General features: G+C 35.7%; 4 protein-coding genes and 1 pseudogene across 7 annotated transcripts; 2 read left to right on the plus strand and 3 right to left on the minus strand.

The window, feature by feature from the left end:
• Positions 1 to 210: 210 nt before the first annotated feature.
• LOC108990527 (two-component response regulator ARR11-like) lies at positions 211 to 5,145 on the minus strand. 2 transcript variants are annotated; one of them, XM_018964522.2, is made up of 6 exons: positions 4,760 to 5,145; positions 2,841 to 2,993; positions 2,333 to 2,719; positions 2,076 to 2,152; positions 1,439 to 1,592; positions 211 to 1,351 (listed from the first exon to the last, which is right to left on the minus strand). In XM_018964522.2, the coding sequence occupies exons 1-6, from the start codon at positions 4,884 to 4,886 to the stop codon at positions 591 to 593; spliced, it is 1,659 nt and encodes a 552-aa protein (XP_018820067.2). In that variant the 5' UTR covers positions 4,887 to 5,145; the 3' UTR covers positions 211 to 590. The 2 variants fall into 2 exon arrangements, with proteins under 2 accessions (XP_018820067.2, XP_018820066.2); XM_018964521.2 differs by having other exon boundaries at positions 211 to 1,592.
• Positions 5,146 to 14,044: 8,899 nt separating this feature from the next.
• Positions 14,045 to 16,370, minus strand: LOC108981149 (E3 ubiquitin-protein ligase AIRP2-like). Its single transcript, XM_035684138.1, has 5 exons — positions 16,108 to 16,370; positions 15,310 to 15,472; positions 15,125 to 15,191; positions 14,781 to 15,018; positions 14,045 to 14,672 (listed from the first exon to the last, which is right to left on the minus strand). The coding sequence occupies exons 1-5, from the start codon at positions 16,188 to 16,190 to the stop codon at positions 14,465 to 14,467; spliced, it is 759 nt and encodes a 252-aa protein (XP_035540031.1). The 5' UTR covers positions 16,191 to 16,370; the 3' UTR covers positions 14,045 to 14,464.
• Positions 16,371 to 20,821: 4,451 nt separating this feature from the next.
• LOC108981151 (probable LRR receptor-like serine/threonine-protein kinase At1g67720) lies at positions 20,822 to 26,704 on the plus strand. Its single transcript, XM_018952235.2, has 15 exons — positions 20,822 to 21,322; positions 21,553 to 22,090; positions 22,207 to 22,718; positions 22,900 to 23,029; positions 23,617 to 23,688; positions 23,771 to 23,839; positions 23,940 to 24,011; positions 24,192 to 24,260; positions 24,419 to 24,594; positions 24,682 to 24,935; positions 25,053 to 25,179; positions 25,287 to 25,352; positions 25,433 to 25,619; positions 25,710 to 25,842; positions 26,076 to 26,704. Exons 1-15 carry the CDS (start codon positions 21,253 to 21,255, stop codon positions 26,391 to 26,393), a joined length of 2,793 nt encoding a protein of 930 aa, XP_018807780.1. The 5' UTR covers positions 20,822 to 21,252; the 3' UTR covers positions 26,394 to 26,704.
• Positions 26,705 to 28,458: 1,754 nt separating this feature from the next.
• On the plus strand, positions 28,459 to 30,563 carry LOC108981152 (E3 ubiquitin-protein ligase AIRP2-like). Of its 3 annotated transcripts, none has more exons than XM_018952236.2 (5): positions 28,459 to 28,775; positions 29,213 to 29,375; positions 29,486 to 29,552; positions 29,671 to 29,905; positions 30,004 to 30,563. In XM_018952236.2, the coding sequence occupies exons 1-5, from the start codon at positions 28,687 to 28,689 to the stop codon at positions 30,212 to 30,214; spliced, it is 765 nt and encodes a 254-aa protein (XP_018807781.1). In that variant the 5' UTR covers positions 28,459 to 28,686; the 3' UTR covers positions 30,215 to 30,563. The 3 variants fall into 3 exon arrangements, with proteins under 3 accessions (XP_018807781.1, XP_018807783.1, XP_018807782.1); XM_018952238.2 differs by having other exon boundaries at positions 28,477 to 28,679; XM_018952237.2 differs by having other exon boundaries at positions 28,667 to 28,775; positions 29,197 to 29,375.
• Positions 30,564 to 51,707: 21,144 nt separating this feature from the next.
• On the minus strand, positions 51,708 to 53,658 carry LOC108981150 (annotated as a pseudogene).
• Positions 53,659 to 72,089: the final 18,431 nt, after the last annotated feature.

The following is a 72,089-nucleotide window of genomic DNA, read 5'->3' on the forward strand; positions in this document are numbered from 1 at the left end:
TTTTTGTGTCTCTATTGCCAATAAGTCTGCAACAGAATCACCCTCTCTGTATTCTAGTTTATCCTATTTAAATCAAGCAACTTGCCCTTCGAAATCATGAGACGTGTATGCCAGAATGGGACCTGTTATGTACATTGCACTCCCTGCAATTGAACGGTATGATTATTCTAGTAGAATTGCAGAGACCAAAAGCCATGTCATTTATGAAAACTCAAATCAGCTGTCTAAAATGGCAGGACTAATTATATACTTTTGTACAGACGAAAACCATTTTTTCCAGTCCAATGAATTTGCATAGATTAATGATGTTTTGAGGCGAGCACATATTGCCCCAAAGATGGCGCCATTGGCATGCATGTCTTTTCTACATACATATAGAACACTCCTAATTCATGTCTCATGTTATGAACTGAACTTTAACAAGCAAACTTATTAGGATAAAAGTTTGAAACCACTCCTATTATACAAGTTACATAGTCAGGAAAATAATTTCCCAATTCTAGAAGTAGGAAGTGCTCCACTTTTGTTTGCCTAAGAAGAAAGAGCAAAGGATCCACTCTTCAGGCTATGTTCAAAAGTTGAGAGCGCGGTCATGCTATAAATAGACCTTGATCGAAAATGGAATACTCTGTTGGGTCAAGGGGACACTCGTAGTCAGAAGTCAGTGTGTCATGCCAGTGGACTGGAATTTCGGCAAGGAAGCTTGGATCATTGCAGCCAGTAAACTCTATATTTGGGAGTCCAAAATACTTGTTATGAAAATCACCTTGCAGTAAACAAGCTGTCTCATTGAATGGCGCCAAAGTTGAGTCACTTGCTTTCAGGTTTCTTTGGGAATAATCGAAGTCAGTAATGCAACTCAGGTTGAAGCCCTGTGGTTTCATGCTTGATATTGCTGTGGAAACGGACTCATAAGATTGATGATTTACCACCATGTGGCTCTTGGATTGAACAGGAAAACTTTCACATTTCTTTGGACTGACATGGCTCACACGATTGCTCTGGTACTCGGCATACAAAGGTTCATTTTTTATAGGACCACTTACGTCTCTTGCAGTCAAAGAAAGTCCGGAAGTAACGGATGGGACTGGATGTAGTTTATCGATTTTGACGTGATGTTCTGGAGCACATGGTGGCAGCTGGCTAAAGCCATCCTCCAACTGAAGAAGCGGCTTATGTTCTCGTTTGAGTTCAATTTTTGGAGCTTCACTCCAAATGCGACAGTCAAATGCTTCATAGTTTACTTCTGATCCCAGTGATGCAAAAGAATGATCGAAGCTCATCTGTGAACTCGTCTCCTGAGGATCAGGATTATCAGCATTCAAGGTTTTTTTGGTATCTGGCATGTGCTCTGAGAAAATTCCCTTCAGATCCCCTTCTAGGATTTTGACATCCACATCCTGACCAAATAATTTATGTGCAGAAAATTGGTACCTACCGTTGGCAACGTCATTTTGGTTTGTGTTGATTGAACTCTGAAGGCCAAAACTTCCAGCAGGATCCTTCAAATGCATATCAGAGTGCTTTATCCCACCAAAAGAAGCTTTTAAATCACTTTCTTTCTGCAATCTACTCAAGTAGAGGCGGTACTTCTGCACAAGCAAATATTGTCATATGAGGACCCCCATTACGTTCAAACAGAACAATCATTATTTGATCTGTACACCACATTATTCTCTCTTATTTTGACTATCATCTACTAAGAGAAGAGTTTGTGTGTTTGATTCAATAAGGGGTCTGTGGTTGTTGCAGTGCGAGAGGTGGGAGGGTTGCTATGGTTATGTGAAATTAAGAACAAAGATGCCTTAAAATTGCAGGTTTGGTGAAACTGGATCGATCACTCTTGATTTCAGCATATGAAAAATTAAGAGTCCAACCATTTGAAAGTATAAATGAAAAGAGATGAAACTTTTATTTTCTATGGGTTTATTCACATCAATATATATATATATATATATATATATATATTTAAGATATATTTATGTATATCAGTGTCAATAAACGTTTTCATCACATACACCATTAAATCAGAAATTCCTTGGTAGGATCAAGACTTAAAAGAGCGAGGTATTTACCTGCAAGTGACTAGCAACATTTTCTCTAGTGAGCCAAGGCACATTCATCAAATCGAGTATCTTTTTGGGGCCAACTTCTGCCAAACAGACACTATATGTCATGGCTCTGTCGAAGCAAGGATATAGATGGCAGCTATATGATTTGAGGACAACATAAAGACAAAGAACTAGTATCAAGCCAACTTAATGTTGCTTTAGTTTTTACCTTTTTTTATACAAAAACAAACAGAAAAACTTGAAATTTATACTGTACTTACTATCAAAACCAATCTGATTTACAGCCTTGACAAATTTCTGGTGCAGATCTACTGACCAAACAACTCTATGTTTCTTTGCAGAAGAATGATCACCAAAGTCTTTCTCATCATGTTTGTTGTCAAAATCTTTTCTTTTCTTGACTGAGGTCATATCTTCTCCACAAAACATGTGCCCATCATCAGATAGATCTGATCCATTTCTTGATATTTGGATACCTTCAAAACTTTCATGACCCTCAATATCCCTTATTTCAAGTATTTTTTTTCTGAAGACATGCTGCCATATATTCCGGAGTTCTTTCATCCTTATTGGCTTCAGGAGATAATCACAGGCTCCATGCTGAACACCTTTCATCACCCTGCCTGTCTCTCCATCAACAGACATCACTGTGCAGGTTCATAAATTGCAACTCATCAGAGGCAGGAATGGCAGTAAATGTGAATATAAAGCAGAAAGATTTTTAGAATGTTAGGCAAAAGTTTCACATATTAGGGGCAGATAACTAACTAATGACAGGAAGATCCATTTCCAGTCCAACGTGCTCGAGAAGCTTAAAACCATCCATGTCGGGCATGTTGACATCGCTGATTACAATGTCATACCCGTCTTTCCTTTCACGCAGCAAGTTCAGAGCATCTCTTGCCAAACCACACGTAGTCACTGATGAAAAAAAAAACAGCAAAACAGAATTCATCAGAGTCATTTCAAATATTTGGTGCTGCCATCCTGTTGTTGATTGATCAGCTGAATACATAGTCATAAAAGCAGTCATCCTATGCAATAAAATTTATTCAAACTACAATTGGCAGTTTAAGTTGAACATACAAAGCAACTGAAGCTTTCTTAGATCAAGTCTATAAATTATGCTTCAATTTTTTGAGATCAACCTTTTCCATGCAAAATAAAATCCCTAGCTACCTTGTTTCTCCTTTCATTCATGAGAAAGAAGATAAGATAAGAAATAGTTTCCATATGATTAAAGGGAATGAAAAAAGATACACTCCATGAGTAACAACTTAAAAGGGCTTTACAAGAGAAATAAAATAGAGTTTTTACAGCATAGAGTAATACATTATTGAACAATACAAAAAATATAGAAATGGGAATGCGAAACCAGAAAGACTTTCGAAAATTGATCATGTAGAGAAGTTATAATATTGGTTTTGCAGACCATAAAAGAGATAGCTTATGAGTTTTAACTTCATATTAGAAGTTCTGATCGTGTCTGATAATTGACAAAGGTCCAGACAGCACTGATTGATGTAAAAGAGAAAATGTTGATCTTTTGGCTAGCATTACAAGCTTGTTTTCCAGAACTACATTCTTTCCACTAACGGTGACAATTAGCCTTCCTAGTGCCTATTAAATTCTTCATCACATATTGGACTGTCTTTTGTGGGTGCTTTGTTTTACTAATGTTTAATAGGTAAATACTATTAAGGCTGCAATTAACTGACCTCAAATTTTCACAAGCTTGCTCAAGGAATATGATTTTACTCACGTGTGACTTGTCAAGATCAAGCTTGAAATCTTAACTTCAAATTTACCTCTTTAATGACAAGCATCAACAAAAGGCATGCTAGACTCGACAGCAGATCTTTTGCACTGCAACTAATATAGATAAGAATTATATAAGTACCCTATCACAGGCACAAGAGCCCTTTTTATCTGTGCATTCACCGCCTTTCAGAAAGTTTTCTGAACTGGAAAAAGGAAAAATTATGACCAACGGCGCTCTTTTCCTTCCGTTATAAGTGAACAAGACCAACTCAGAAATAATATCTTCTCAATTATCCTATAGAAAAACACTATCTAACTTGAATTTCTCTACTTTTGTATTCAGAGCAATTACCTCTAAATGCCGGGACGACTGTGCACTAAATAAAAGTCTAGCTAATACAGTTCGTCTAAGTCTTTTCATCCCAGCAGGTCCATAAAACATACAGTCATCTCAACTCAGCAAATCACGAAATACTCACGACAAAATAGGTTTAGAGACGCAGCGTATAAATAACCCTGATAGATTTGAGAATCAATTTTCATCGACGGAACTAACAAATTTCACTTATAATGACTACAGTAACAGCATGAATTCACAAAAACAAAATCAAAAGCATCCTTAAATCTCTCCATTTCTATGTCAAAGACATACAGCCTTAAGACCTATATATAAAATAATAAGCAATGAATTTAACATGCTGTTCTAATACTGTCGAGAACATACAGACAATAACAGAACACATGAAGAAAATGAAACATACCCAGGAACCATTATACTTCAAATTAAACCGTAATTTGAGAAACCCACCTCGTAATAAACAAGCTTTGGGAGAAGAAACCAGATAAGCCACGAAGTGCCATGGTAAAAGAAACGCAGAGAATATTTAGCAACACAGTGAACAGTGTTAAAGCAAGTGGGTACATACCCTCGTAGGAGCACTTCTTGAGCATCTTTTCGAGGATTTTGAGCCATGTCGGATCGTCATCAACGACGAGAACGCGAAGACCGGCTGGGAACGAATCGTTCCTAGGAGAAGAGAAGCCGTTCTCCATGAAGAGGAAGCTGAAAATTCAGATTGAAGTGAACGGGGGGAGATTGAAGCAAGGGGGGAAGAAGAGACTGGAAGCTCTCTGGAAGACAAAACCGATGACAAAGGATCAAATGTCCCCCGACAGTTATAGAAATATATAAATGGCTTCTTTTTTTTTTTCTTAGAGAGAGAGAGAGAGAGAGCACCAACGGATATTGGCGCCGGCTAGCTAACGGTCACTGTGGCGCACGTCAGCCTTTTGAACCTTTCGGTTTGGGCCTCTCTGTTTTCCAAAACAAAAATAAAAGAAAATCGTAAAGAAATTGGAAAGGGAGAAAGAGTGGGAAAGGGGAGAGAGAGAAGCAATGAGAAGTTGTGAAAGGGTGGATGGAATATTGATTAACAAAAGTGACACAGAAACGAACCCAAAAACTGGATATAACGCAGACTCTCACATGTTTTGCATTTCACTATTCATTGCATTGAACAGTGCAAAGTTCAATTAATAGTGCAAACAATTCACATGAGGGTTCGTGTTTTACCTAATTTTTTGATCCGTTTGTGTAGCATCACACATTGATTAATTAGACAAAAAATAATAGAATGAGAATATAAAAAAATTCTAGACATAAGTCTCACACTCTTGCACACTATTTAAAAATATGTAATTTTATTTTTTTATCCGCATATTTCATGAAATATAAAATATGAAATATGAAGATAAAAAAGTAAATCACATATTTTTAAATGGTTTGTAGAGTGTGGGGCTTATGTGTAGTACGAATTGAGAATATAATATATAAATTTTGAATAATTTTTCTTATCAGCTATTATTCATTACCTCACACATCACCCCTTATGAAAAACATCCCACACTCTATAAAAAAAAATTAAAAAAAAAAACTATCAAATATGGGGTGTAGGAATGAATAGTGACTAATGTATAACAAAACTCATAAAATTTTAGGAGGCTCATAAATGAGAAAATCTATTTATAAGTATTATTTCTAACACACCTAACATACTACTGATGTGGAAAGCTTCCACGTCAACGATCTTAAAAATAATCTGTGTAGTAAAACTCTTCATAAAAATTGTACAAGCCCTTTTAACTTATGTCATTGGTCATTTTTGCACATTCTTGGTGGGCAGTCAAACAAGAGGGTAACCAGCATTCACCAAAGAGTGTCAATTTTGAAATGAACGTTTTGTTAGATGGGGTTAATCCAAGGAAAAGATGGAGCAAAAACAAGGTCGGATACACATAAAAGGGCTCTCTTCCTATGCTTTGGGTTTATTTTATTGAGCACCATATTCATATCCGTCAATTTCAATGTCCCTTCCACCTTCATCATGAGCTTTGAGTACATTTGAGTGTGTGTATGTGTGTGTTGACAACTAATTTCTAAGTATTTCTTCGATTTCATCCACAAACTGAGAGTAAAAACAATTAGGATCCAGTTGTAACTCCGTACATGTTGGGGATGATTCCTTTTCTCAGAATCGGAATCAACCCTATACATTTAAAACAAATTGAGCTAAGATTATTTAGTAATTAATACAAAACCAGTTTTAGGGATTTAGAAGAGTGGGTTGCGACTGCCAAGGTATCCCAACTCGATTAGATCGATTGAAGTTAGTTCATCTTGGACTTAGGGGTGTAATCGATCTGGTTTGGTTTGGGGAGGTGTCCATCATTTTTGCCAAACCGTTAGCTATCGGTCTGATTCAAACATTTTATTAAATAATTTAATTAATTTAATACAAAAAATTAATTAAATTAGTAAAATTAATATTAAGTGATTTTTTTAACATTTTTATTAAATAATTTTATTTTATATATGGTTAATGGTGATCCGTTAAACGGAAATTACATAATTAACTTGTACAACTACAATATAAAATAATATATTATATATATATTCGGTCAGTCTCGATCTGGTCCGATCTAAAAAAAATCACACCACGAGACTGACCAATTAAATTATCGATCCGGTCAATTTTTCCGGTCCAGACCAATTGTCTTACACATCTACGGGGACTAGTTTCGGGAAATAAGGGTTTTTTTAAAATTGAGAGAGTCAATTCAATCCTCCATTTTAAAGTAACGAATAAAACTCAATGCTTGTTTAAGTAATTTTATAATATGATAGAAGTATCACGTTATCTATATTCTAAAACTACTTATTCATGAGAACTCATGTTAGGTTTACATACAAATCTTATATAAGAAAGTTTACATATTGTTATAACGTTAAATCTATTTTATAATAAAAATAATTTCACAATCTGATGATTTACGTTAAACTACGTTAGTATAAATTTTTTTTATAATATTTGAAATTAGATTTTGAATTGTTAGCATAAACCTAAATATTATATGTTTTATTTTGGAAAAGATATATTATTACTATAAATAAATTCTTAAATAATAGAGTGAGAATATCACCTCACCTGTACTTTAGGGTGTAAATTGGTTGGTCCGGTCCGGGGGGTAGGGATGGGCAACTGGGGCCCGTCTCCCGACCGCTCTACCCCCATAAGGCAGGGCAAATTACTCCGTCCGCCTCGACGGGATGCGGGGGGACCCCGCCCGCATATGGGCCTTCAAGCAAATGTAGGAGTGGGACGGGGTTCCCCCCGTCCCACTCCGTTTATAATATATATATATATATATATATATATATCTATATATATTAATTATATATATTATATGTAATACGTATTATATAAAAAGAAATACCCAAGCACAAAACGACGTTGGTTCATCATTTTCCTTGAACCGAACTGAACGTCTATAGGGACCGGATTAGTAGCTATCGGTCTGGTCAGTCTAGCCCAAATTTTTTTTCTTTTTTTTTTCAAATAAATTAATAAAAAATTAATTAAAATTAAGTGAATTATTAATATAGATTATGTAACTAAGCCATTAAAAAAATAATTAATTATAATTATATTGATGATGTTAATTGTTAATTTGTTACTAACTTATAGTATGTCAATATATTATGATAGTTAATGCAAAATGAGCTATATTAAACTTTTTACATTTTGTATATGAAGCATAAATAATTGAATTATCCATATGTCCTCGTCCATACTGCTTTATATTTACTTGCAATTTAGGTATTTTACAAAAAAATTTATCTAATAACTTTAATTAGATCATAAATATAAATGTCAGTAATTAGTTAATGGTGAATTTGTGATAGGTTAATTGATAATATACATTAGTTAATTAATAGAATATTAATTTGTAATTACATATGTAAAATTTTATATTATAAATTGTGATAGGTTAGATGAAAATTATATAATTAATTATATAATTATTATAAAAATAATATATATATTTTTTATTTATTTTACTATTTGGTCGGTCCGATCAAGTCTTCCACCCCATCCCAAGATCGGACTGAAAACTTCGATCTTCTATTTCATAGACCGAAATCGATCGATCTCAATCTCGATTTGGTTCAATCTAGATCAAACTAGTCGGTCCAATCGATTTCTCCGATCCGGATTCACCTACTTTCAGCCCTACTTATACTGTTAAACTACTCAATAATGAAATATAAAACGGTTTTTCACTTATTCCAAAGAGGAAGATAAACAATTTGGCAAGTTCTTGACTTGGTGCAAAGGCACGTGGAATGCATTTGAGAGACAAGGGGGAAAGTTGTGTCAAGAGGAGTATTTTGTTGGATAAATCCAAAAGCAGAAGAAGTTGAAGAGGAATTAGGTTTCAATTAGTAAAAAGACAGAACATCATAATTACCTTGTTACCTCTTTTGACTTCATGCTATGTTGAACCAATGAGTGTGTGACAAGTGTCAAAGCTCACTGCACCACGAGAGTACCTTAACAAAATTAAAGTAATAGAAAGTGGAGGAGCAGGAAACCCCTTTTATTTTATTTTATTTTATTATATTATTTTATTATTATTTGATGTGGTTGATGCCCAATAATTGGCATAGTCTAGTCTAATGCATCTTCTAGTATGTACTTTGGGGAGTGAAATTCCATCCAATTAATAATTATATATAAGTGCAATTTGGTACACAAGACCAAAAGATCATCCAACCCCGACGAAAACGATCGAGGACTGTACTCTCGATTTCATCTCTCTTTCCTTCTTCCTTGTCAACTTGTATTTGGATGACCGACTTTATGTTTCTATCTATCACCTACTTAAAATCTCTCAATTTTGAATAAGAAAAATGAGATAATATTAACACATGTGATGGATATGAATAATACATATTATATATGAACAACAGTAAAATATTATAAGACTTATTTTATATGTGTATCTCTCTCCCTCTTGAAACTTGAAAAAATTTTAATCTGAGTGAGACATGTGAATGATACAACTTTTTCATCGAATTTCTATTCTGATATCATATTAAATAGAGTCAGCATTCAATCGCAAGGACAGAACAATGCAGCAAAATATATACTTTCGATCCGAAACTCTCACCAGCTAGCCTTGCACAATTCACTTTGTAAGTCTTAACATCATCAACACAAGAGATCAGATCCCATTAGACCAAAAAAAAAAATCAGTAATTTCCATAACATCATTTGGCTCAAGTTTTCCGTGTTGATCTTCAAATGAGACGACTTAATACATATAGATAAATTAAGAACCCTAACATGCATGCATGGGATCGATGCATGCAAGACGATTCGAGCAAACTACTTTCAAATATTGAAAGATTAATATATATATATATATATATATATATATCATAATGATTCGTGTAAGTAAAGAATAGCAAAAAAGAATTACTTTGGAAATTAAAGTTTTATGACCTTATGGAATTATTATTAATTAGTACTATTATTGGAATCGAGTGCGCATGCGTGCGTGAAATAAATAGCATAAATCAGACAATAATATTAATTAATCATGTAGGAGGGGGAACCAATCATTATGAATAAATGAATCCACAAAAGCCCTAAGCCAAGATAAAGATTGATGATGAGAGAGAGCTAGCTAGCTTGAGGCCACCATGCATATTGCCATTAATTTGCTCCATAATATTAATCATGACAAAGAATTCTCTAATAAGTCGGCATCTTCTTGAGTTCCTATAGCTTTCTAAAGAATGGATTCTTTGTGCTAATGATTGGTTAATAATTATGTTTAATGACCAACGAGATCGATCAGCAAGTTCCCAGCTTGCGCACTTCGTGCTGCATATACAATCTTAATTACCTGACTATTCAATTGGGATATGATTCAAGCATATATAAATGGGACATACTCTAGCAACAAAGTGATTATACAAAAATAATTTCACAAACTGATGTGAATTGATCTGATTCGTCAGATTGTAAAGTTACTTTTATTATAAAGTAGATTTAACGGAATATAAATACTACAACTAGCTTTGAGCTCTCTCTCTCTCTCTCTCTCTCTCTCTCTCTCTCTCTCTCTCTCTCTCTCTCTCTCTCTCTCTCTCTCTCTCTCTCTCTCTCTCTCCTCTTAGTGGATCTAACTCATTTTTCCCTTCTAACTCATTTGTGTATTAAATTTATTGATCATTTCTTATTTTAATTAATGATTGAGTTTGGTACTGACTGTTCAGGTTTTAACTTTGAGCAAATAGGGTTGGTGTAACCTTTTGAGAGTGGGGTAGAGGAGGGAGGAGAGGGAGAAGGAGGAGCAATTCCCCCGCAGGGGGGGAGGGAATCAATGGCTCTAAAAGGAAAATTCCCACTAACAAATTCTTTATATCCAAGAGAATTATTTACTTCAAGAGAGACTGAGCATGATTGGTGACTAAAAAATGGGAGGATGAACTTCATGCAACTTCTCTGAAGTGGGGTGTAGCTTTTTATTTGTTTAACTAAAGCTTAGAATGTGACTCTTTCTTATGCTTTCCAATGATGCTTCGACTGTGGTTCCAAACCTATTTCTTCTCTCTTTCTCTTTCTCTCACTCTTGCATTTTTTTTTCCTTTTTAAAAAACATTGTTTCTTTTAATGTGTTCTTCACAAATTCTTCTACCTTGCTTGAATTTGTTAGATAATTCATTTTGATAATTTGTCCTTCTTTCTAAGGTCTCGCCAATGGAACTAAAATTTAAGGGGTAGCAATATGTGACACGATCCGTGAACCCAATATGAACACGATACGAAATTAGCAGATTTAGATTTGATGTTAACGAGTTCGAATCAAAACAGGTTGACTCGTTAAGACACGATTTATAAACATATCAACCTACTTAACACCAAATCAACCCGTTTTGACCCTTTAGAATTTATTTCAAAATTAAAATTTTATTATGGTTAAGTTGTAATATTGGTATTTCTCATGATACTTATATTTTTATTGTTTTATTATTGAGATCGTAATTTCAGATCTATGCTAATATTTTTTATTATATGGTTTGTAATATTGGTTTTATTATATGTTAAAATTTGAAAAATATTGATATATCTTTTTTTTTAAGATATTATGGTATTAATGAATATAGATTTTAACTTTTATGTGAAATTATGTTAATTAGGTCAAATGAGCAGTTCAACCCCTTTATATGAAACGAGGTTTAAATGAGTCGTATCGTGTTAACATATTTCTAATTAATTATTAAACTGGTCAAAACGGGTGATACGACACAACCCATTATATAAATGAGTTGGGTTAGGGTTTGGAAGTTTGACATGTTTAGCTTAATGGGTTGGGTTCAGGTTGACCTATATAGTTGAATGTTTATGACTTGATACAACATGAACACGACCCGAAAACACGATTTGCCACCCCTACTAAGATTTGGATATTTGAAATTTTCTCTCTTGAAATTTTAACCATATTGTTTTCGAACTAGATGATGCAGATCTGATTATGTCGCTGTTAAGATATAGTATAAATAATAAAATCTATATTTTTTTTTTATAAATTTAAACTTTTGAAACAAGTAATTCTTTCACATAGTATTAGAACATAGGTCGTGAGTCCGAATCCTAACTCTACACTTCAACCCATTAGCTAAGTATTGCACTTGTTGGACTCAATTATTGAGGAAGAATCTAGTCCATACTTAAGGGAACATTTTACGTATTGGGCAAACTTATTAAGGGAAATCTAGACCATACTTGAGAAAGAGTGTTAAGATATAATATAAATAATACAATCTATCTCTTCCTATCAATTTAAATTTTTGAAATTTTTAGATTTTTTTTAGTTTGGCTCAAGAAGCAGCACTAAATGTTTCATTCGGTTAAGCAAATGAATAGGTGAGATGGGATCAATTGTGATAAATAAAAACTAGTAATGCTAATTGCTAGATACAATCTTAGGATGTACAAGCTCCAAGCACTCCCTTTAAAAAAAGTAGATCCAAAAAAATTAATTTTTTTTTTATGTGGGTCTTGAATTTCTCATACTTTTCTTTTAAGAAAATATGTACGAGGCGTGTACACTCTAGAACTGTATAAATCATTTACCAATAAAAAGAAAAAGTTCACTTCATTCATTTATTTTTTAACAAAACATATCCAATAATCAAATTTATTTTTGTGAAGAGAACTGATAAATAAATTACACAAAAGTAAATCCAAAAACTAACTTGACTTTATGTGATCCATTAAATTTATTTTATAATCTAATATATCACATCAAGTCATCATTTTGTGGTTTACCCTAAAGTATTTCCGTTTTGTGAATTCATGGTATATCTTCAAAAGTGCATATTTATTTACTGATGGGCTCAAAGCCCAGTAACCTAGACACTGGGCTTTAAGGACTTTGGTTTCATGAACTAGGGCACAGAGCAGATGGATGGCCCAATTCCCACCTCTTTCCCAAAAAGAACGTAATCCTAACCAAATTGCTCAAAACTCACATCACTCCGTGCAAGAAAACCTTATGTAAGATATAATAGCCAACCTCAGGGTTTCCTTAAAGATGCATACAAATAAAAGGTAATTTAAAATTATTTAAAAAAAAAAAAAAAGGAGTTTAGGAAATTGATATTAACAAACAAGCATAGTCTGTTGCTTACAGTTAAGGGGATAATGAGTATAAATCCATGATACAAGGTAGATCATACCAAGTAAATCTCGTCTAAGGTACCCAATAGGTACCGTAACTACCTAATCCATCAAACATCCTCTAGAGTTTGGAGGGTTTGACGAAATTACCAACATGTCCAATGGGTGGGCATGTGCTAAGGTAGGAACAATCTCTGTTACTTTTCATCCTAAATCTTATCATCCAAAGTCATATGATGTTTTTTTAATGATTTCTTCTATCAACCACTTGTAGGGAAATGATTTGTATAACCCTAACAAGTCTCGCGTATTCCCTTTGAAAAAAGTGGACAGATATGGTATTTAAAAAAATTTATTTTTTAATAGTAGATTTTATTTTTTAAAAAATGAATACATAGGGTTTGCACAACCTGTCAAGGTGCAGAAGAATAGAGAAATGAAAGAATTTGAGATGAATTTTGGAGTTGTTGTGGACTGCCTGACACATAGTTCTAATGGATGAGATAGTCTATCCAAAGTTTCCATTCCAAGTCATAGGTGAGAACAAATTCTTAAAATATAATTACAGTGGTTTCATTTATATCTTCCATTAAATATTCTACCCACCAATTGAGCCAATTTATTGAAGGATGGTCTTTGCCTGCTTACCTCTTCCAGCCATCTTAAAGTTTTAAATTCATTAATTTATTCCAGAAAACCTCTACCAATGCTGCCTGAGATGTTTGGAATAATGGGTTGTTTGGATATAGAATAAAGCTTCTCAACTCATCTTTATCACATCTAATTATTATAACTTTTTCAAATTCCGACATAAAATATAATAAACAATTTAACTTTTTAAAATCCCAAAATAAAAATAATATTCTAACAATATTTTATTCAACTTTCATCTTATCTCATCTCATTATCCAAACCTCCGCTAAATCAATCATGTCGTACATTTACCATATAAACAATAGCAAGTACTGTATATAAGAAGAGAAATGAAATGTATAAATTTTAAATTGACAAGCTCGAGCAGGCCTTTGTAAAAAAGTAGACCCAAACAGTATTAACCTTTTTACAAAGAACTTGCGTGAGACTTGTCTAGTTAAAATTTATAATTAGCATTACTCCTTAATTGGCCTTTGTGGGAATCAGAGAAGAAAAAGTTTAGTATATTACATACATAAACTCTGGCACATGTCATAATATTATAAGCAGAAACCCACATACTAATTCAATTGTTTGTCATTTACATTCCCAATACTCAGGTTCCAAAAAGCTGAGTTGAATGCCAAGCATGCATACATTTATACATTTTTATATTTGTTACTGCCCTAACATACTTGGAGGTGCTTTGTCCATCCTATATATTGCCTAAACTGCTAACTGTGAGATCCCATGAATGTTCAAAGACTCACCTGATTTCAATAGCCTCATTCCAAGTCCATGAGAATGGACATCCAGTGGACCAGTAGTTCTGTTAACTATATACAGCTACCATGGAACAGCTCCTCAAATTGCCATTATATATACGAGAATTAAACTTCACCAGAATTCTATATCAATGAGTAATCAGCATTTCCTTTAGTATGCTACTTCATTCTTTCCCATAAGTCAGAGCATGTAATCATACACGACCAGATGAGTGTCAGGCATACGAAGAGGCAGGTTTTCCATATAAAGGTAGAAACGCCTCAAGTTCTCCTTTGCAAGGCTAATGACATCAATCACATCATTGTTGCTAATAAGAACCCATAAATCTTTAGAGTTAACTTGCTTCAGGCTGCCGCGACAAAAAGGGCAGGACTGAGACCGCGCATTCCTGCAATTCAGTCTCAAGCATATTATAACGATAACGAACAAAATAAAACAAAACTTAAGAGAGTAATTTACAGAAAGATTCAACAGTACAGATGGGAGCTGGGGCTACCAGTCATGGAAGCAGCTGTGGCACATAGCATGCCCACAGCCAGGCAATAACATCCTTGTGCAATTTTCCATGCATATCCCGCATTCTTCGTCTCTCTCAAGATCATCATTATCAGAAACCTTCCTCCTTCCTTCCACCCTCTTTCTGGTTGAAACTTCTGTGGATTGGCTTGTCACGGTATCATCTGGCAATTCAATAAACTCGCCTTCAAGTTGCCTAAGAGATGGGTATATCACAGCTGCAAGAAATTCGCCATCAAATGCATTTATGAGTTGAAACCAAGAAAGGTGGAGACTATATAATCGAATGGTTGTTAGCGAGAAGCCACAGAAAGAAGAAAAGACCATAAAACTCCCGTAGAGTAGCTTTCCTTTCTTTTGAGGACATCGTTGGCATTCCATCAACATATACCTGGACAATTATGCAGAGCTTCATTTGGGTTTCTAAAGTCGGAGCAAGGGAATAAAAGAACACCAATGCAAAGATTAAACATGGAACTGAAAATGAGAAGAAACAGACAACAACCCACCTTGTATATTAGTATCTCGAGAAGCCCTAAGTAACTGGGGAGGGTATCTGTACAACTATAATCCATCCATTCGATCAAATAAAGAAGAAAGGGAGCAAAGGGGCTGTAGGACAATCTCAGCTGGATACTATCTCCACAATAGTCTCTTGGAAGAGCAGCTGCCCTGCAGAACCTCACACATTCAATTAATCATCTCTTCATGATCATCTCTTGGGATGCCAAGACCATTAAAGCAAACAATTTCGAGGCAGAAATGAGAAGGAATTAATAACAGCTTTTCGCCACCCACATTGTATAATCTTTGGTTTTTTATGGGGTTTTAGAGGGTAGAAATTTCGAGAATGAACTAAAAATGGGCATATATGATATATATATATATATATATATATATATATATAATGGTTATAGTCTGCATATAATTAAGGGATTTCTCACTACAAAGCCTTTATGAAAGCATCCGCAGTAATACGCATATCCACAAACCCCAAATTCATCCCATCTACCATAATTTGACGACAAAACACCATCTAACTACAACAATTGATACAGTTAATTATCTTCACTTGTTCGTAATTAAAAAAAATTAAATTATTTTAATTTTCTGTCCTTATCCAAAAAAGAAAAGGAATATAATTTGTTATATTGGAGGAACAACTGAATATAATTAACTACGAAGACAGATATATTTGGAGGAGAACCGGAAGAAACATAACCAAATGATCTCCACTAAAAGGATAACCAAAACGCAAATGGGCTGTACAGTATTTTGAATTGTTGAGAAAAAGGTTCAAGACTTACAGGGTGTTGGCATGTTGTATATCGGCTTCAAGAGCTTTGAGAGATTCTCTGAAACAAGATCTTTTGGACTGTTTCTGCCACATTTGTCTTTCTTTCTATTCCTTGAGTTTAAGATGGAACAAAGGGAGAAAGAATTACAAAAAGACTCGCTTTTTGGGAGTGGTTTTGTTCTGGAATGGAATACTGGGGAGGAGAGAATAGATGAAGACTTTTTAAAAGAGAACAGAGAGAAGAGAGAGAGAGAGATTGCTTAATGTTCAAACCTTCCACACTAGAAGAAAAGAAAGGGATGCCTTCTCTTACATGTATCTGTTCATTTCCTTTCATTATTTTTCTCAACTGCAATTTGGGCTTGCCATTATTCCAACTCTGACGTTGTTACTTTGGGCTCAATATAGTTCATCTGCTGTAATTAATGTTGCCCACGAAAAGTACCACTTCCCCATTCAAGCTTTCAACCAACGAAGCCAACGACAGAAAAAAAATAAAAATAAATAAATAATAATAATAATTTTATATATAAATCGTGAAGTATGTAAATATTATGTAATCGTTTTTAAAAAAATAAGATTTATTATTAAAAAATTAATTTTTTTCATATAAGTCTCATATTTTATTTATTTTTTTCAAAACGATTATATAGCAGTTGCACAATTCATAATTGTAAATATATTTTTTTAAAAAAATAAAGATAAAAAAAAAAAATTTTTTTTTCATTATCTATTTTCTTATCATCCCTTCAATATCTTCTTATGATGTGATATTAGATAATAAATTTATAAATAAAATATAATAAATAATTTCTAATTATTTAATGTTACATTAAAGAGAGAATAATTATTCAAATAAGAAAGGTGTGCCAAACGCAAAGCCGAAAACAAGCATATTGCCTTAAAGCAAAGAATTAATTTTGTTATTAAAATTAAAAGTAAAGCTAAATGAGTTTTCTGAACTCATAAAAAGTCGCATGAAAAGAGAAGCAGTGACGCCACTTTATTAAGGTGCGGTTTCGTAGGTTGTTCCGTAGATTTAGCGAAAGACTCTCGTTCTTTGTCGCACATTGATTCCAAAATTGAATGAAAGCATTAAGATAGTTAAGCAAATCAAAAATTTGCTGGCGTCCGAGACCAGTGATAAGTTTTATAGCATTGGAAGGAGAGCGATCGACTTGTTTAAAAATTTTCTTTCTAAATTAAATTATATTATTCACACCAATTTATAAATAGAATTTTTTTATTATAAATTGATAAAATTGTTGTAGAGTAGCTTTTAGGGCCTATTTAAGATTGTGATAGGAGTTTTAGCCAAAAAAAAAATAAAAATTGTGAGAGGAGACTTAAAAGGTTTTTAAATAGGTTGTTTCGATATTATATATTAAAGTAAGTTTTAATATCAAATAAACTAAAAAATACGTTTGAGGAAAATTATTATTTTGATTTTTTTTCTCAAACGTGTTTTTCTGGATAATACAAAATGTAATTCGAATTTTAAAAAGACTATCAATAATTAAAAATATCTATATAATTTTAAAATAATTACAAATTTTAAAATTTTAAAGATATGATTATAATGTTTAAAAAATCAAATAATCGTTATTTTTATTTTAAAAATGATTTTTTAAACTTGTTTATAAATAAATATAACATGTTTAAAAATATACAATTATTAAACAATAAATAAGTTATTAATTAAGCTATAAGTTCTCAATCGGTGATTATGTTTTAGGGTCGCCCTCGTGGAATATATGGACTGGAGGCCCATTATAATTGAGGTGGTCAACTTAAAAAGTGTGTAGGGGTCAACGCGGGGGGTCCAGATCTAAATAGCCCATTTTTATGCGGTAGTTGGAAATGACACCACGCTCAGCTCCACGACCAACAACTCCGATTTGATGGTTTCGTCTCGGGCCGAAATAAAATTGGTTTTTTGGTTTGAATAAGGTTAGGTACGGTTTCAATTCATTTTATTTAATTATTATAATTTTTTAAATTTTTATATAAAATATAATAAATAATTTAATTTATTTAAATTTTAAAATATTAATAATATTAAAAAATAATATTTTATTTAATTTTTAATTTTTATCTCAACTCACTATCTAAATTTTATCTAATTCTAATTATCATTTCCATGTAATACACCTATTTTAATTGTTTTTTATTTTTTTTATAATAAATATGTAATGTATGAATGATAAAGATATTTATTTTTTATTTAACTTAATTTGCTTACTAACAATGCATACAATTTTGTACGGACCATATGAGGGTAAGCAGAACAAAAAGTGGTCCCCAATGTACGCGGTTGCTTTTAGCTTTTGCATTAGCATTACCACTAAAAAGAATGGTTTGCACGTACGACAATGCTACGTTTAGAGCGTGTAGGGCCGTCTAAGGAACCACCTAGCGTGTACTATGCTTGTCTATTTAAAATTTGTATTTAATATTATTCTTACAATTATGTTAGTACACTTTTACATATATATTTTTTATATTTTATTGATATGATTAGTGAAAATAATTATTTTATATTTAAAACAAATAGCGTAGCTAGTCATACGAGTGGAGTGTACAAAAGAATATATAAAAATAGAAATTTTATTTGTAATCTCTAAAGTTGGTGTTTGAATGTTAAAATGAATTGAGTTGAATTGAGTTGAGATGATAAAATATTGTTAAAATATTATTTTTTAATATTATTATTATTTTGAGATTTGAAAAAATTGAATTATTTATTATATTTTATATTAGAATTTGAAAAAATTGTAATGATGAGTTGAGATGAGTTGGGATGAATTACCAAACAAAGCTTAAATGAGAATCGTATGTACAAATCTTTCATTAAATAGAAAAAAATATTATTTAAATAAGAATATTATTATAATTTTAAAAAGATTTAAAAATAAGATTAACTAGACTTATAATATAATCTCTAAATAAAAATTGTACTTAATATTACTCGTAAAAAAATAATTGTACATGAAATTTTTGTTATAATTAATAGCTATTTATGGATTTTTTTTTTTTTTTTGTTGTGCATATAGACCTTTTCAAAGGCCTTCAATTTGGTTTTACTTGTTTTGTACGGCCCGTAAACTACGGGCCGACAATGGTTTTACTCATTTTGGTTCGATGTTTTTACTCGAATTGGCTTTTTGACCAATCAATCCACACTTTGAGACCAAATTGTACTCAAGAGTCAAGGTTCATTATTGGTTTCATAAGTGGGAAACCATGAATACTCTGCGAAAAAATTATTCCAAAAAAAAAAAAAAAAGGAGAATAGTTTTTTAAATGAGAAATTCTTTTTATAATTTTAAATGAGAGATTACATGTATAGTTTTATTGATGAATATAAATAAAAAGAAAAAAAAAATATTATTTTAAAAAAAATATTATTATAATTTTAAATTTTTTTTAAAATATAATTATATAGATTTATATGAAGAGTTTTTAAAATGAAGACTGTATGTACACTAACTCTTTTTAAATATGTCACGTCAGGATGATGTTAGAAAAACTTCATTTAAAAGTATCTACAAAATATAGGCGTGACAATTTTATAAAGGATAGAGTTTTCATCCAAACTGAATTTGAGGTACTTCTTGTAAAAAAAAAAAAACATATTTTCTTTAAAAAAACATAAGCATGCCACGTGTTCAAGAAACACATGGTCAAATTTTCAAATGGAGGACAACTCTGCCGTTTGATTACTCTTTGGATCTTAAGCAAGACAACATATATAGTCCCGTTGGGCTTCAGGTATGCCCCCCCACCATCACCTGTCCATTTGACTTGGGCTGCCATGGCCTTTGTATCTCTATTTTGAGCCTGAGGGGCCATGTGACTTGACCACTGAGCTGATTTTGCCTTTTTTTTTTTTTATTTTTTTTTTCTTGAGATGAACAGAGACCAAAATCTCTTTTCTGAACAATATGAACTTGAGATTCACTTATCATGATTGTTTGTACTCCCAAGCTTGAAGTATTATTGCATGATTGCAAAAACATATTGCACTATGAAACTCCACTCATCTTTTTTCCTGTCTCATTTTGGAGCTAAACGATAAAAAAGAATGCTGTTTTATGTTCTTGTAATCTAGCAAATCTTTAAAGTGGATTGGAAAATTAAAAGGAAAATCATAATATTGTTAAATGGATGATGGTGAACATAATTGAATTGGGTATTGGGTTATGCTTATGCATGGGAGATTTAGATGGTGACCAACCACCTGTACTGAGTCCAGCTATAAAGTGGCATCATCTGCACACTTCTCGGCTTTAAAGTCGAAGACAAGTTGGTCCATAGGGACCATAAAAAGAGATCTTGTCGTAAGCAAAAGCAGAAAGCAGATCAAAGCAAAAGCATTTTATTAAATGCCTCCATTCTCTTCTGGAGTAATAAGTATCTAAGAATCGTGTAACAGTAGAATTTATTATTAAAAAAATTAATTTTTTTTTTTTTATATAGTGCGAATATCATTTATCTGCTCATAATGCTATATCTTTTTCCTGCTTTTGCATGGCCTAGGTTCTCTTTCTGGTCCTTGTCCAACGTGCATTGATATCACATGTTGCTTTTTTACGTTCTAGATTCCCACCACCTAAATAATGTCATTTCTGTGCAGCTTGCATGTGTTTTCTTCAGATTTCTGATGGTAAAAGACTGTATTTTTTCTTGCATATTTCATTATCATGAGCATAACAAAATTATGAAACTGCATTAATGCACGGCCTATGAGATTATATTTTGTCAGAAGCAGTTCCTCATATTTATAAATCATGTAAAATATATAAGCCAAGAAAGAGTAATGAATGACTTCAAAATTGATTTGTCTGCACTTTTTAGCAGCTAGAGCTTGTGTCATATATAGTCTTTTCCAAAAGGTGAAACTGACATAAATAAGTTGAGACCTCTTTTTTTTTTCTTGGGAAAAGAAGATTCCAAATTTCAAAAATAGATTAGCGTGAATGAACAATGAGGAAGTTGATCATGATCAATCACTAAAGTAAAAGCTAAGTGGAAGAAAGATGGTCGAGACGAAAAAACAGTGGTTTTGATTGGTAGTACTCAGTCACTGAGATTTTAGGGAAAGAAAAAGAAAATATCAAAGGGATTGGGTTGTCTTCCCTGATCTTCTTCTTCAATGGGTTCATTTCCTTATTTCCTGGTTATATTTCCTTTATTTCTATCATCTGCTGTGTGCCAAGTTGAAGGTATGTTCTTCCTTAACCAAAACTGAAGTACTCAATGTTGAGAAAGTTTTCTTCCAATTTTAATGTAGTGATTGTCACAAATTTCTGAAATGGGACTTTTTAATGTATTTCATGTAAATTGAATGCATCACGGTTAGTAATTATGATTGGTCTAGAATCTGCAACTTTGTTATGAGCTTGGCCATGGTAGGATCTAAATCTGTGCAAAAAAAACTGATTCAACTCTGCAGAATTCCTCAGTCTAGACTGTGGAGGCACGAGTAATTACACTGACCGTAGTACTGGATTGCCATGGACATCAGACATGGGATTCATGAGCCGTGGAAAATCAGCGGAAGTAGAAAATCCAAGAGGAAACCTAGTACAGTATCAAAGGCGGCGAGAGTTTCCCATAGACGGCAAGAAGTACTGCTACACTTTAATGACCCGAGAAAGAAGGCGGTATCTAGTTCGTGCAACGTTTCAGTATGGCAGCCGGGAAAATGAAGAAACATATCCCCAGTTTCAGTTGTACTTGGACGCAACCAAGTGGTCAACTGTATCGATTTTGGATGCTTCAAGAATATATGTGAAGGAAGCTGTCATCAGGGCACCCTCTGATTCCATCAATGTGTGCATATGCTGTGCAACGACTGGTTCTCCATTCATATCTACACTTGAGCTGCGTCCCTTCAACCTTTCAATGTATGCCACTGATTTCGAAGACAATTTCTTCTTGGAAGTTGCAGCTAGATTGAACTTTGGTGCCCCAAGTGAAGATCCCCTAAGGTAAGCTCCCTTGAAGTGCTCATTAACTTTTGAAGTTTGAGGAACAACTAGACTAAAATTATAACTTTTCATCAGCTAGTTTTTGTGCAAAAACAATTTGCTTTCCTTTTTCTCAGGTACCCAGATGATCCCTATGACAGAATTTGGGAGTCCGATCTGGTTAAAAGGCAAAACTTTCTTGTAGGTGTGGCCCCGGGCACAGAGAGAATAAATACATCGAAGAATGTAAACATAAGAACAAGAGAATACCCACCTGAAAAATTGATGCAAACAGCTGTTGTTGGCACCAAAGGGAAGCTCAGCTACAGATTAAATTTAGACGATTTCCCTGCCAATGCTCGAGCTTATGCATACTTTGCTGAAATTGAAGACTTAGGTGCCAATGAAACTCGGAAGTTTAAATTGGCGGAACCTTACACCCAAGACTACAGCAATGCAGTGGTGAATATTGCTGAGAATGCCAATGGGAGCTATACTCTTTATGAACCCAGCTACATGAATGTGACTCTAGATTTCGTTCTGTCATTTGCCTTCGTTAAGACCCGGGATTCAACTCGAGGACCGCTTCTTAATGCAATGGAAATTAGTAAATACGTAAAGATTGATTCAAAGACCGACGGACAAGACTGTAAGTCCCTGATCTCAGTTTACTTTGTTGCAAGAAATCTTTCTAGCCATTAATTAATTGCATTATGAACTTTTAGCAGTTAGCACTATGTAGCTGTAATTTGGTCGTATCGTGAGTGACTTACAATATGACCAAAATGAGCTGATCATTATTTGTGTTTTTTTTTATTTTCAATTGGTAGTGATTGTTGTCAATGCCCTTCGCTCCATGTCTTCTGAAAGCATTTGGACGAATGAAGGTGATCCTTGTGTCCCAACTCAGTGGGAATGGGTAACCTGTAGCTTAACCCCTCCACCGAGAATTACAAAAATGTAAATTCTCCATACTTTCTTACTGACAATTCTGATTCAATATTTAGTATGCTGTGATCAGTCCATATATGCTATACAATATGAAAATCCAAGTATCTTCAATGGAATTCTATCAGTAACACTCTGAATCTATATTCTGATCAGTACAATGTCATTAATCCATTTTACCAACATTGTACTTAATGCCGTATCCAACAAATCAAAACATCTGAAAGGATGACTTATACAAGGCAAGATACCTGAAGTGCTCTAAAGCAAGTGCTCTCCATGATACCTGAAGTGCTGATCTGAATTAGCCACCAGGATCAGACAACTAACTCACCTCTGAACAAATAGCAATGATAAGTCGGTTGTCAACTGATGCATCCAAAAAACTCACTTGTTTTAGGTTTTAATGGAAGATGTTGTTAATTACCGGACAAACTTGTAATGTCAGTGCAATAGGTGAATCCATGTAAAAACCATTTTGATAGATGAAAAAAAGAGTTAAGGTTATATGTAGCAAAGCTAAGTTACATATAAACAATAAACATTGTGACTTATTTAAAGAGCTGAATTATGGAGGGAATCTCTCACATGTTGTACAGCGACCTATCAAGAAAGAATGTGAAGGGTGCAATCCCATATGAGCTCAACGACATGGAGGCCTTGACAGAGTTGTAAGTGCAAATCTGCTTTACAATGGACTTGCTCTACTTGAACAATTGATTTCTTCTGCTCTGACCGCTCTCTTTTTCTTAGGTGGTTGGATGGTAATTTCCTCACAGGTCCACTCCCTGACATAAGTAATCTTATCAATTTAAAGATTCTGTAAGCCTTCAGTTCAAACTTTAATTATACAAATTTAAAATGATCACACCAATTATCTCAGGGATTTTTTTTCCCTATTTTATTATTGGTGAATATGCAGGCATCTAGAGAACAACCAATTGAGTGGTCCACTACCTTCTTCCCTTGGCAGTTTGTCAAACTTACAAGAAGTGTATGTAGCCATATGGTTCTTTTTTAAAGTTCTGCTATTGAGCTAGAAACATTCACAATTCATTTTATTCTAGGGGGATCATTTTCAGGAAATGGCTTTAACCTGCCATGATTTATTATCAGCAAGATTGCCCTAATAAATGTGCATTTTGCAGTAACTTTTGAAATCTATATATGCTAGGTACATACAAAACAACTCTTTTACCGGGGAAATACCACGCGGACTCTTAAGTGGGAAAGTCGATTTTCAGTAAGTATGCTTCTATGTTTGGCCGTCAATTGTGGAAAAGAAAACTAAGAGTATTTGAAACTCTGAAAGAAAGTACCAATGGAGATATTTTAAACATGAGGGTCCCAAATAAGCAAGCATAGGGAATTCATTAATAGTTGCACAACTTTCTCTTGCAGATATGGAGATAATCCCAAACTGCATAAAGGGGCACAGAACAAGAAGCATTTTAAGCTGATACTTGGAATTTCGATTGGAGTGCTTGTAATTCTGTCAGTTCTCTTCTTGGGAAGTTTATTATTTATGCGAAGTTTTCGAAGAAAGACATATCAAAAGAAAAGCGATATTGCAAAAGGTTTGTATGCTTATAAATTCCATCTTGTATTGTCCATGTGAAGGTGCGCAGATTTCCTTAGTTCAGCATTTGTTTTGTGTTCATCAGGTGATTCTAAGCGTAGCAGCACCAAACCTTCAACCACATATTCAATTGCCCGTGGAGCGCATTTAGTGGATGACGGCATAACTTACTATATTGCACTCTCTGAACTAGAAGAAGCTACCCAAAACTTTTCAAAGAAAATTGGCAAAGGAAGCTTTGGATCTGTCTTTTATGGGAAAATGAAAGACGGAAAAGAGGTGGCAGTTAAGATCATGGCAGATCTGACCAGCCATGGAAACCAGCAATTTGTGACTGAGGTAGTGTCAGATAATAGATAAATAGTTCCAACAATCATACTTTTGGATATACTATCAAATGATGATTGCAAAAGTTTTCATGAATACAAGTTCATTTACAAGGCAACATACTTGCAGGTAGCCCTCTTGTCAAGAATTCACCATAGAAATTTGGTTCCATTAATTGGATACTGTGAAGAAGAACATCAATGTATTTTGGTATATGAGTATATGCACAATGGAACCTTGCGGGATCGCATACATGGTCACCTCTTGTACTCTTGCTTCATAGAAATATTCTTTTTATTCATCTATCATTCTTCTCAGCTGCTGCTAAATGATTTGTTAAAAAGATACTAAATTTGTTGACAGATTCTGCAAACCAGAATCGCTTAGACTGGCTTGCTCGTCTTTATATAGCAGAAGATGCAGCTAAAGGTTTGATATGGAACTTACTGCTAGTTCATGCACATTTCATTTCAAGTTTACAGTAAAAAAACAAGTTCAGATGTTTGTAGGTCTGGAGTACTTGCACACTGGATGCAACCCAAGCATCATTCACCGAGATGTAAAAACAAGCAATATTCTCTTAGACATCAATATGAGAGCAAAAGTGTCAGACTTTGGACTTTCAAGGCAAACTGAAGAAGATTTAACCCATATATCAAGTGTGGCACGAGGAACAGTAGGCTACCTGGATCCTGAGTAAGCCATAAATACTTAGAATATATGCATAATCAATTACATGTTTCCTCGTGAATGATCTTAGTTAATAATGCATATCCTCTCTTCCAGGTACTATGCAAATCAGCAATTGACTGAAAAGAGTGATGTTTACAGTTTTGGGGTTGTTCTCTTGGAATTGATCTCTGGAAGAAAGCCTATTTCCCCAGAAGTATATGGTCCTGAAATAAACATTGTTCACTGGGTATGAAATTTGCATAATATCCTTCATATTAGAGTGTCTTAGGAATGAATCTAACATAAATATACCGAAAATCCAGAGACTAATATTGTGATTGAACATATTGACATATATCAGAAGCTTTACAAAAACTGCATCTTGCAGGTGAAGTACTAAAAATGGAAATTCAATATCAATGTTTTGTCACTCAAAATTTTGCTCTAAATGATAGTAAATCAAACCTGTTGTTTTTGCAGGCAAGGTCTTCGATTCGTAAGGGGGATATTATTAGTGTCATAGACCCTTTCCTGGTAGGAAATGTCAAGATCGAGTCCGTTTGGAGGATTGCTGAAGTTGCTATCCAATGTGTTGAACAACAAGGGGTTTCCAGGCCAAGGATGCAGGAAATCATTTTGGCCATACAGGATGCTATCAAGATTGAGAAGGGAACTGAAGGCAACCAAAAGATCGTGTCACCAGGTACTTCCAAGGCACAAACTTCAAGAAAAACTTTGCTGACGAGTTTTCTTGAGATCGAGAGCCCCGACTTATCAAAGGTTCCTTCAGCAAGATAATCTTGCAGCAGCACCCCACCTCGAGAATATACAATCAGTGTAACATGTAATCTATATCATCTTTAACAAATGATTTTGCTTCTGCCTAGATTGACAACACGGTTTTGTTCTGTTCTTCATCATCTCTTATCAAACTGTAATCCTTTTGCCCTCATAGAATTATGTATCAAAGGTTTTAGGTGATTGATGTATCAAGGGTTTTGGATGAACATCTTGGTATTCTCTTTCCTTTATTCCCTCATGTTTCCATGCATATATGTTAGTGATGGAAAATCTTATAAAATTTGACTTGACTACATATTTTTGTTTAAGTGGGATATTTTGTATTTTTTAGAATTTTTGTGTGTAAATTTTTTTTTTTTTTAAGTGGAAAACAAGTACTTGGAGAGGATTACATGTATTTTCTCATAAATTTAATTAGAGTAGCTGGTGTTAACTAACAACCCCTTCACAATTGTTAAGCTCTTTCTGGATTGTCTCATCAATTCAATTGGGGGTAGGTGTGATGAGGCTTGGCTTGTGGTCCAGTTAGTAGACTAGTGGTGCAGAGCTGCACCCAACTCTTGTTTCTGTGTTTTGGGTGGGCCCAAACCTTCCCTTCAGCGCCAATTTCTTTTTGGCATTAAAAAAAGCATTAGGTTTATATTTATTAGCGCGACCATGAACTAGTTTTAGTTGGATATAGCTGTACTACCCTACCAGCATTATTTAGTTATTAATTTAGATTATAGACAAATGGAATAATTAAGAGTTGTGTTACGTATAGTTATTTTTATATATTTTATTAATGTGATTATCTAAAATAATCATTTTATATTAAAAAAAAGTGACACAAACAATCACATTAGTAGAGTGCATAAAAAATATGTAAAAGTAATTGCACATAAAATTTTCGGAAAAGAAATGACATCTCTAAAAATGATATTTATAGTTATAGAGTGCACAAGGATCGTGTACTACTTTTAAAAAAGAATGAGATCTACTATTTTTTAATAATAGATTTCACTCTTTTTCAAAATAAATAGACGCTTATATAACTTATGATTGTATCTAGCATTACTTGTTAACTATTTAAGATCAATCTCTAAACTCTCATTTGTATATGGGTGGAATGCCCATCCAGTTTTACCCTTTTTTTTTTTTGCTAATATTTTATTTCTTTTATTTTAAATATTTATTATTTTTTAATCTAATAATTATTGGCCTCTAAAATCTATTTTTATTTATTTTTTAATTTTTATAATTAGGTGATAGATATGGAATTGAAATCTCACGTGTTAACTCTTGATCAATTGATACATGACAACTTATTTCGCTAGCGGATATAACAAGAGACTCGAATATTAATTTCTAAAGATTCATGGTCCTGCAAAAACAATAAACCTAATGATTTTTTTTTAAAAAAAAATGGATAATCAATTATGTAATTAATCCTTAACTAAATTAGATCTTTAAAATGCATTTAGAAAACAATAATATGAGTTGTACAAGTAAGATATACTTTATATAAAATAAAATTGCACACTCGATTTGACCCCAATTTAAGGGATTTCCTCGTATCAACTACCTATCTGCCCGTCACCTAAACAATACTTGAATTAGGTATAGAGATAATTGCAACTTTAAATAGAAGCCTTAAAAAAAGTAATGTTGAATTAATTTTATTAAAAAATTAATTTTATTTATATAAATTTCATATCTATTTATTTGCTTAAAATAATTATATATTTTATGATTATAAATATTATTTTTTTAAATAATAATCAGTAGGATTTGACATTTCGGATCGAATATTATTAAAATTCTGCAGCATAATTAATTAATTATAAGCAAAGCAATATAGAAATAGCAAATTGACAATATTAAAAGAAAAGAAAAAAAGCCAACCACAAAACCAAGATTAATGATAGCAATGACTTAACGTGGGGTATCCCATAAAATAAAATAAAAAAAGAAAAAAGAAAGACTGGCATTGTATCCGTCCTTATCATCACTATCTTATCAGACAAGAAAACGCATTCTCACACGTATGATTTCTCTGACCATAAAAGAACGAAGCAAAACCAGAGCCGCCCTTAAATCAGAAAAGATAAAAAAGAAAGTTGGATTCACATATCTTTCTCTCGCTTATGTGTTTGTCTTTTGGTGGAGATTAGGTTCGGAGAAGTTATTTTACTTTCCCAAAATATTCTGAGAGATAAAGAAAGAAAGATAGGTGCTTGACATCAATTCTGAGGCGAAGGTCTTTGCCTTTTTGTATGCTTCTGTCTCTGTGAAGAAACAGAGGTAAGAGATGGAGATGATGTATTATCAGCTTGCTGGGTCGTCTTACCAGGACTCGCTGAAAGTCTTGGAGGCTGATATACAGCATGCTAATTCTTTGTGAGTTTAGTTTGTTTTTTTTCTTTTCCCTTTCAGTTGTTGTGATTGTATTTTCGACTCCAGTTTGTTCTGTTTCTGTTTTCCTGAAGTGGCTAGTTTTCTGTTTTTGTATATTATTACGTTCCTTTTCATGTACCAGTTTGTATACTAAGCTTTCAACTTTTGATGCTCAATATGTGGTAAATTGTTTAGCTTGCTCGCTAATTGAGGGCAAAAGAAAAATAAAAAGAAGTAGTGAGCGTTAACTTATCTGTTTCCTCTGGGAGTTTTACAAGGAAAACCAAAAGGGTCCACTGATTGGGACTTTTTCATGCTTGGTACCTACCTATAATTCCTCTGGTTCAGATAATTTATGAGTGGGTGATTAGGTTGAAATGTAAAGCTAGATTGCTTTATTTGATATACTTTTGTCTAAATTTAGGATTCTGGGTGTTTAGGGCTGCTGCAATACCAAGAGCCAAGGGTGGTGCGCATCTTCAAATGAAATTGGTGTATAATCACTTGGCTCCCCTCTTTCTGTTTTTGCTACAGTGGATGGATTGTTCTTGCACATGTCTACTACCCAGATATCTAAATCTGTTCCACATACTTGTATACAAGGTTGGTTCCTTTATTTTTTGGCCTGTTGTAGCTGTTTTTAACAAAGTTTTCAGCTGTTGTTTTAAGTAATTTGAGCATGAAGTTTTTGGTTACCCTCTTCTATTATTTAGGTTTATGCAGATGGTAGACCAAATATATCAACGCATGGAAGGAAGGCGAAAATTAGAGACTTTTATGGTATGTAAGTTACCTAATTATTATTTTCTTATATTCTTATGAGGAAAAAAGTTAACAAATTTCCACTTTTTTACGGTTTATGAATACATACTCATGTTCAATGAAAACCAAATTGTAGCTGTTATATTGCCATCCCTTCGAAGGCTCCATGGTAGCTTGGAGGAGTTGAAAGTTACCAAAGAAGGGAATCTTGGCATTGAAACTTCTGGCAAAAAGAGGGTGGAAGGAGATGGAAGACTTGCCAATGTCGATTTGGAGAGAGAAGACGAATGTGGGATTTGCTTGGAGCCTTGCACCAAAATGGTCCTGCCTAATTGCTGCCATGCAATGTGCATCAAATGTTATCGCAATTGGTAACTACTAATGTTGCATCTCTTTTTCCTAGTGCACTAATGTTGTGAATAATAGATAATTGTGATTTACTCTTATGGTGTTCTTTCCAAATTTGCAGGAACACAAAATCAGAGTCCTGCCCTTTTTGTCGGGGTAACCTAAAGAGAGTCAAATCAGAAGACTTATGGGTGCTCACATGTGGTGACGATGTTGTTGATGCCGAAATGGTTTCCAGGGAGGACCTGTTGCGTTTCTACCTTTACATCAACAGCCTGCCAAAAGATTATCCAGATGCCCTTTTTGTAGTTTATTATGAATATCTGATTTGATTCAAAGTAAATAAAATGAGCAATGTACATGCTACAGACAGAAAAGGCCGACCTTCAATTGTGGAAAGAGTCTGGTAAGGGAATTCTCTGGGATTCTTACACAGAATAACAAGTTCTGCATTTTGCTTGTTTCACCATTATGAACATCAGTGGAAAGCACTCCTCTGATTAATTGTAAATTTATTGTATTTGGAATTGCAGTTTATTTTAGTAATCTGAAATATTTGAGGAAAAAATGCACATGAAAAGGTGCATATTATCAGGAAAACGTCTGGTATTTTGCTCTTTGAACAGTTATGACTCTGAAGAGAGAAAGCTATGGGATACATGTTCAGAAGTTTTCTTGATATGTTCCTGTGTGGTTAGCTCTTTTGTGCTATTTGATCTTATAAATCTTATGATCTGCCTTTAATTTGTGGAGATGGAGGCTAAACCTTAGGGGTTGGCTCAAGTGGAAAGGGCCTTGGTCTTGGGGCAAGGTTAGAAACTTGGGTGTAAACAATTTCTAGGGGCCACATCACATCCCATTGCTTAAAAGCTGATGATTTACTTGATCCGTGTGATGCGGGCACATTACATGAATCTGGGGTTTAACTGGGTAGAAGACATGTTGTGTTTGCTCGATTTCCGAATTCCTCGTTATCAAAAAATTTGTGGAGATGGGTGCATTCTGAAAGTTACTTATTTGTTTATTAGAATTATGTTTTGGCATAAAGTATATCAATGTTTTAGGTCTAATTCTTCTGGCTTTTAATTTGTAACTAGGTATTTTCTTTGTATACTTCCATTGTACTTTTATTTCACCTATAAAAAAATATGTTTAGGTCTAATCGTTTTTTTCCTTGTGAGACACAAGTCCAGTGGTGTAGTCAGGCTGTTATAATGGATTTCTGTTGTTGGTGTCTTCCAGCAAAAAGAAAGAACCAAAAAAGGTGTTTAGGGAGTACTGATTTTTTTTCCCTTTTCGTTTTTTTGGGATAGGTGGTGTTTAGAGGACAACTGTTCGATGGTTGTTATGGCTAATACCTAGTCATCTGCTTCCTAGAAATTTAATTATTTCTCTCTTATATTAGTTTATCTCATTTCAAGTTCAAGAAACATGGAACTAGTTCCTGTCTATGTTGAAGATTATTAATGGGGGCAATGGTCACAGCCAGAATGGGATTGGCATAGAAAAGTTATCTGAAACGGATTCAATGGGGATGACATTAATTAGAATTGGGAGACTCCTTGTGTGCTTCTGACCTTTCTTCTAGTTTAATCACACTCTTGGATAGAGTTTCACTTTTAGTTATTCAAGCTCCTTATCTAGATTCCCCTATGATTTTGTTACATCGCTTGCTTATGTGAAACTGCTTCCCTGAACGGGGCAGACAAGTATGGAAAGCTTCAAACAGCAGCAGTAGTGCAGGACTTTTCCTTGATGCTGAGAGAAAACTATAGAACTTTCCAATTTGGAATTTCTACGTTAGGGTGCCGCTAACAGTGACTGATGGGCGTGCCGTTAGACAAAATTTAAGTTTTTAATTTTTTATTCATATATTTTTTAATATTTCTAAATATTTTTTAAAAAATATAAAAAAATATCAATATATTAATAATATTTTTTTAATTGATAAGTAATAAAAAATTAAAAAAAATAAATTTCAAAAGGAATACAGTACCATTGTTCTTTCTACAATTAGGCTAGGTTGCCATACCCACCTGATTCCTCTTTGGGAAATGTTAGGCTGCCCCTTGTATTTGCCCCCTGACGTGGCCACGCCACATGGTGGCCACGTCAAACATTATTAAAAAGATAAAAATACAAAATAAAAAGGAAAAATACAAAATCATTTAAGAGGTTTTGGAATTTTTCATTATTCATTTCTCATCTCCTATCATCCTTACTCTGATCATGGGGAGAAATTTAAGAAATAAAAAGTTCTCATCTCAGCATTTTTGGTTTCCTTTTAACTGTATTTTCCTTTTTTGTAATAATGGTTGGTGTTGCCACCACGCAAGTAAGACCACGTCGGTTTTTTTTTTTTAATAAATGAATAATAGTTGTAATCATGAGTGTATAAGCGCTGTGTAATTATTTTGAAAAAAGTAAATATATACAAGATTTACATGAAAAAAATAATTTTTTAATAATGAATTTCAGTCTTTTTCAAAACAACTGTATGACACTTGCACACTCCACAACAACATATCGCATTATTCTAATTTTATATATCTATCATTTAAATGAATAGACATTTTAAAATATCCAGCACCAATAAATATAATTGAAGACAAATCCGGATATGAGATCATGTTATAGATGTGTCGATTCAGAATATCTTTCGATTTTTTGCAGAATTCCATTATGGGCCATTATCCATGAGTTGGCACTTGTAGTTACCGAGCACCCATCAGTCAAAGTTGCAAATTGACATGCAACGATAAGAACCTGTTCTGTCCGTCCTCATTTTTTGAACTATTGACCGTCATCTATATGGAGGCAAATGATGAACATGTCCATTGCCAGGTAGCACTAGGCAGCTAGCTAGCATTCTTGGGCGGAATGTAGCTTCTCTTCCCATTACGTACTTGAGATTGCCTTTGGGGACTGCCGCTAGGGCCTCATCTATATGGGATTCAGTTATTGAAAAGATAGGAAGGAAATTGGCAGGGTGGAAGATATTGTATTTGTCGAAAGATGGCCGATTGACTCTCATCAAGAGCACCCTTTCTATCTTACCTACGTACTTTCTATCTTTGTTCCAATTGCCTGTCAGTGTAGCAGTTCGGATTGAGAAACTGTATCGTGATTTCCCATGGAGTGGGATATGGGATGAATTCAAATTCCACCTAGTCAGCTAGGATAAGGTGTGTAGACCAATCTCGTCAAGCGGTTTGGGTATAAAGAATTTGAGAACATTCAATCGGGCCTTGCTTGGGAAGTGGCTATGGAGGTATAACATGGAGACAGAAGTCCTATAGAAGCTGGTGATTGATTGTAAATATGGAAGTTGGGGGGGGGGGCACCAAAGAGATAAATGGGGCAAGTGGTGTGGGGATTTGGAAACACATTAGGCGTGGGTGTGGGGGACTTTATTTCCCATTCTAAATTGGTGTTGGGGAGGGGGTCCCAAATTAAGTTTTGTTAGGACATTGGGTGTGGGAATGAGGTTCTAAAAGATGCATTTCCAGTTGTTTTCAGAGTGGCTCGCAATCAAGAAGCGTCCATTAAGGACCACATGCTTATATCAAGGAACCAAGTGCAGTGGAACGTTACATTTAGTAGAGCGGGACAAGATTGGAAATTAGATATCTTTGAGGCCTTTTTCAGCCTCTTATATTCTGTGAAGCCGAATAGACAGCAAGCTAACAGTTTGTGGTGGAACCCAGCGGGTAAGGGCATCTTTTCAGTTCGATCCTTCTATAAGGCCCTTTCCCAAGCCACAACTATTCAGTTCCCATGAAGGAGAATTTGGAGAAATAAGGCGCCTCCGAAAGCGGTCTTCTTTACATGGACAGCATCGTGGGGGAAGATTCTAACTATCGACAACCTAAAGAAGCGACAGATAGTTATACTAGACTAGTGTTGCATGTGCAAGAGATACGATGAGACAGTGAAACACCTCTTGTTACATTGCGAGACAACTAGAGCCTTGTGGGTGGAAGTCTTCAGTCAAGTAGAGTTATCATTTGTCATGCTGGCAACTATGGTTGATCTATTGACCAATTGGACACTTCCAAGAGGAGTTTAACAAAGTAAGGAGGTGTGAAAAATGATCTCGATCTGTATCATGTGATGTATATGGCAAGAGCGCAATGATCGGACTTTCGAAAACAATGAGCAATCGCCGGAGGAACTTAGAACTCTATTTTCCCTTACTTTATTGCTATGGGTCATTGCTTTAGATTTTAATGGCCTGAATGTTCATGACTTTCTAGCTTCCCTTTCATCAACCTAGATAGGTCTTATCTCTTGTATACCATTTTGTGTATTTGGATTTTGCCTATCTCTATTAATAACATTATTGATTACTTATCAAAACAAAAAGTGCAGATTCTTTGTCGCAACTCATTACTGTCACATTGCAGCTCATTATTGTATTTCCATTGCACTTCTCAAAATTTTTATTGGATACTAGACGTTAGCATTATCTTATTGGACACATTAGCATTATATTAGTGGACACAAACTATCTTACTGCATGTGTTTTTAGATTAGTGATTGCACAGGTTGTGATAATGTGGGCAACAACTATATGTACCCATGAGTTGAATATTTACCTCTGTTTTTCAAGACTACATGTGATCTGGTTGTTCACTGAATTAATGTTTGCCTCTTTACTTATTATCTACATATAATCTACATCTAATTTTGTACAATAATACTCTATTTAAGGATAGACGTCACATTTGATGAAGATCACTTCTTCACCACTTTATTGGAAAGTGGTGAACAATGTATCTCCAACACCCCAATGGGTAGTAATCACGATAATGTTATACTCCAACCAACACGACTGGAAGGTGAAAAAGGCCACTTAATAAGAAATTTGCACGAGATTTGTCTTTCACCATAGAGGAGGACAACCTTTTCGTGTCGGGTCGGCTCAACATTAGCAATGATGCTATTCGAAAAACTGATCAAAAATTCACACAAATGTGTGATAAAATTCTAGATTATTACAACGAGTATAAAAAAACCTAGCAATCCAGAATGTTCTGTTGTGTTACTAACCAATTGATGGTCTGTGATTCAAAAATGCACAAATAAGTTTTGTGCTGCTATAGCTCAAGTAGAATCATTGCATCCAAGTGGTGCAACGGAGTAAGATAAGGTATAAATTTCAAACTATTTGCAAATTATTTAGAGAAATTACATCAATCTTGTGGGCAATAAATTATTGGGTCCATATATTTAAATTCAGCAGCATTTGCAATGAAAGAAAACTTTTAGTCTATTTTCCAAAATTGGAGTGTGTGGAGGTATTCTGGCTCCTCGAGTTGCTAGAGTTGTGAGTTAATAAAAATATCAATTTGGGAACACCTAACAAGGACGGGCCTATGGTGTGATGGAGATGGAATCTCCGTCGCCGAAGTCTATGGGAAACTGCGTACATAAACATAAAAGGCAAAGAAATCAGTGTTGCAGGTAATTAGTAGCAGAGAGACCAGAGGAGAGAGGAAGAAATTTAGGTTGGGTCACATGAGACTTTGAGAGCCGTAGCCTGTAGAGAGAAAAAAAGGATATTTTCGATGTGGGAGGCTACTCATCATACCACACCTTATATTTTACATATTTTAAAATTAATTTTTAGTATTTTTATTATTATTTTATTTTATTCTTGTTAAACTATTTGTGTTGTTATACTTATCATCCATAAACCACATAATTATTATTATTTTTTTAATTCCAACGAAAATGCATGACCATTACAAATAAGAATATACATTTCCAATGAAATAAGAATACCAACGATACATTATTTATACAACCATAAAGTTTGAAGTCCACTGCTTGGCCCATAGATGTGAACTCTTTGCTACAAAAAAATTATATATTTATGATTAGTTATTTTTTGAAAAAAATATTATTTTTGTTAAAATAAGTTTATTTTCCTTATAAATAATCATTATCGTTGTAAATAATCCACCACACATACTCGTTTTTCTTATAATTCTTGTGTTGAGGTTGCTTTGAGAATTTTATATACACCTAAAACACATCCCTAAACCCCAATTTCCATTTCCCACGTTTGAATCCCTCTGCCTACCGCTCTCTCACACCACATATGAGAATATGGAAAATAAATTTAATGTATTATATCTAAAATTAGATTAATTTATAAATTTATTTTTATAAATCTGGCAGTAGCACTACTTTTTAAGAAATTAATAAAAAAAACATAAAAACATATATAAATGTATTTCTTACACAAATAAGACAAGAACCAGACTAAACGACAGTCCACCCTGACTAGAGATGATCTCCGACAAGCCCTACATGGCCTAGAATGCAGAAATTTTCTCATTCGGCCTCGAGGCTAGGGAGACATGTACGAGGAGCTCCTCATCGCATTCAAATCTAGCCATGTCCTCCTCAGCCTTCAGGTTAATCCAAGCCTCTATGAACAGATTCTTGAATGTCAACCTTGCAGAGCCAACCCACACTGGCTTTCCCCACCCAAAGTCAGCTTCATATATAGGAAACCTACACAAGCTGGTGAAGCTGAATGATTCCACCTCTCCTTTCGGTATTCTTGTGGCTCGCTCTTTGATGAAGTCAAGTGCTCCTCATTCTCTCGAAGTTCCTTCACGAAATCCACGTTCACTTTTATTTATTTTTTATTTAAAAAAGAGCCGATAGCCACACACATAGTAGCCTCGTCCCAAGTTTATTAATAAGCCCTCACTCATCCTAGACTCCAACCCTAGTCCATCACTTCCCTAAACACTTATCCTACCCAATTTCATCCTCATCTCCATCATTCCATCACTCAAACACCTACCTTTTGTTGGAGGCCAAGCAAGTTGGTAAGATCACTCGGTCATCATCCTCACTAAGGCGAGTTTGTGAACTTAAAGTTTAGGGACAAGACCGGGGTCCAAAGGGCCAAGTTGGCCTGTAGCATGCATGAGCCCATGGGTGGGCTAGGATGATGCATGTGGTTCGGTTTGGTCCAAGGCTGGTGGGCACGACATGTCTTGCTGATGGGCATAGCGTGGTGCCATGCAAGGGCCTACTGGTGGGCATGGCATGGTGCCATGCAAGGCCTGCTGGTGGTAAGCCATGCGTGCGTGCTGCATGGCCCATGCTGGTGGCCTGGGCGTTGGGTCTGCATGGCCTATGCTGGTGGCCTGGGCATTGAAGTTGTAAGGCATGGGCTGGAGCCATGTGCTGGATGGCATGCCTGGTGGGCATGCCACTGGCCTAGCCTGCAAGGTAAGGGCTGGAGTTGTGCGCTGGATGGCATGCCTGTGAAGGCATGCCACTAACCTCGTTGGTGTGCGGCATGGGGCACATGCAAGGGCGTGTGCAGGGGGCGTGCGCAGGGGTGCACACAGGAGCACGCGCAGGGGTGTGTGCAGGGTTATGCGCATGCGCATGGGGGTGCGCATGCCAGGCCGTGCGCTAGGCTGTGCACGGCCACTAACCTCGCTGGCCTGCATGCTGGGCTCCCCGTGCGTGTCATGACACGGGCCAAGGCATGCGTGTAGGCTGGCCATGGTGCTGTCCTTGCCTCACAAGGGCAATGTCGAGGCTTGTCTCGAGGCCACTTTTCTAGGGGTTTTAACATTCTCCCTTCCTTCAAGCACATCCTTGCCCTCAAGGATGAATTGTGGAAATCTCTCCCTTATGTCATCATAATCTTCCCACGCGGTCTCATCTCTTGGCACCCCTCTCCATTTGATTAACACTTGCCACACTTTTCTTTTTTTTTCTCCCCCTTGGTACCACTCTATAATCAAGGACCTCTCTTGGTTGTAGAAGCATTTGGCCTTCTTCATCAAATTTTGGTAATTCCTCCACAATGAGCTTTGGATCACGAACTTTTTTCTTTAGTTATGTCACATGAAAAACCGGATGTAGCTTAGAGGCTGAAGGAAGTTCCAACCTATAAGCTATCTCTCCCAATTTTCCTAACACCTTAAAAGGCCCATAATACCTCTTAGAGAGCTTCAAGCTAAGCTTCTTCCTTGGGGTTGTTTGCCCAAAAGGTTGAAGCTTCAAGTAGACATAATCTCCCACATCAAAGGTCTCAACTTGCCTTCCTTGATCATAGTGCTTCTTCATTCTTTCTTGAGCTCTCTTTTCACCGTTGCCAATATCTCATCCCTTGTAAGCAATTCATTCTCAACCTCATCATTCCTAGCCGTGCCTTTCTCATAGTTCACCAAGATAGGTGGTGATCTTCCATTTACAACTTCAAATGGGCTTCTTTGTATGGAAGCATGAAAAGAGGTGTTGTACCAATACTCAGCCCATATAAAAAAGTCTCCCCATCTTTTTTGCTCCTCATGGCAAAAACATCTCAAGTATTGTTCAAGAGTTCTATTCACAGCTTCAGTTTGCCCATCGGTTTGTGGATGATAGGATGAGCTAGCTTTCAACTTGCTTCTTTGTAATTCAAATAATTCCTTCCAAAAAGTACTCATAAATACTCTATCACGATCAAACACTATACTTTTTGGAAAACCATGTAATTTCACAACATTATCAACAAAGGCCTTGGCCATACTCTTGGCCGTGTATGGGTGTCTTAGGGGAATGAAGTGAGCATACTTAGGCAGTCCACCACCACCAAGATAACCTCATATCCCCCACTCATGGGTAAGCCTTCCACAAAATCCATAGTCAAGTCTTCCCAAATCAAGTTTGGTATAGGTAAAGGTTGCAAGAGCTCGGATGGAGGTCTTCTATCATACTCGACCTTTTGGCATGTATCACACTCGGCAACCAAGGGCTTCACGGCCTTCTTGATTCCTTCCCAATAGAAAAAATGCTTAACTCTTATGTAAGTCCTTAGCTAACCCGAGTGGCCACCTTCCTTACTATTGTGAAAATGGTCAAGGATCTCCTTCCTCAAAAGGTACATTCGGCACATACACATGATTCTTGTAGTAAATCAAACCATCTTTCACCTTGAAACCAACAACACCATCACCTTGGGCCTCTAGAAGTTCTACTATCTCAATGGCTCTAGCATCAATCTTGTAGCTTCACGGATTTTGTCCCAAACCCTCCATTCGGCCCCACTCAAGGCCAACATGGAAGATTCATCTTCCTCATGCACTAGCCACAAAATTGAACTTCCCTCTTTTCTACTCAACACATCTGCCACTTTGTTCGCCTTACCCGATTGGTAGATGATGTCATATTTAAAGCCAAGCAACTTCACTAAGAACTTTTGTTGCTCGGGAGTCACTACTTTTTGTTGAAGCAAGTGACTCAATGCTTGTTGATCCGTGATAATGGTAAACTTTCTTCCCAACAAATAAGGTCTCCACACCTTCACGGCATGCACAACCGCTAGCATCTCCCTAGCATAGATACTCCAAGTCTTTTTCATTGGCCCAAGTGTTTTGGAAATAAAGGCTATTGGTCTCTTATCTTGAACCAAAAAAGTCCCTATCCCCTCACTACTAGCCTCGGTGTATACCTCAAAAGGCTTCTCAAAGTTTGGCAAAGCAAGCACGGGAGTGGTAGTCATAGCCCTCTTCAATTCATCAAACGCCTCTCTTGCTTCTTGGGTTCATTCTAAATTGTCCTTCTTCAATAAGGATGTAAGTGGCTTAGCAATAAGCCCATAATTCTTCACAAACCGCTTATAGTAGCCGGTCAACCCCAAGAAGCCCCTCATTGCCGAAACATCACTTGGTAGTGGTCAATCAACCATGGCCTCAATCTTCTTTTGATCCACTTTCACCCCATCTCCCGAGATGAAGTGACCAAGGTACTCTAACTTCTCCATAAAGGCACATTTAGAAGCCTTAATGAAGAAGTGGTGCTCCTCTAAAATCTTCATCACAATTCTCAAGTGGCTCTTGTGTTCTTGAATAGTCTTGGAGTAAACCAAAATGTCATAAAAAAATACCAACACAAACTTCCTCAAGAGTGGTTTGAAAATTGTGTTCATAGCGGCTTGAGAGGTGGATGGAGCGTTACACAACTCAAATGACATAACAAGATACTCAAAGTGTCCGAAATGGGTTCTAAAAGCCGTCTTGTGTATGTCTTCACTCTTCATTCTTATTTGATGGTAGCCCGCCCTCAAGTCTAGTTTGAAAAAAACTCTTGCACCATGGAGTTCATCAAGCATCTCATCCACAGTTGGGATAGGGAATCTATCCTTCACCGTGGCTTCATTTAAAGCCCTATAATCGATACAAAACCTCCATGTCCCATCTTTCTTCCTCACTAGAAGCACGAGATAAGAAAATGGACTAGTACTTTGCCTTATCAAGCCATTCTTCAACATGTCATCCACTTGCTTCTCTATCACCCCTTTTTGAAAATAGGCATAACGGTATTGTGGAACATTCATCGGCTTCTTTTCATCAACAAGCACAATCCGGTGATCAAAGAATCTAGATGGTGGCAAAGTAGAAGGCACCTCTAGAACTCCTCTATGGTCTTCCAAAACTTCTTTTACCTCCACGGGCAGCCGTTCTAAGTCATCCTTATTATCTTCTTTTCCCCTTTTTTCCACATTACACAAGTAGTCTTCATCGGCTACCATAATGGCAAAACAATAGGCTCCTCATTTGCACAACTTTTCAAACATGATGGCCTCACATGCTTTTACTTCTTTTGATGTCAAGGATTTCCTAACACTTTTCTTTGAGCCAAGTTTAAACTCCATAGTCATGTTATGGTAATCATGAATAACTTTTCCAAGGCCCTTGAGCCAAGCATTGCCTATCACCACATCAAGACCCACTAGTGCCAACACATGAAGGTCGACCACAATTCTCACACCTTGCACATTCATCTTCATTTCTTTAACAAGTGCTTCACATCTAAGCTTGTTCCTATTGGCTACCTTCACTTCAAATGGTTCAATGGCACATGGTTTCAATCCAATCTAGGTCACAATATTGGCATTGATAAAATTGTGTGTTGATCCACTATCCACCAAAAGAGTCACATCAAATTTTATCACCCATGCTGTCATCTCATGGATTTGGGTCTTGGTACACTCGAAATTGCATTCAAGGATAATTCAGCCTCCTCTAGTGGTTCACTAGATTCGGCCTCTTCATGTTCCGACTCTTCACTAGTTGACTCCACATGGCCATCTTCTTCTACATCACTTGTTTCATTTTCAAGCAACACATATGCTTGACCTGCCCTACACTTGTGCTCTTTGCTCCACTTGTCACCACATTTGAAGCAAAGCCCCTTCTTTATCCTCTCTTGGACCTCTTCTCTAGATAACTTTTTCACTTCATATGGCTTTGGTTTTGATGCACTCCTTTCTACCTCCTTGCCTTTCCAAGAAACTTTGGTTTGCAAAGGGCTGGAGAATTTGCTCCCCATGTCCTTGGAATGACGCTTCTCAATTTGAGTGGTCTCCTCCAATATCTCGACCATCCTCATAACTTCTTATAGTCTTGTTGGTTGCTTCAACTTTATCTCCTTGGCAAGCTAAGGTTTCAACCCATCTACAAAAGTGCCGATTAGTGCCTCTTCGGACCAACCCCTCACCAAGGTTTGGAGTTGCCGAAACTCATCAATAAAGTGGTGCACATTTCCTTCTTGTTTCAATTTGGCTAATTGCCTATGGTGGTTAACAATTGGTGAAGGCCCAAATTGCATCAAAAATTCTTTTTCAAAGGCCGTCCACCCTAGGCGTTTCCTCTCTTTGTTATATTGATCACGTAGCCAACGCCACCACTTACTTGCTCTTCCTTCAAGATGAAAGCAAGCCGTAGAAACTCTCTCTTCCCTCGGAACTTCATAAACTCTATCATTGGTATTCAGAGCAAGGTTTCCAATCAGGTCTGATTCTATCTTTTATTTCTTGCAAATTTGATTCTAGGGCTTCATTCTTTTAGGGTTGCCAAAAAAAAGGAAACAAAAAGTTGGCTGTTGAAATTCTGAGGGTTTTTGGTTCGACTGAAATTTACATCATCTAGGATTTCAAAATTCTAGGGTTTCTTGCAACTCTAAGTTTGTCAATTGGTTGGAGTGTCGTTTCATTATTTCTCTTCTACTTCATTGTCAATTCTTGTGTGCTTGAATTCAATTGCTTGGTTTTCACAATTGAATATTGATGTTTGTGATTGAATTAGAGAAAAGAAGAGAAAATAAAATAAAATAAAATAAAATAAAATAAAATAAAATAAAGGAAAAGAAAAGAAAATCTGGAAAAAAAAAAAAGAAGAAGAAGAAGAAAAGAAAAGGTAGTATATTCAAAGATTACTACATAATTACAAAGAAGATAAAGAAATACATTTGTTGATTGGGATTTATCATCAAATGGGCTAAATACATCTTTTTAGTTGGTATCTTATTTTATAATTACTCTTTACCTTGTATAAATTCATTGAGTTACGTGTCATTTTATTCCTTCATTGTTTCTTCTTGTTCTTGTTTCTTAGATCTATATTTGTGGTTGAAATAAAACAAGGTTGTATTGTCTTGATTTAGTTTAACTAGTTCTTAAAGAACTTGAGCGGGAAAACTCTTGATGTAAAAGACAAGAGAGTGTGAGACAATTATTTGAGTGTAAACAAGTAAGGGAGTGCCATTATTCGAGTGGAGTGTCATTATTCGAGTGTAAACAAGTAAGAGAGTGTGTGAGGTTTTCCACTAACATTCTTTTTGTGCAGCACATTACGATGTCTCATAGGAGTGACTCATCACCAAAGGGGATGGTAGATAACTCATTCTTTGTGTTGCAAGCCATGCAATAACAGTTTCAGCGGTTGAACTTGGTGTTGGGGGACGTGAGAGATTGGATAGATAATCAATAAGCAGTGATTAGAACTGCAAGGTAGGAGAGATAGAAGGCGACGTGAGCCTAGTATTGAGAATGTGTATGAGAATGGAAAGTACGGTGAGGATGAGGAAGACCTAACATCTGAAGTTGAATTGGGTAGATAGAGAGGAGTTAGGCGTGAATGAGGACTTAGGGGAAACCCAGGGGGTTGAGATGGAGTAGATAGAAACCTTGGGAGCATCAAAATGAAAATACCATCATTCCAAGGTAGAACTAATCTTGAAGTTTATTTAGAGTGAGAGAAAAGAATAGAGTTGGTGTTTGATTGTTATAATTACTCTGAGGAGAAGAAGGTGAAGTTGGCGGTAATTGAGTTTACTGATCATGCGATTATTTGGTGAAATCAATTCGTGACCAATAGGAGGAGGAATCTTGAGAGGCCTATAGAGACATGGAGAGAGCTGAAAGCTATTATGAGGCGTAGATTTGTACTTAGCCACTAATATAGAGGCCTTTACCAAAAAAGACAAAGTCTTACACAGGGGTTTAGGAGTGTAGAGGATTACTATAAGGAGATGAAAGTGGCTATGATTCGAGCTAATGTAGTGGAGGATCGGGAGGCCACGATGGCTAAATTTTTGAGTGGGTTGAACAGGCAGATAGCCAATGTAGTTGAGTTGCAACATTATGTAGAGGTAGAGGACATGGTGCACATGGCTATGAAGGTGGAGAGGCAATTAAAAAGAAAGGGTACAACAAGGTATACTTCTGTTTCTAGCACTCATTGGAAACAAAAGTGGGACAAAAACGATCAAGTTGTAACAAAGGGGGAGACCGAATCACCTAAGGGGAAAGATGAGGGAACTAGCAACAAACTCAAGGTAGAATCTCAACCTTCACGAAATAGAGATATTAAATTTTTTAAGTGTTTGAGTTCAGGGCACATCGCATCTCAATGTCCAAATATGCGGGTGATGATTATGCGTGACAATGGAGAGGTGATGATTGAAAGTGAGGGTGATAGCGAAGAGATGCTTGGGTTGGTTGATACTAGTGATGATGATGGAATGGAGTACCCCATGATAGATGAATCCCTTGTTGCCAGACATGCTCTCAATACAAAAATCAAGGTGGATGATATGGAGCAACAGAGAGAGAATATTTTCCATACAAGATGCCACATCAACAATAAGGTATGTAGTATGATCACTGTGGGGGTGGGGGGGGGGGGGTTGTACTAATGTTGCTAGCACTATTTTAATTGAGAAATTGAATTTGCTTACCTTAAAACACTCTAAACCATACAAGTTAAATGATTGTGGGGAGGTTAGGGCAAATAAGCAAGTGTTAGTTTTTTTTTTCAACAAATAATATAGTACACTATTAGTGGTAGATTTACTTTCCTTGCAATTAATTTAATTACCAAGTTTACTTTCCTTGTAATATTAATCTTTAATAACTGTTATTTATTAGCAATGGTTCTGCTTCCTATGAAGTATGAACTGGGGTCTTCTTTAGAGGCCGACTTGGGATGTCAAATCATTATACATTACTTGTTTGATTGTACAACCATAAAGTTTGATGCCCACTACCTGGTCTATAGATGTGAAATCGTTGCTACAAGAAAATTTCATATTTATGATTTGTTATTTTTTGAAAAATTATTATTTTGCTATGGACAGTAAGGAAGATGATGGGCTAGAAGGATTTCGGGTAGAGATGAAGGTAGAAGACAAAGACTTTGTGTTCTAGAAGACAAGTGTTTGAATAACATAAATGCTACGTACAACCGGCGTGTGTAACCTTTGCGTAACCGTCTGAAATAACTGGGTCCCACTTTCTCCCATTCTTCCTCCCTCTTTCTCTCCCCTTTCATTTTCTCCGTCTTCTCAAACAGCTTTCTCTTTTCTTTTATATTCAATTAGAAGTATTCCATTATTCATCATAAAAATCTCACAGACAAGAACGAAAAACAATTACAGCAAACAAAAAATGATAACTTGTAAATGATCTTCAAACATTTGAAGCAAAAAAAATTCATACTCCCGTCATTGAACTCAGGTTTAAACATTACATAGAACTAAAAATGAAAATTAAACTTAGATCAATGGAATAACTCCAATAACTAATCAGTTTACATCCATTGAAATCAAACTTCTCCTACTCCCAAGCATAATTTATTCCTTTAAAGCAGAATCTCATTTTATCCAAGAAATGAATCAGTCATGAAGAGTGCCCAAGATGTCCTCATCCCTGTATAAATGGAACTCTTTGTAATCCACCATAGCACTGCAACATCTCAGCCACCTTGAATGGTAGCAAGGAAGCCTCACAAAAAAGTATTATTGTGCAATTGAAACTTTGATATTCAACAGACGACTTTGAATAATATTTACAGGAACCAACAGTGAATAGAGGAGCTCCAAAGCAAATTCATTGTCAAAATAACTCATCAACTACGTACACAGCATTGGATTTGGTAAAATAATCCCTATACAATACACTGACACAGTAAAGACTCTTGACTCAAACAGAACAAGATGAAGGGTCTCTCAGATTAATCCCTGCCAGTTGCCTGGCCATGCGCGCAGTTGATAACAAAGAAAATGAAGATATTCTCTCTACTGATTCGAGTGCTTTTTGTAGTCATTCTCTTGTCTCCAATAACTCTTTGCAGGTACGTATTACAGAGATCATTGATTTTTTTTTTTTATGGAATAATACATACAGGTCCATACTGACGTGTAGATGGTCCATACTGACGTGAATCTACAAAACTATCAAAACCAGGTTGCTTACTAGTTTAGCAGGTTGGAAAGGGATACAGATTAGCTAAAGGTAAATGGGGAAGAAAAGGACAGACCAAGGCCATAGCCACCATCACCCACCGGAGTGGATCCACAAGAGATAAGCACTCCATAAAGTGCAAGAAACAACCTTACATATACACATGATGGAAAGACAATGGGAAAATTCATGACAAAGTTGTATTTTAATTTCCTCGTTGTTGATGGTGACCACCCCATGCCGACCACTCCGTACACGGCAGCAGACCCTCTCTCTCTCTCTCTCTCTCTCTCTCTCTCTCAGTTTCTCCCTCTCTATTTCTGTCGTTCTCGGCCACCACTCATAACCGCAGTCACCAGCCATCAACCACTGCCTTTGGCACTGCCAGATGCCCAGCCCCATTGTCGCCTTCACCCATAGATCACCAAAGTCGTGAGCCCCATGGAGATGCCCCAAGCCTAAGCCCCTCCCTTCTGTAACTCGAACCCACCACTGCGAACCACCAACCAACCTTCATCTTGGCATCATAGTTATTCGTGGCTCTGGTTCATGGGTTTGTGGGTTCATGGCTCTTGGGTTCGAGGAGAAGACGAAGACCCACTGGCTTCGTGTAAAAGACGAAGTCGACGGGGACAGAGAATAGGGTTTCGATTGAATGGAGGCTGGATTCGTGGGGGGATGGGGATGGAGGCTGGCTTCGTGGGGAAGATGATGGGAATGGAGAAGATGAAGATAATCCACTTTGTGACAAGGGTTTCTAACTTTCTACTGGGATGGAAGGGGATGGAAGCCACTTCATCTTCGTTGTAATTAAATTAAAAACGAGGAAAATATTTCAAAAAGTTCGAAGTTCGAATCGGGTAAGTTCTCGGCCAAATAAATTTTCTTTATGATTGGTCCAATTTTATCATGGAATATTAGAGGATTTGGAACTTCTAGAGGTCGTTTAAAAAGTTTGGTTAGGAAATTAAACCCGAAAATTGTTGCGTTAATGGAACCTTTTGCTTCATCGGATAAGGTGCAGGAGGTTGTTCGGTTTCTTCATATGGATAAGTTTATTACAAATGATGGGGAGTCTGGTAAGATTTGGGTGTTTTGGCAAGATGATATTTCAGTTCAACTGATTATTTGTAAAGAACAATATATTTTAATTCGTGTTGGAGTGGGAAATAACGCTGTCATTTGTTGTTTTGTTTATGCAAAATGTAATTTGGGTGAGAGGAGAGAATTGTGGGAGTCCCTCAATGGTCAACTACTAGGAAATGAATCTTGTATTGTTGTAGGGGATTTTAATATTATAAGGGAAGACTCGGAACGTAGAGGTGGTAGACCACGTCCGAGAATGGCTATGGAGGATTTTAATAATTGGATTGATAATTATGGTTTAATGGACATGAAGTCGTCGGGAAGAAGATTTTCTTGGTGTAATGGCCAAAGAGGGTTAGCACGTAGTTGGGCAAAATTGGATAGAGGTTTAGTTAATGCCAGTTGCTTGACTAGATTTCCAAATATGAATAATTGTTATTTATCGAGATCAACATCTGATCATTCGCCTATGTTTATTCAATTTCAGTCTGATCTTTTTAAGTATGGACATTCTCCATTTCGGTTTCAACAGATGTGGATAGAGCATCTAGATTTTCATCAGTTTGTGGGTAGAATTTGGACAGAGGAGGTGGGTGGTATTGGTCTTCTGAAGTTGGCTTTTAAGCTTAAAAAATTAAGAGGTTCTTTACGTGAATGGAATAAGTGTATTTTTGGTAGAACCAAAGTTCATATTCAGGGGTTAGAAAATAAAATTGAGGAATTGGAATCTGAACTACAACAGCATTGGAATCCGGCGATTGAACAGGATCTTGTGAGTAAAAATATGGAGTTAGCTAGTTGGCGTAGACGGGAAGAAATTAGATTGGCTCAATTGGCTAAAATTAAATGGCGGGCAGAAGGGGACCAAAATTCATCTTTCTTTCATGCGTTTTTGTCTTTTAAACGGAAACAAAGAGTCTCGGACATGAGACTCCAAGATGGAACTTTTTTGGGATCTCCTGAGGAGATCCATTTAAGTGCTGTCAATTATTTTTCAAATTTTTTACAAACTGAAAGTGAAGATAGTTTACCGGATTTATCTCATATTATATCGGCTGTTATTTCATTGGAGGAAAATGAGATTATTGGGGCTATTCCTTCGATTAATGAAGTGAAAAATGCTCTGGACTCCATTCCTTCTAATAGTGCGCCAGGGCCGGATGGTTTTGGTTCGGGTTTTTTTAAGAGTGTCTGGGATATTATTAAGATGGATATAATGGCAGCGGTGGAAGAGTTTTTTAGAGGTGGTAAATGGTCGAGATTTTATACGTCGTCTTATGTGGTCTTAATTCCTAAGATGGATAAGCCTAATGGGTTTGATAAATTTAGACCAATAAGTCTTTGTTCGGTGTTTTATAAAATTTGCTCTAAGGTGCTTGTAAACCGTTTGGCTGTTTTGCTTTCTAAAATTATTTCTGTTGAACAAGATGCGTTTATTCCTGGAAGAAGTATTTTTGAAAACATTAGTCTAACTCAAGAAATGGTCCATTCTATTAATAAAAAACTTCATGGGGGTAACGTGGTATTGAAGCTTGATATGGCCAAGGCTTATGATCGTGTCGAGTGAGATTTTCTCTTGAAGGTACTTCAATCTTTTGGGTTTTCTCCTGCTGTTTGTGGTCTTATTAAGGAGTGTATTACTACGCCTTAGTACTCGATATTAATGAATGGTACTACAAATGGTTTTTTTAAAGGTGGTAGAGGATTGAGGCAAGGTGATCCTTTGTCGCCTTATTTGTTTATTATTTTATAGGAGGTTCTGTCTCGTCTTATAAAACAAAAGGTGGAAGAAAAAAGTTTTGGACATTTTTCTCAACCTAGAGGTACGATTTTAGTATCTCATCTAATGTATGCGGATGATGTGGTCATTTTCACTAATGGTGGTTGTCGATCAATTCGGTGTCTACTAAATATTTTGAATACATATGAGAAGTGGTCTGGTCAATTGATTAATAAAGAGAAAACTGCTATGTATTTCTCCAAAAAACTTCCGATGGCTAGAAGAAGGAATCTTAAACGATTGACAGGATTTTCGGAAGGTAAGTTTCCTTTCAAATATTTGGGGGTGCCTATTGTTTCGGGTAGAATGAAAATTGGTGATTTGGAAGAGTTGGAGAACAAGGTTAAAAGAAAAATTAGTGGTTGGAAAATGAAATTACTTTCAGCGGGGGGCCGAGTGATTTTATTGAGGCATGTTTTGGCTAGTATGGCGTTACATCAACTAGCAGTTTTACAAGTTCCAAAGTTAATTATTTCTTCATTAAATCGGTTAATGAGTGCTTTCTTTTGGGGAGAAAGGGATGGAAAGGGTAAGAAAAAATGGGTTGCTTGGAGGAATATTTGTATGCCAATAGAAGAAGGAGGTTTGGGTATTAAATCGTTTGATGATATGCAAAAGGCTCTTCATTTAAAGCTTGCCTGGAAATTGATGCATGAAGATTCTCTTTGGACAAATTTTTTTCGTTCAAAATATGTGGGGAATAAACCTTTGATGTTGTTGGACTCTAAAAAGGGTACAAGTTTTTGGCGGATGATTGTTAGAAATATTCCTACAGTTTTGAGCAATTCTAAATGGAAAATTCGAGAAGGTAATGTATTTTTTTGGTATGATAAATGGTTGGATCAGGGGCCTCTTGCTGATAATGTTTTGGTAAGTGAGCAACCTCTTTTGAAGATAAAAGATTGTATATTGGATAGAGGATGGGATATGGCTCGGTTAGAGAGGCTTGTCGGGTCTGAAGCTGCAGAGAGGGTACTAGAGGTTTTTGCAAATTGAAAAGAAGGCAGTGATTTGTTAATCTGGACTACTAGTGAAAGTGGAAAGTTTTCAACGAAATCAGCTTGGGATTGTGCGTGTTAGAGGTCAGAATTTTGAGGGGAATAAGTGGATTTGGAATAGCATTCTTCCAAAAAAAATTTCGGTATTTATGTGGAAGGCTTGGCATGGAGCTTTAGCAGTGGATGATAAAATTCAGAGAATTGGTATTCCTTTAGTCTCGAGATGCAACTGTTGTATTCAAGGACAATATGAAGACTTAAATCATGTTTTATTTGCTGGTGAAGAGGCTGCTGAAGTCTGGAAAAAAATTGGAGTTATGCTTGGGCTACCTATTGGAAGGAACTGGTATGAAACATGTCTTAGTTGGTTTCGGAGAGCTTCTAATGCCTCTCAATCTGGTGTCATTTTGGGTGTATTACCTACAGTGATTTCGTGGAGGCTTTGGACTAGGAGATGTAAGGCCCGTATGGAAGGGAAGATTGAATCTGGTCAAGTTGTGTGGCAATCTATCAAACAGTGGGTGGGCGTTATCTGTCAAGGGTTTTCAAAGCCTAAGAAATTTAATCAGATTGACCTTTACATTCTTAATTGTTTTAATTTACAGCAAGTTCCAATCAAACAACAACAGATTGATTACATAGCTTGGTCTAAGCCGGAACAAGGTCGTGTGAAGCTCAACACGGATGGAAGTAGTCTTGGGAATCCAGGTGTGTCAGGGGCAGGAGGTGTGATTCGGGATATGCATGGTAATCTGTTGTTAGCATTTTCAAAGAATATTGGATACGGTAACAGTAACTATGCAGAGTTGAGAGCTCTAGTGGAGGGTGTCAAACATTGTAAGAATTTGAATTTTACTGCAGTAGATGTTGAAATGGACTCTAAAGTGGTTCTGGCATGGTTAGATAATAAACGCTGTGGTAGCTGGTATTTGGAGGATTTTTGGGAGGATTTGCAACTTCAAATCATTAATATGGATATACGGTTTATGCACATTCATAGGGAAGGAAATGAGGTTGCGGATTGGTTAGCTAAAAGGGGGGCAATTGATGGTGATGTGGTATGGCAGAGTATGGGTGAGGTCTCTCCTCTGTTACGGGGTTTGATTAGAGTTGATAAATGGGGACTTCCTTCTGTTAGGCGGAAGAAATAGATGAGTCTTGTTTTGCTTCTGGTTTTCGTTTCGTGCGGATGTTGTTTTGCGGATGAGTGGTTCAGGGTTCAGTTTTGTTTTTGCTGGTATAAGCAGGTTTTTTTCAGTTTTCGTTTTGCTGGTATGGGTATGTAGCTTTAGGTGGATTTGTATTTTGGTTTTGGGTTTTGGTTTAGATACAAGGGATGGTCTGTATCCCGAGTGTCAGTTTTGTTACCACGGTTTTCCTCCGCCATAAGTGAGGTTTATTAATAAAATTGGGACGGGGCTGCTAATGGACAGGTGGTGTCCGACTCTTCTATAAAAAAAAATTAAAAACGATGTCATTTTGAAATGCCACATAGGACACGGTGACGCGGGGGTTCCCCAGGTCGGTTGTAAGTAGAATTTTTGTTTGAATAAAGCCAAACTCCAAACGGCACCGTTTGTTTCCCTTTTATGTTATGCTATACGTTTTGTCATTTCTATGTAATTTTCATACTGTGCGTTTTAATTTTGTAATGTGTCAGAGTCCGTTGAGTTTGTTAGGGAATATATGCGTCTGAGAGGAAGAAGTGAAAATCATCTGACATTTTAGAATTATCTGGAACTTGTATGGAGGTTGGGAGGCCCTTGAAGCACTCCCGTGGCTAGTGGAATTTACTGCTTTTCTCTTCTTTCCATTTCATCAAATGGCTTATCTACACTTTTCCATTCAAACGCAGAGCACCATTTCTACTATGATTAAGCTTTCAGTTGACATCCATATCACATTTTTTTTTTCCATTACGTTCATCTCATCCATTCCAAGTCTCAAATTTACATTAAGATACATTGAGATTCATAACATATTTTTTGTTAAAAAAATTTATTTTCCTTATAAATAATAATTACCGTCGTAAATAATCTACCACACATGCTCATTTTTCTTTTAATTCTTGTGTAGAGGCTGTTTTGAGAATTTTATATACACCTAAAACGCATCCCTAAACCCCAATTTCCATTTCCCACATTTGAATCCATCTGCCTACCAAACTCTCACACCACATCTGAGAATATGGAAAAAAAATTTAATGTATCATATATAAAATTAGATGAATTTATAAATTTATTTTTGTAAACTGGCAGCAGCACTACTTTTTAAGAAATTAATAAAAAAAACAGATAAACATATATAAAAGTATTTCTTACACAAACAGGACAAGATGTCAAGAACCAGACTAAAAGCCATCTTGGCGACAGTCCACCCTGACTAGAGATGATCTCCGGCAAGCCCTACATGGCCTAGAATGCAGAAATTTTCTCGTTCGGCCCCGAGGCCGGGGAGAAATGCGCGAGCGCGGAGCTCCTCATCGCATTCAAATCTAGCCATGTCCTCCCCCTTCAGGTTAATCCAAGCCTCTATTCCATTCCCTGACTTGGTGTCAAAAAAGGTGACTAGATTCTGTAACGTCAACCTTCCAGAGCCAACCCACATCGGCTTCCCCCACCCAAAGTCAGCTTCATATATAGGAAACCTGCACAAGCTGGTGAAGCTGAATGATACCACCTCTCCTTTCGTTATTCTTGAGGCTCGCTCTTTGATGAAGTTCAAGTGCCCCTCATTCTCTCGAAGTTCCTTCACGAAATCCACGTTCACTTTCTCTATAGCATCCCTAACTTGGTTAACGATGCCATGACACTCGCCAGGATGATCGGTATCCATAGACGGTATAGAGATCGCCACCCGACTTATGTTCCCGAAGTAGTTCTCCGGAAGTGGCGGGTCCATCCTGGTTCGTAGGTTAACAGCATGGAGAGCGGTGTAGAGCTTACGCCCTTGACCCGATTTCGATTGAGTTGTAGCCATGAAACGGGTCCATATGAAAGCTGACAAGGCCTCGATGCGCGTTGGGCGTCTTGGATATTCACTGTTTTCATTGTCTTTGGCTCTAACTACCGCAACTGCGGGCGCATCAAACACAAACCTCTTCGTCACAATATTGTCTTTCACGATCCCCGTCCTCGGTTCAAAGCCCGCCAGATCTTTTGGTGGGAAAAGCGTGGCGGAATCGAATCGAGGCCGGCTCACCATTATTTCACAGTTCTCACCGCGAGTATTATTAATGGCAGCCCAACTGTTGAGAAACGTGAAGAATGACAAGGCGTCCGCAACCTTGTGGGACATGATGCCAAGACCGATAGCTATCCCACCGCAGTTGAACAAGGTGACTTGAACGACTGCAGCTAAATCCTTGACATCGTCTAGTGCTAGAGGTAGAAACTTATTGAGCTCAGCTGGAACTGGGTCCTCCAGAAATTCAACAAGTTGGCAGTTGGCTTTGGCTTCAACATAGTGGACACCCTCGTCGTTGCATTCAATACAGGGATATCCTTAACCCGTCCTGCTAGTGGGTAGAATCGGGTTAAGATCTCGGACAAGGATTTCTTAAGCTGCAGTTTGCACAAGTTGGTCAGACTGTTATGGGCTTCTAAAATAAGGAAGAAGAGAACCAAAGGCATAAAAACTGGAGGTCCTATTTGATCGAGAAAGGAGAGCTAGTAATGGCGGAGGTGGGGTGGAGTTGGAGAAGATAGCTTGATGCACTCCTCGGAGATAATTTTCTCGATCGAGTGTTGGTAGAAAACCTTCTGAAACTATTTTACACTTTATTTCATTATTATTTACAAATATGCTAAAATATTCTTAATATAAAAATCGAGATTAGTGGACGAACTTGGAGATAGAAATAACCAGGAAGGAAAGTGCATAGACGAGCAAGGTCGTAAGTTTGAGGTAAAGGGGAAAGTGGATGGTAATGGCTATGAAAAAAGCCATAACTGCAAAGAAGATGCCAACTCCATAGAGAACTCTGCCTATAACCGGGAACATGGAATTGATGAAGTGTCTAACAACGAAGGAAGCAAAGCATAACGAGATTGTGAAAGAGAAGATCATCAAGTGGGAGGTGGGAGAGTGGTTGTAGTTGGGGTGAAGTTGGGGGGATGAGAGAGCCACCCCAATTGCAGAAGATAAGCAAAAGGGCACTAAGATCGAAGCCCAATTCATATTATGGTTTCTTACTTCCAGAACAAGTACTACTGGCTGATCAGCAACTGTTGCGCCGGCTTCTATGTCAACAGCTGGAGGAGGTCGTTGCGGCTGTTGGCGGTGAATTAATCTCCAAAACGTTAGGAGCGGCTGCGTGTAAAACCAGTGGACAAAAAACTCTTGGAAGCCATGTAGTATGGCCATTTTTGGGGACGATGAATAGAGGAGGAAAACTGGCCGGGAAAACAGAGAAGGAAATTGGGAGCTCGAGAGTTTGTGTAATCTGAATTGAACAAAATGAAATTACTTCAAAAATAATCGAGTCTGTTAAGAAAATAGCCACCCGAGGGTCGAGGCCTATGAAATTGACTGTATTATATTATATTGAAATGTTGCTCAGTGCACATTATTATATTTTCCTAGCCAATGAATCGAACCCTGGGGCAGTCAAGATTGACTGTGCACTGTGTTAGAAGGGTATTGCAATATAATTTATAAATTATAAATTATTGCAATATAATTTATGCTTGCAAGGTTCCCTTAGAAGGGTATGTCTAATGGATTGGATTATAATAAATAAAACCAACCAAATAAACCATACCAAAGAATAAATAAAACCAATTACATTTTTAAAGTAAGTAAAGCCAAGCTTATTTGTCTGAATCAAACCCCTCAAAAGAGGAGGAACAAAATCCATCTCAGTCCATGAACCTGCACAGTCGTTCGAAGCCATTCGAGCCAAATAATCAATTGGAGAGTTGCTTTGCCTGAAAAAATGACTAACTGAAAACACCTTGCCTCTGAAGTAAACTCATCAATTCCTCCCAAAAGTCTTTTTTGCTCGTCGAAACCAGTTTACCAAAATATGAGAAGTTTAAACTGGTACCTTGAAGACTTTTGGTACCTTGAAGACTTGGTACCATATTTTGGTACCAAAATATTTTAATACCAAAATATTTTGGTACCATATTTTGGTACCATATTTTGGTATTAAAATATGGTACCAAAATAAAATATTTTGGTACCATATTTTGGTACCATATTTTGGTATTAAAATATGGTACCAAAATAAAATATTTTGGTACCATATTTTGGTACCATATTTTGGTACCAAAATATTTTGGTATTAAAATATGGTACCAAAATAAAATATTTTGGTACCATATTTTGGTACCATATTTTAATACCAAAATATTTTGGTACCATATTTTGGTATTAAAATATTTTGGTACCATATTTTAATACCAAAATATTTTAATACCAAAATATTTTGGTATTAAAATATGGTACCAAAATATTTTAATACCAAAATATGGTACCAAAATATTTTGGTATTAAAATATTTTGGTATCATATTTTAATACCAAAATATTTTGGTATTAAAATATTTTGGTATTAAAATATGGTACCAAAATATATATATAGTTTCAAAGTGGTCATAATTACAACTCAAATTAACTACTAAGTTTTAACACTTGATATCTCGTAGCAGTCAAATACAGCATAATATTGTACCAAGACTAATACCACGTCCGATGCAATCAAGATTAATAATTTAATCGAAGTGACGGCTGCATGTGTCAGGAGCGTAATTAATTTTACTTTCAAGGCTTAATTAAAATCGATCGATCATGTTCTGATCATCTGGCGATCGACGTTACTTGTTTTCTATTTTTGAAATATTGAGTGCATGATATTTATAATTACTAGTTAGTGCATGATATTAAAGAAGTGCTTGACGGCTTCAAATCCAAACAATATCTGAAGTTTGACACCTCGGACTTTTGAATCTTTTTTGTCTTTTCTCCGACAGAAAGTGAGAAGAAGATGGTAACCGTCCCCATCTTCTAGAAATAAAAAGGACACGATTTTGAAACATGTCTTCATTTCATGTAATGTACATGAAGTCATCAAGTCATGAAGATGAAGCCATGAGAAAAAGTTACAAAGTCGTAAACAAGATTTGCAACAAATAATATAGTACACTATTAGTGGTAGATTTACCTTCCTTGCAATTAATTACCCACATGTTTACTTTCCTTGTAATATTAATCTTTAATAACAAACTGTTATTTATTAGAGCATTCTCATTGGCTTGAGTAAATGCATCTTCAAAATTTAACCATTATCACACTTTTCCTATTCCATTTAAATTCAATATTTACATTAGATTAGCCATTCACATTCTATATAATACTAAAATATTATTATTTTAATAATTAATTAATTAAATTTATTTTTATCATATTTTATAGTTCTACCAATTAAATATTAATAATAATTATATTCTAGTTAAATTAATATTAAAAAAATTATTATTAAATATTAATAATAATTATATTCTACTTAAATTAATATTAAAAAAAGTTTTATTAAATGGTAATAATAATTATATTCTAGTTAAATTATTATTAAAAAAAGTATTATTAAATGTTAATAATAATTATATTCTAAATATTAAATGTTAATTATATTCTAATTAATTTAATTTGTTTGCTTGGAGTGAGAAATTAATATTTTAATGTTTGGTGAATCAATTTTGGTTCTTCATATTTGGCCAATCACTATAACAGAAATCCAAATTATTTTGGAGATGCCCAATCCAATGTGGGTCTTTTTGACACAAGTTATTTAAATTTTAGACATTCTTCAATTTTGGCCAAGCCAATGAGAATGCTCTTAGCAATGGTTCGACTTCCTATGAAGTATTATTTATAAGGAAAATAAACTTATTTTAATAAAAAAATAATAATTTATATTATAATGAATTTATATATTATAATGATATAGTGATACTAATACTATATATTATATAATAATACATTAATACTATAGATATATAGTGATTAGTTATTATGAATCATGATCAGTATAACTATATAATAGTATTAGTATTAGACTATTAATAATATTAGGGGTGTAAACTCAAACCGAAAAACCGGACCGGTTCAAAACCGAAACCGGTCCGGTCCGGAACCGGTTTTTAAAATGTAAAAACCGGCCGGTTCCGGTTCCGGGATTTTTTGGACCGGACCGAACCGGACCGGACCCATTGATTAAAAAAAATAAAAAATAAAATTTTTATATATAAGTTTTATACAAAATATTTTATATATATTAAATATTAATATATATAAGTTTTATATATAATGTATAATTATAAATTTTTATGTGAAATTTTATATATAACATATATATTCGTATATGAAATAATTTTTTATTATAATTTATAAATTATTACATAAAATGTTAATACTAAATCATTAAAATTTTATAACTAATACTAATATATAACTTATAACTATACCAATAGTCTAATATTAATACTATTATATAGTCTAATATATTAATAAAAGTATAAAACAATTTTTTTTAAATCAATTTTTTTTTTTATAAACAAATTTTTAATGACAAATTGTGAAATTTACATTTAAAAAAAAAAGAAAAATCGGACCGGACCGGATCGGAAACCGGTAAAACCGGAAGTACCGGTTTAGGAGGGTAACCGGTACGTAATTGGTTTTGAAAAATACAAAATCGGTACATACCGGTTCGGTCCTAAATTTTATCTAAAACCGGACCGGACCGGACCAGTTACACCCTAAGTAATATAGTATAGCTATATATTAGTAATATACTAATATTAGTTATAATGATTTAGTATAAGTTATAACTATATTAGTATAACTATAGTCTATATTAGACTATTAGTATTTTTTTTTTTTTTACCATATTAGAGTCTAGAGTCTAGACTATTAATATAATACTTGCATTAGTATAAATATTAGTATTAGTTAATAATTACTTAATGGTGAGTTAGTGATAGGATTAGGTTAATTGGTTAAAAGAAAATTATATAATTAATATATATAAATTATAATTCTTTTTTTAAAATTTTCATTCGGTCCGGTCCGGTTTGAAAAACTTCTGAATCATGGACTAGACCGAATGAATTCGATCCAATGAAATTCGAACCAAGATAGACCGGGACCATTCCCGATTCGGTTCGATCGATTTTTCCGATCCAGACCGCCCGATTCTCACCCCTACTAGTGCTAGGACTATTACTACTTCTTCCGACGCAATTAATATATATATGGTAGAAGCTCAACCTTCCCCAATAAAAACATAAAATAATATGTATGAAATAAAACAAAGAAATAAAAAATGCATCTAAGACATATATATATGCGTTTTTATTACGTATATACGTGATGGGGAAAAAGGACTCAATGGCTCTAACTCTTCTAGAAATGCATGCAGCTAATTGGGGAAGGAAAAAAAATCAAAAGAAAAAGCTAAATTCAATCCCTTAGCAGACTATTGCAGGGAATTAGGCACATTCACGAGTGATCTTATATACGCAGCACACATTTACCTGTATACTAGCTAGCAGTCATTCTTGACTTTTGTTCCGGCAACACCACTATATAATTCCGGCCTCGGGTGGCTTCTTTCCCTACACACTCGATTAATTCCTTTAATTCGACATTGCCAGCTTCAGCTTTAGCCGATAACCCTTGTTTTAACTCTTTTGACCGTTCAGAAGAATTTCTACCAACACTCGATCGAGACGAGAAAATAAAGGCTTTACTCATCCAAGTTATCTCCGAAGAGAGCATCAAGCCCTCTTCTCCAACTCCACCCCACCTCCGCCGGCATTACCAGCCCTCCTTTCTCGAGTACTATTATTACTCCAGCCTCCATATTAGCCGTCCCCAAAAATGACCATAATAGTGGCTTCCAAGAGTTTTTTGTCCACTGGTTTTACACGCAACCGCTCCAAACGTTTCTTAGATTAATTCATCCCCAACAGCCGCAACAACCTCCTCTAGCTGTTGACATAGAAGCCGGTGCAACAGTTGCTGATCAGCCAGTACTTGGTCTGGAAGTAAGAAACCATAACATGGATTGGGCTTCCATCTTAGTGCCCCTTTACTTATCTTCTGCAATTGGGATGGCTTTCTCATCCCCCCAACTTCACCCCAACTACAACCACTTGATGATCTTCTCTTTCACAATCTCATTATGCTTTGCTTCCTTCTTTGTTAGACACTTCATCAATTCCAAGTCCCTGTTTATAGACAGAGTTCTCTATGGAGTTGGCAGCTTCTTTGCAGTTATGGCTTTTTTCATAGCCATTACCATCCACTGTCCCCTGTACCTCAAACTTACGACATTGCTCGTATATGCACTTTCCTTCCTGGTTATTTCTATCTTCAAGTTCGTCCACTGGTCTCGATTTTGATATTAAGAATATTTTAGAATATTTGCAAATAATAATGATATAAAGTGTAAAATAGTTTCAGAAGATTTTCTACCAACGCTCAACCGAGAAAATGAAGGCTTTACTTATCCAAGTTATCTCCGAGGAGAGCTTCTTCTCCAACTCCACCCCACCTCCGCCATTACCAGCTCTCCTTTCTCGATCAAATAGCAACCCCAGTTTTCATGCCTTTGGTTCTCTTCTTCCCTATTCTGGAAGCCCATAACAGTCTGACCAACTTGCGCAAAGTACTGCAGCTTAAGAAATCCTTATCCGAGACCTTAACCCGATTCTACCAACTAGCAGGACGGGTCAAGGACAATCCTGTATTGATTGCAACGACGAGGGTGTCCACTATGTTGAAGCCAAAGCCAACTGCCAACTTGTCGTTTAGGAGTGATTTGGATTTAAAGATTACTTGAGATGATTTGTAAATAGTAGAATAAAAATTAAATTATCTATTATATTTTGTGTGTGGATTTGGAAAAATTTTTTTGAGATTTGAAAAAGTTAAATTATTTATTATATTTTATATAAAAATTTAAAAAAAATATAATGATGAGATGAGATAAGTTGAAGTGAGTTTTGAATGCAAACAAAGTAGTCTGGTTCTTTTCTTATTTGTGTAAGAAATACTTTTATATATGTTTATCTGTTTTTTTTTTATTAATTTCTTAAAAAGTATTGCTGCTGCCAGATTTACAAAAATAAATTTATAAATTAATCTAATTTTATATAATGATAGATTAAATTTATTTTCCATATTCTCGGATGTGGTTTGAGAGAGTGGTAGGCAGAGGGATTCAAACGAGGGAAATGGAAATTGGGGTTTAGGGATGCGTTTTAGGTGTATATAAAATTCTCAAAACAGCCTCAATTTAAAGCTTCTCTTTAATTCGGTGCACGAGTTATGTATCAATAACTACAAGAAAAATGAGCATGTATGGTAGATTATTTACGATGATAATGATTATTTTATAAGTAAAATAAACTTATTTTAACAAAAAATAATAATTTTTTTAAAAATTAACTAATCATAAATACATAATTTTTTTGTAGCGAAGAATTCACATCTATAGGCCAGGCAGTGGACTTCAAGCTTTATGGTTGTACAAATAATGTATCGTTGGTAATATATATTCTTATTTCGTTGGGAATGAATATTCTTATTTGTAATGGTCATGCATTTTGGTTGGAATTAAAAAATAATAATAATTATGTGGTGTATGAATGATAAGTATAACAATTTAAATAATTTAACAAAGTTAAAATAAAATAAAATAATAATAATAATAATAATAAATAATTAATTAATTTTAAAATATGTAAAATGTAAAGTGTACATGTTGAATAGAATCCTCATCGAAAATTTCTTTTTTTTTTTTAGTCTCCGGAGGCTACGGCTCTCAAAGTCTCATGTGACCCTGCCTAAATTTCTTCCTCTCCTCTGGTCTCTCAGCTACTAATCACCTGCAACACTGATTTCTTTGCCTTTTATGTTTCTGTACGCAGTTTTCCTCAACTTCGGCCATGGAGATTCCATCTCCATCACACCATAGGCCCGTCCTTGTTAGGTGTTCTCAAATTGATATTTGTAATAGGGTGCGGCTACCATGCCGCCCCATCTTGACCGCTGGGCATATTGTCTAGCGTAAAAAAAAAAAAAATTCACATTTTTTAACATATTTAAATACATTTAAAAAATAAAAAATATATATCAATATATTTAAAATCACTTTCTTAAGTACTCAGTAAAGAAAAAAAAAAGACATATTGACCAGCGGTAAAATGGAGGTGTCAAAAGGAATGGACATAGTAGTGTTTTTCTTTGTAATAACTCAACTCTAGCAACTCGAGGAGCAAGAATACCTCCACACACTCCAATTTTGGAAAATAGACTAAAAGTTTTCTTTCATTGCAAATGCTGCTGAATTTAAATACATGGACCCAATAATTTATTGCCCACAAGATTGATGTAATTTCTCTAAATAATTTGTAAATAGTTCGAAATTTATACATTATCTTGCTCCGTTGCATCATTTGGATGCAATGATTCTACTTGGGTTATAGCAGCACAAAACTTATTTATGCATTTTGGGATCACAGACCATCAATTGGTCAATGACACAATAGAACGTTCTGGCTTGCTAGGTTTTTTTATACTCATTGTAATAATCTAGAATTTTATCACACATTTATGTGAATTTTTGGTTAGTTTTCCGAATAGCATCAATACTAATGTTGAGCCAACCCGACAGGAGAAGGTTGTCCTCCTATACAATGAAAACAAACCTCGTGCATATTTCTTACTAGGTGGCCTTTTTTCACCTTTTAGTCGTGTTGGTTGGAGTATAACATTATCATGATTGCTACCCATTGGGGTGTTGGAGATACATTGTTCACCACTTTTCAATAGGGTAGTGAAGAATGGATCTTCATCAAATGTGGCGTCTATCCTTAAAGAGAGTATTCTTGTACAAAATCAGATATAGATTATATGTAGATAATAAGTAAATAGGCAAACATTAATTCAGTGAACAACCAGATCACATGTAGTCTTGAAAAATAGAGGCAAACATTCAACTCATGGATACATATAGTTGTTGCCCACATTATCACAACCTGTGCAATCACTAATCTAAAAACACATGTAGTAAAATAGTTTTGTGTCCACTAACATAATGCTAATGTATCCAATAAGATAATGCTAACGTCTAGTATCCAATAAAAATTTTGAGAAGTGCAATGAAAATACAATAATGAGCTACAATGTGGCAGTAATGAGTTGCAACAAAGAATCTGCACTTTTTTTTTTATAAGTAATCGATAATATTATTAATAGAGATAGGCAAAATCCAAATACACAAGATGATATACAAGAGATAAGACCTATCTAGGTCGACGAAAGGGAAGCTAGAAAGTCATAAACATTCAGGCCATTAAAATCTAAAGCAATGACCCATAGCAATAAAGTACGAAAAAATAGAGTTCTAAGTTCCTCCGGCGATCGCTCATGGTTTTTGAAAGTCCGATCATTGCGCTCTTGCCATATACACCACATGATACAGATCGGAATCATTTTTCACTCCTCCTTAATTTGTTAAACTCCTCTTGATAGTGTCCAACTGGCCAATAGATCAACCACAGTTGCCCGCATAACAAAGGATAACTCTACTCGACTAAAGACTTCCACCCACAAGGCTCTAGTTGTCTCACAATGTAACAAGACGTGTTCCACTGTCTCACCGGATCTCTTGCACATGCAACACTAGTCTAATATAACTATCTGTCACTTCTTTAGGTTGTCGATAGTAAGAATCTTCCCCCACACTATTGTCCATGTAAAGAAGACTGCTTTCGGAGGCTCCTTATTTCTCTAAATTCTCCTCCATGGGAACTGAATAGTTGCGGCTTGGGAAAGGGCCTTATAGAAGGATTGGGAAAGGGCCTTATAGAAGAATTGAATTGAAAAAATGCCCTTACCCACTAGGTTCCATCACAAACTATCAGCTTGTTGTCTATTCGGCTTCATAGAATATAAGAGGCTGAAAAAGGCCTCAAAGATGTCTACTTTCCAATCTTGCCCCGCTTTACTAAATGTAACGTTCCATTACACTTGGTCCCTTGATATAAGCATGAGGTCCTTAATGGACGCTTCCTGATTGCGCGCCACTCGAAAAATAGTTAGAAATGCATCCTTTAGAGCCTTATTCCCACACCAAATGTCCTCCCAAAACTTAATACAGGACCCCCTCCCCAACACCAATTTAGAATGGGAAATAAAGTCCCCCCATCCGAGCCTAATGTGTTTCCAAATCCCCACACCACTTGCCCCATTTACCTCTTTGGTGCACAGAACAAGCTTCCATATTTACAATCAATCACCAGTTTCCATAAGGCTTCTGTCTCCATGTTATACCTCCATAACCACTTCCCAAGCAAAACCCAATTGAATGTTCTCAAATTCTTTATACCCAAACCACCTAACAAGATTGGTCTACACACCTTATCCCAATTGGCCAGGTAGAATTTAAATTCATCCCCTATCCCACTCCATGGGAAATCACGATACAGTTTCTCAATCCGAGTCGCTACATTGATAGGCAATTGGAACAAAGATAGAAAGTACGTAGGTAAATTAGAAAGGGTGCTCTTGATGAGAGTTAACCGGCCACCTTTCGACAAATAGAATCTCTTCCACCTGCCAATTTCCTTCCTATCTTTTCAATAACTGAATCCCATATACATGAGGCCCTAGCGGCAGCCCCCAAAGGCAATCCCAAGTAGGTAATGGGAAGAGAAGCTACCTTGCACCCAAGAATGCTAGCTAGCTGCCTAGTGTTACTCACATTCCCCATTGGCACTAAGTCTGACTTGTCAAAATTAACTTTTAGGCCTGATGCTGCTTTGAAGCATAATAACAGAGCTTTCAATGCCCTCAACTGGTTTTGATATGCCTCTTAGAATAAGAGCATGTCATATGCAAAAAGTAAATGAGACAAAGTAATAATGCTCCTATTGGGGTCACCAATCGAAAAACCGACCACAAACCCATGCGTGACCACTGCCGATATCATCCTACTCAATGCCTCCATAATGATAACAAATAGAAGTGGGGACAGAGGATCTCCTTGCCTTAGACCTCGAGAGCTGCTGAAGAAGCCAGTCAGGCAGCCATTAATCAAGACTGAAAATCAGGCCGTAGAGATACACCAACTAATCCAATTATGCCATCTAACCCCAAAGCTGCATTTCCCCATCAAATACAAGAGAAAATCCCAGTTTACATGGTCATATGCCTTCTCCAAATCTAGTTTGCAATGAATCCCAATGGAGTCTGCCTTTAATATGTTATTCAGGCCCTCGTTCGTTATAAGGATTGAATCTAGGATTTGTCGCCCCTTAGCAAATACATTTTGTGGTTTCGTAATAATCTTGCCCAGAACCACCCCTAATTTGTTGGCAAGAATCTTGGAGATAATTTTAATACACCCCATTCACCAGGCTGATGGGTTGAAAATTCTTAACCTCCGACGCTCCAATCTTCTTAGGGATCAAAGCAATAAAAGTGGCATTTAGGCTTTTCTCAAACTTGCCCACTAATGATACTTCCTGAAACACATTCATTAAGTCCACTTTCACCACTTCCCAACAAGACTCGAAGACACCCATCTAGAAGCCATCTGGACCTGGAGTTTTATCTTTACCCATACGTCTCACTACATCATACACTTTCTCCTCTTCAAAAGGCCTCTCCAACCACGCCACTTCTTGGGGCTCAATAGTATCAAAATCGAGATCATCCAGCTTTGGCCTCCATCCCTCATGTTCTGTAAGCAGTTGTTCATAGAAATCCACCATATGGTCACTATCACAGGGGCCTCCTTACACTTCATATCATTAATATTCAACATTTCAATGCTATTATTTCTTCTATGAGAGTTAGCAACTCTATGGAAGAATTTTGTACTCTGATCCCCTACTTTCAGCCACAATGCTCTCTACTTCTGACACCATGAAATCTCTTCTAATGATAATACTCTTTCTAATTCTGAAACCAACTCTGCCATCCTCAATATTTCTTCCGATAAAAGGGCTTTCAAGTACCCGCTCAAACTGTTGCAACTCCTCCACCATGAATTTCTTACGTTCCCCTATATCTCCAAAGGATTGTGTGTTCCAAAGCTTAAGGTCATTTTTCTGAACTTTTAGTTTACAGGCTAAGATGAAATAGGGGTTACTATAGAATTAATAAGAATACCACCATTGTCTAACCTTATCCACAAAGCCTTCACCTTTTAGCCACATATTTTCAAACTTAAAGTATCGGCACCCGCTTCGAATACCCCACAATCTAATAAGATAGGAAAATGATCCGAGCAAAGACGAGGCAACCTCTTTTGGCACACCTCCAGGTAGTGCACTCCCACTCCGGTGAGATGAGAAGTTTGTCTAGCTGGGACCATGTTTGATTATTCGACCAAGTAAAGGAGCCTCCCAAAAAAGGAATATCCAAGAGGTTTAACTCAAAGATACAATCTGAGAACTCTATCATTGTGGATCGCATCCTACTCTCACCAGAACGTTCACTAGGGAATCTGATGACATTAAAATCCCCTTTTATACACCAAGGGAGCTCCCACCAGCTATGTAACCAAGCAAGTTCCTCCCATAAAATCTTTTGTTGTTGTCTACATCTGGACCATATAATCTTACAAAAGCCCACACAAAATTATCTGTCACATTCTTAAAAGAGCATGCCACTTATACTCTCCAACAAACTTCTCAATTTTCTCAACGACTCTTTTACCCCACATCACTAGGATTCCACCCGAAGCCCCATTCGAAGCAAGATATGCCTAATCCGCATAAGTATAACTCCAAACACTTCGAACTAACCTTCTAGAAACAGTTTTTAGCTTAGTTTCTTGTAAACATATGTCAACAATTTTCAGTCCATGACATATATTTAATAAGAGATGTGAGTTATATTAGATTTTTAATGCGTTTATAAGTGCAGATTCTCCAATTCTATACTTTTGTTGACAAGTTTTGTCAAAACAATGGAAACATACCAACAAATAAGTTTTTTAGAGAGAAACATGTTCGTTATTTTTTAGACCGTAGATGGTTCTGGCAGCTGCCTAGACACTTGACCAGGTTCTTAATATTGAAAAGCAAAAAATTTCCAAATACACAACAAAGGGTAGACTAATGGCAAACCATCTTAAAATAAGAAAACATTATTCACTCTGTGAAGTGAATAATGTTGATGCATGGCATCTGTGTGGTGAACCCAGATGATTGTTGAAGGGTTGTTCCGCCAAAAATAAAAAGCATACCTTGAAGGCATCTTTGAATTTAAAATGTCAATGCTTTTTGGTATGCATTCGAGGAATTGAAAAATGAATACTTTTTCATCTTAAATTTTGTTATGTTATCTTCAAACGTATTTATTGATGTGATATTTTAAATAAATTTATATATCTATCATTTAAATGAATAGACACTTACAATATACAGAATCAACAAATATAACTGAAGACAAATCCGGATATGAGATCATGGCATAGTTGTGTGGATTCGAAATATCTTCCGATTTCTGCTGCAGAATTCCATTATGGACCATTACCCATGAGTTGGCACTTGCAGTTGTTGAGCTCCCATCAGTCAAAGGGGCAAATTGACATGCAACGGTAAGAACCTATTCTGATAGTGGCCCATGAACCACGATATCCTTTGTACTTAGGGATGTAACCAGTCCAATCCGTATTTCCGATTTTATCGGTTATGATTTGGTTCGGTCTAATTTTTCGGTTATCAACAAGTGCCAATTTGTCATAAAAAAAACTTGCTATAAAAAAAACTGCTATAAAAAATCTATTGTAAAAAAAAAAAATCTGTTGCATAAAAAAAATCTGTTATAAAAAAATCTGCTATAAAAAACTGCTATAAAAATAGAAAATGAAAATCTGTTGTAAAAAAAATCTGCTATAAAAACAAAAAATGAAAATCTGCAATAAAAAAATCTGCTATAAAATAAAATCAGCTATAAAATGAAACAATTCCGGAAGTCGATATTACAAATTTAGAATTTACAAGTCCATATTAAAAGCTACCATAAAAGTCAAGATTACAAGTCCAAATTACAAGCTGCCACACAAAGTCTAGATTATAAAATAAAATAGTAACAGTCTCCTCAAGTGTCCATATTACAAAATACAAAATAAAAAGACAGTACCAATATTAATTGTTTACACAATAAAAAAAATACAACCAATACAAAAAGCTATGCACCAAGCAACCAACTCCAATAGTCCATTCAAACAAACATTGCAATTGTATCAAAATAAATCAAGCTATTAATTCCAATTAAAAGTTATTAATTACATTAAATGAAAAATAAACTTAAGGAAAAAAAGTGTAAAAAGATGACCTGCCTTAATCATCTTCAACCAAAGAAACAGGTTTTGAAGAACTTCCAATTTCTTCCATGAGCTCTACACAAAAGGAAAGAAAAAGAAAAAGAAAAAAGAATAAGCATAATAACTAAAACAATTTCAAAATATGATATACAATATAGAGACGGTAAAAGAAAAAGGTGAATGAGGTTACATACTTGTATCAAAGTTCTCAAAATATCAACATCATCCATTAAACTGTGAATGCTAATCGGGGCAGAAGAAGATCACAGTCAATTTTGTGCACAAATAAGGGTTTCTACCATAAGTGGAGATAAGCTACTGCGGAAAGGATCAAGTACTCGATCAGCTATGCTAAAAGTCGACTCAAAGGCCACTGTAGATATCGGAATTGTAAGAACATCCTGCACAACTTTTAAAAGCACACGGTATCTAATGAAGTTAACCTTCCACCAAGTCAACAAGTCGAATTTAGCATCATATTCTTCACATTTTTCAGACAAATACCTCTCCACCTCAGATTTACTCTCCAAAGAGCTTTTTGACTCCAAGCGCTTCTTAAATTGAGCCAATTTAAATGACCTCATATCTTCTACCTGACTATTTAAACTTGTAGAACTAGTCCATCCCTTGCTTGATTGGCTTATAGTTTGGACTTGTGCCCCAACATCACCTCCGCCATTTTCACAATAAATATTGTATAAACGAGTCAAGACATATTTAACCCAGTCCATCAACATAACAAAAATTGAAATATTATCAACATACATTTCTTTGAAACAAAATACTAGACATCACATTTTATATCGAGGATCAAGAACCACCGAACATACAACAAGAGATTCATTTTTCAAAACTTACCCAAAACTTCTCAAATTTAGACTTCATATTACATGCCATTGACCTCAAATTATGTGGCCATTCCACACATTCTAAATTAATTGCATCTTGAATTGTCATTAGCTCCAGGACAAAAGAATTAAAAGTGACATAATTGGCCCCGAGAAATGCAAAGTTGCATCGTAAAAAAATTTAAGAAAGCTTACAAACAATCTACTCTTAGCCCAATCATCCTTGGTTGGAGGCCCTAACTTGGATGCCACTTCTTTACTCAACTCACTAATACTATCATCATCATCACTATCATCCTCCCCAACACTCTTAACATATCTTGAATCTTCATCCTCTAGCTGTTGAAATACTTTTTGGAACTTTTCAGCTTTCTTCAACATCATATAGGTGGAGTTCCAACGAGTCGCTACATCTAAGCATATGTGACTTTATAAATAATATATTCACTATCACAACATTGCTTAAATGTGCTCCATCTTTGTGGAGAAGATTTCACATACTTCACAACCCCTCTAATTCTTGTAATTGATTGCTCAAATTCTTTTAACCCATCCCAAACAATCAAGTTCAAGATATTAGCACAACATCTTATATGCAAGAACGCATGTTCCAAAATCGTATCCTTTATATTCATTGTCTTTCTTTTGATATACTAAATTATCCTATTATTTGAATTTGCATTATTGAGTGTAATTGTAAATATTTTGGGTCTCCCCCATTCAATCAAACACATTTCAATTTTCTTACCTAGTGTCTCACCCTTATGGTTTTCCACCTTACAAAAATTGATAATTCTTTTGTACATTTTCCAATCTTCATCAATAAAATGTGCGGTGAGCCACATGTAGTTAGAATTTTGATGGATGTCCATGTATCTGTGGTTAGACAAATTCACTTCCCCTTAAGAGAACTTTTCAACTTGTCTTTCTCTCTCAAATAAAGTCTAAAAATATCTTTTACAACCATTATACGTGATGGAATCCCAACCAATATAAATTGCACAAAAAGCAAAAATATCTAAAATCACTCTCCTTCCACAAATCTAAAAGGCAACTCATTAGCAATCAACATTTATGCTAAGTCTTGTTTACAATCCTCAATACTAAAAGCAATAGGTACAAGCCCTCCACTGGTTTCTCTAGGCTTGAAACCTAATACAAATTGGTTTCTATCCACTATCTTAATTGGAGACTACTACACTATTTTTCTAAGTACTGCAACATTGATTTTGTGGAATTTATATTAGGATCACAAGTATAAGTAGTTCTGCAAAAGTTATATGGAGCCATAGGTCTCTACTTATCTTCAGTTTTAATCTTTGTAAAATACTCTCAAACTAAAAATATTTTGCAACCAGTACCAGTAGATGACTTACTTACATTAGATTTGGATGAAAGTGGATCATTAGTCGTTATTGATTCCATGGTCCTTTCCATTGAAAGTTGAACATAGTCGGGTGTTTCTGTTTCAATTGAAGGATCCATATGTTACAACAAAACAAGGAGAGAGGGAGAGGGAGAGTTATGAAATCAGTAACGTTTCAAAGCACATTAGAAAATTTCTAAAAGCATCATTAAGAATAATATCCAGGTCTATTTTTTTATCCCAATGAGCCACATTTTTTGGCGGCTAGGAGGAATAGTCCAAAAACTAATTGCAAACCATCTCAGCTTCTATTATCTTTTAAATGGTCAAACTTAATCCAATAAAGGTACCAAATTTTCATGCAACATTGTTAAGGATAGCGGAGAATCCTGAACGAAATGAAGCAATTGGTGATGCACATCCAAAAAGTGAACAAAATAGAAAAATGCATATATAATAAGCATGGATACTTCTTAGAGTTATTACATACAGAATATGATTAAATTGATTTTCTAATGCATGCAATGCACCAAATGGATTCTTCTTGTAATATAATATTACAAAATGGGGTTTTCTTACTTTCTTACCCAATTAAAAAACCACCTACTTGAATTATGTATTCCATTCGGATGTGGATGAAAATTGATAAGTTGAATCCAATGAAAAAATTTATATATTAAAGATATGACACCAAATATAATCACAATCTAAACCACCCGTGGCCTTCGATATAATGAGTGGGAGCTAGGCCCTTCTGAAATCCATGACATTAGGCAAACAAGCAGGGCAATCTAATTACCAACAGGCAACATCCACACCATTTGTGTATAAAGGATGATTGCCAAAATAAAGTAAAAGTCAAAACCAAGATTTAAGCCTTCAACCCTCCTATATATAATATTTTGAAGTTATTGTATATTTGTGTATCTGCTATATATTCATAACCAAGATTTTTATGTATTTCCTTAATTGCTTTTGTAATACGTTTGTATATAAATTGCACCAACTACTGAATGAAAGTGTAGGAAAATTTCTATTCAACCTTGCAGTGAAATTCTCTATATGGTATCAGAAGAGCCAGTCTCTAACGAGCCAACAATTCTTATATCCACCATGTCATCTTCCTCAGACCAAAACTTCCTCAATCTCAATACTCATCCTATTTCCTCTATCGAAATCCCTCTCATTGCTCTTAACATCACTGCTCAAATTATTGAAAAACTAACTCCCTCCACTTTTTCCCAATAGAGAGCTTAATTTGAAGTTCTCCTCATAGGCTATGACCTGCTCGATTATGTCATCGGTATTTCTCAATGTCCAACTCTAGATGACACTTCCGTCTCTGCCTTACAAAATATCCATTGAGTTCGACAAGACAAGCTTATTCTAAGCGCCATTCTAGCCTCTACCTCTTCCACTATAACTCCTCTTATCACCACTGCTAAAACTTCACATGAGGCATGGAAGAAATTAACCTCTCTGTATGCTAGCAGATCACAGATAATGGCTTTGCAGCTCAAAGAGGAGATTACCTTAATTCAACATGGAAATCGGCCCATTACTGAGTATTTGCATGCTATCAAGGCCTTGGTAGATGAGATTTCCATTATTGATCATCTCATTTATGATGATGACCTAACTTTATATGTTTTGCATGATTTAGGTTCTAATTTTTGCAAAATTGCAGCCCCAATTCGAGCAAGGGAGAACCCTCGCTTTTGAGGAGGTTCATGATCTCCTCGTTGGCCATGACAACTATCTGAGAAGGTTAGATGCTACTACTCAGCAACTTATGGTTGCCGCGAACTACACAACCAAGAAATCTGGTTCGGCTGGAGGTTCAGCAAAGAGCTACCCTAAGTCAAATGGGCCTCATTGAAATTATGGGCAAGACTAAGTACGTAACTCTTCTGTTTGCTCTCGTGATGGGTGTCACTCTTAATATGGATCTTCTCTGTCCAATAAAAACTAGAGACCCTTTAAGCCCATATGCCAAATATGTGATCAGATTGGTCACTTGCCAAAACTTGTCCTTAGTTGTCTCAAAATGAAGTCATTACCAATTGTGCCACCACTTAAATGGCAAAAGAACAAAAATGGCTTATTGATTTAGCTGCATCTCACAATATTACTGATGACCTTCAAAATTTTTCTATTCACTCTGAATATGATGGAACTGATGAAGTTGTTCTTGGTGATGGTTCAGGTTTGGCTGTCTCACACACTAGTTCTTTAGCCCTCCATTCGCCTAAACGAACTTTTATCTTGAAAGATACTCTTTGTGTTCCAACCATCAACAAAAATTTAATTTATGTGCATCATTTCATAACCCAGAATAATGTCTATGTTGAGTTTCACCCCTCTTACTTTCTTGTGAAGGAACAAATCACGAGGGTGATCCTACTCAAAAGTGCATGTGAAAACGGTGTTTACATTTTTCCGGAATCACTGGTGGGAAGTCATTCAAAACTGGTTGCTAATGTGTATGAACGGACTTTGCTTGATGGGTGGCACAAGCGTCTTGGATATCCATCCCCAAAAATTGTTCAAAATCTTGTTTCAAATTTTTTCTCTTCCTGTCTCCAAAAATAAAATGTCCTCGTTATGTAGTTCATGTTCCATTAATAAAGCACATCAACAACCGTTTCGTCCCACTAATCTTCAAAGTAATACTCCACTTGAAATTATTTACACTGATGTTCGGGGACCCGCTCACTATACTGGACTTGATGGTTCTCGTTACTATCTTAATTTTGTGGATCATTATGCTAAATATGTGTAGTTTTATCCTATGACTACTAAATCAGTGTGTCGAGCATTTTTCCACAATTCAAAAATTTTGTGCAAAGATGTATCTAAGCCAACATCAAAACTCTCTACTCTGACAATGGTGATGAGTTCATAACTCTCAAATATTTTGTGTCCCGTCATGGCATTACTCACTACACTACTGCCCCTCACACACCCAAACAAAACGGTGTTTCCAAATGTCGTCACCATCACCTTGTTGAGACAGGTCTCACAATGCTCGATGATATTTTTCTACCACTCTCATATTAGCCACATACTTTTTGGACCGCTACATATCTCATAAATCGTCAACCCACTCCTTTTCTTCACAACAAATCTCCCTATGAGACACCTTTTGCTCAAAAACCAAATTACCTTAAACTGAAAAAGTTTAGGTGTCTCTGTTATCCCCTCACAAGGCCTTACAACCCCAATAAAAT

Source organism: Juglans regia, chromosome 13 (assembly GCF_001411555.2).
Source record: "Juglans regia cultivar Chandler chromosome 13, Walnut 2.0, whole genome shotgun sequence".
NCBI lineage: Eukaryota > Viridiplantae > Streptophyta > Magnoliopsida > Fagales > Juglandaceae > Juglans > Juglans regia.

Bases quoted from the DNA above. Each gene is read 5' to 3' on its own strand.
- LOC108990527 (XM_018964521.2), bottom strand. From the start codon at position 4,886: ATGGAGAACGGCTTCTCTTCTCCTAGGAACGATTCGTTCCCAGCCGGT. The intron at 2,720-2,840 runs GTTAGTTATCTG...GAACCTGCACAG, and splicing joins AATGGATCTTCCTGTCATTA to TGATGTCTGTTGATGGAGAG. The intron at 2,153-2,332 runs GTAAGTACAGTA...TCTGTTTGGCAG, and splicing joins AAATCAGATTGGTTTTGATA to AAGTTGGCCCCAAAAAGATA.
- LOC108981152 (XM_018952236.2), top strand. From the start codon at position 28,687: ATGGAGATGATGTATTATCAGCTTGCTGGGTCGTCTTACCAGGACTCG. The intron at 29,376-29,485 runs GTTGGTTCCTTT...TCTATTATTTAG, and splicing joins TCCACATACTTGTATACAAG to GTTTATGCAGATGGTAGACC. The intron at 29,553-29,670 runs GTATGTAAGTTA...ACCAAATTGTAG, and splicing joins GAAAATTAGAGACTTTTATG to CTGTTATATTGCCATCCCTT.
- LOC108981149 (XM_035684138.1), bottom strand. From the start codon at position 16,190: ATGTGGCAGAAACAGTCCAAAAGATCTTGTTTCAGAGAATCTCTCAAA. The intron at 15,473-16,107 runs GTAAGTCTTGAA...GAGGTTCTGCAG, and splicing joins ATACAACATGCCAACACCCT to GGCAGCTGCTCTTCCAAGAG. The intron at 15,192-15,309 runs GTGGGTTGTTGT...ATAATTGTCCAG, and splicing joins TCGAGATACTAATATACAAG to GTATATGTTGATGGAATGCC.
- LOC108981151 (XM_018952235.2), top strand. From the start codon at position 21,253: ATGGGTTCATTTCCTTATTTCCTGGTTATATTTCCTTTATTTCTATCA. The intron at 23,689-23,770 runs GTAAGTGCAAAT...TCTTTTTCTTAG, and splicing joins ATGGAGGCCTTGACAGAGTT to GTGGTTGGATGGTAATTTCC. The intron at 25,620-25,709 runs GTAAGCCATAAA...CCTCTCTTCCAG, and splicing joins GTAGGCTACCTGGATCCTGA to GTACTATGCAAATCAGCAAT.